This window comes from Catharus ustulatus, chromosome 6 (genome assembly GCF_009819885.2).
Source record: "Catharus ustulatus isolate bCatUst1 chromosome 6, bCatUst1.pri.v2, whole genome shotgun sequence".
NCBI classification, from domain to species: domain Eukaryota; kingdom Metazoa; phylum Chordata; class Aves; order Passeriformes; family Turdidae; genus Catharus; species Catharus ustulatus.
Window position 1 is genome coordinate 10,717,949 of NC_046226.1, and position 59,262 is coordinate 10,777,210.

At 46.1% G+C, this 59,262-nt stretch overlaps 1 protein-coding gene across 2 annotated transcripts; it reads right to left on the reverse strand.

Moving 5' to 3' along the window:
* Positions 1-22,989: 22,989 nt before the first annotated feature.
* On the reverse strand, positions 22,990-45,249 carry LBHD2 (LBH domain containing 2). 2 transcript variants are annotated; one of them, XM_033063343.1, is made up of 5 exons: positions 45,118-45,249; positions 35,595-35,697; positions 31,266-31,356; positions 27,324-27,528; positions 22,990-26,217 (listed from the first exon to the last, which is right to left on the reverse strand). In XM_033063343.1, the coding sequence occupies exons 3-5, from the start codon at positions 31,353-31,355 to the stop codon at positions 26,141-26,143; spliced, it is 372 nt and encodes a 123-aa protein (XP_032919234.1). In that variant the 5' UTR covers position 31,356; positions 35,595-35,697; positions 45,118-45,249; the 3' UTR covers positions 22,990-26,140. The 2 variants fall into 2 exon arrangements, with proteins under 2 accessions (XP_032919234.1, XP_032919235.1); XM_033063344.2 differs by lacking the exon at positions 45,118-45,249 and adding an exon at positions 43,972-43,992.
* Between the last annotated feature and the right edge of the window lie 14,013 nt (positions 45,250-59,262).

Consider the following 59,262-nt stretch of genomic DNA (forward strand, 5'->3'; position numbering starts at 1 on the left):
ATTCTGTGTTGAATGTCCTGTTCTAACATAACATATTTGAGATATTTAAGAATGGGGATTCTACTTACAAGTAACACCCTACTTGAATCTGATTTGTCTTTCAAGTATAGGCATGGCCCAAAAATCAGCCCAGGAGTCAGGGGATGGTTGCCCCAGAGCGAAGCCTTTGAGGTAGCAGCACTGAGCTGTGCTTGCTGCCAGAGGGAGAAATAGAGGTTTTCATTCACAGTGATGGTAAAGGAAAGTCTTTCACCAGCTTCAGGGCTATGCCTTTTTTTTTTTTTTTTCAGCTCTGTCAGGGCTTACTGATGAGATGAGCTCAGTGCAGTGATTTACTGAAGCAGTTAAGGGTAGGGCATGGCTGCTTGTTCCTGGTCTCAAAGTCCATCACCCAGGTGTCCCTGGGCAGTGGCAAACTTGTGTTAGACCTGGCCTGAAATGAAACTGATGCAGCTGGAGAGCTGTTCTGGCCCTGTACTGCAGACTGGGAATGCAGTTCCCTTGGCAAAGACACACAGTTTTGGGCTGGTAGATGACTTTTGTATTTTTTATCAAGGGGAGGCTCGTAATTATTTTTTATGGGTGTATTTAAACCTTTAGGTTTGAGGAGAAGACTGCTTTTTTTTCCAGCTGTGAGAATTGGGGTTACCTTCTCTTTGGTGAGGATGTGTCTCTGTCAGGTCAGCAGCAAAACACTGAGAGACCGAGCTGTGCCATGAAGGTGATGGCTGGAAAGGTGCTTAGACTGAATGTGGTCCATACTCTGCCCCCTCTCAAACACAGGGGCGGGCAGGCAGTCAGTCCTTTGTGGAGAAGTATGGCCAGAAAGCATCACAGATTTTCAGTCCTGAGAAGGCACAGAGCAGAGGAGAGACCCAGGATCAATACTAATGGTGGTCCCAGGGGATTGCTGGGTCCTCATTAGAGCAAGTGCTGATAATATTCTCATCCTTATGGTGATGTCTGCTCTTTCGTTCCCTCATCAGCAACACCTCCCACACCACCTGAGCTCAGTGTCCTGGAGAAGGGAGTGCTTAAAGGTGAGGTCAAGGTAATTTCAAGAGATACCAAAAAAAAAAGTGAGAGCAGACTGGCAGCCAGGAAAGGAAAATTGGCCCCATTGTTAAAGGAAGAAGAGAACATCAGAGAGCTTTTAAAATGTCAGGAGTGGAGTATTTCTGTGTGCTCTTTGCTTATTGAGTAGAGTTGGAGGGACATTTGCCTTAAATATACCTTCCATACAAATACACAGAAACATGCTTTTTAGTGTACTTTAAACATAAGCCACAATAGTCTCTGGATAAAAAGGCAGTCATTATTTCTTCGAGCACACTCTCTACTGACGACCAAACGTTCCAGTGTGGCAGGCTGGTGGCTTTAAAAATAGCTGTTCACTCCCAAGGCTCTGAGCATGGCTGTGAGGTAAATTAAATGTTTGACTGTGAGCAGTCATTGATGTGGTCCAAGAGCTGCAGCCAGCAAACCCTCATTTCACTGAAGCCAGTGGAAATACAAGGCAGTGGGAAAAGGTTGCAGAAAGAGAGAAGGTTTGGGCGTCTTCAGGAAGCTCCAAGTCTTTTGAGAGCTCTTTTAAAATCATTACTTGCTCTACTGTTAAAAATCACAGAAAACTGGGTGGAAGGGTACTGCAAAGAAGCTACCTTGGATGCCATAGCTGTGCCATTTCTTAAAGTACTTGTCCAATCTCTTGTTAAATACCCAGAGACCCCACGTGCCTCTGCTCAGCAGCTCCAGCTGCATCATCCCAAGCTCTACTGGGTTTTGTCTGAATCTCTCCTGCTGTAACTTGAGCACATTATTTTTGTCCTACCCACAGCTGTAGCGGGGAAAGATGTATTTTTTTTTCTTTTCTTTAGTTCCTTTGAATTCTTCCTCTCTTCTCCAGGAAGAATATAACCACCTCTTCTGACCTACCCAAGGTCAAGTTGTGGTTTTGGGTCCTTGCTCACCCCAGCTGTTGTCTCTTCTGAACTCCCTCCAGGGAATTCAAGACCTTAAAATGCCTCCCAGCTGAATGCAGTAGTTCAAGCTAAAATTTTACTGATGTTAAACAGACTTGAATTACTTCATGTGTCTTATCAGCTGCAATCCTGTTTGTGTGTCACAGTTCCGTATCTGACTTTTTTACAACAGCAATGTTGATTTGCAGTCAAGGTGTGACCCACTAAAACCTTCAGCTCCTTTCCTACCCAGCTGATACCAAAGTAGCTTCTTATCTCCCAAAAGCAGGAAAGCCTGTTCCTTCCTGTAGCTGAGAGTTCAAATTTGTCCTAATTGAATTTCATCCTACTTTTTTTTCAGAATATTTCTCTGATTTTTGGGAGGTAACTTTACACTCACTTATGATTCAGCACGGAATTGCCTGTTCCATGCTGGAGCTGTTTGCAAATATAATAAGAATCTTTTCTATCCCAGCTCCCCACTACTCCCACCCTGTGCCCTGGACATGGCTCTCCAGCATTAGTTTGTTCTTCATCCTGGATTTGATACACATTTATTTTCCAATGGAAATATACTTAACTGTGACAAAAGGGAGGGGACTGACTGGAAAGTTTAATTTTGGGCAAAATAGCAGTTTCATGAGAAATTTCAGGAAATGTGAAAATATTGATTTTGTTTCCACTTGTCAATTCTCAAAATAAAAAATTCTTTTTTTTCTTTCAGTCAAGTTTTTCTTTTCCACTCCCTACCCTCATCACCACCTCCTCAACTTTTCCTCCATATGCTTGCCAGGGAAAGTACAATATTCAGATATTTTTTCCAAATCTTCCTTTTTCCACTGTCTAACCTTTCAAAACTTCAATTTGGAAAAGTTAAAGAATGGAAAAAAACCCTGTGTAAACAAAAATTGCTGATTTTCCAGGATGTGTGGGGAGCCACTCTTATGCAGGGACACAAGTAGAAGAGTCCTAGTTAAGAAAAACTCACATTAATGTCACTCAGTGGCCAAGAGCAAGCAACAGGGAAGAAGGGAAAGCACTGCAAAAGCAAAATGCATTGAGAGGCTGGAAAGGGGACGTGTTCTGCTGAGTTGGCAATGCCTGAACACATTCACCGTTTGGAAAGGGTTGGTAATCTCCCTTCTTCCTGCCTTCCTTTGCTCAGAGCAGGTTCTTCTGATGGGCTCCAACTCCTCAGTCTGGCTCTGCTTCTCATAGAGGTGCCTGTGACACAGACAGGTCTGAGGCCCTCTGCAGCTTTCTGTCCCATCTCTGTAGGACTAGGTACATCATTTTCATACCACAGCAGCAATAAGAATTTTCAGTGACCATGCCACTGGATGAAAGCCAGTCCTTATTTTTTTCTCAACATTTCATGCAAAGAGCCAAGAAAGAACAGATTACAAAAGTACAAGGGATAAACTCTTCCATAAATTTAAAAAACAGCACTATTACTTTTGGAGAGGGCACAAATTGTGACTCAGAGCAGGACTGTTGACTGGAGTTCAGCCGGCCAATGTGTCATCCCTGAGAGCAGCAAGCCTGTTTCTCTCATCTGCTGGATAATCCCACTCCCTGCTGAAGGCAGTAATTAAGGGTCATGTTTTCAGCAGCCCTACAAAAATAGGCTTGTTTGACTGCAGGGACTGGACAAATTGCAGCATATGTAGGTAGCACCATGGCACAAGTACTGATTTTCCACATGCACCCAGAGACACTGAGGGCTGATTCTGGGTGAGCTGTTGGAGATGTGGCTGGAGCTGCCTGTGTGCCCTGCACTAAAGGCTGCAGCTGTGCCTACAGCCCACAGCCCACAGGGAACACTCACCACACCTCCCTGGCTGCAAGCATGACTGTAGGGGGTGGCAGGATTTCAAACCCCCTCTTGCCACTTTGAAACAGGAATAAATTCATTACAGTGAGCGTGGTGAGGCACTGGCACAGGTAACCCAGAGAAGCTGTGGATGTCCCACCCCTGGAAATGCTCAAGGCCAGCCTGGACAGGGCTTGGAGCACCCTGGCCTACTGGAAGGTGCCCTGGCTATGGCAGGGGATTGAAACTATGATCTCTAATACCTCTTCCAACCCAAACTGCTCTGTGATTCTTCGTGTCTTGAACACAATGCAGCTGTTTCTTCCCACTCTCCCATGAGTTCAGCCTGATCTGGGACTGAAAACCAGAAGTGGTTGCTCAGGGAGGGGGTGGTGTGTCCATCCTTGGAGATACTCAGAACCTGAGTGGCCCTGAGTAACACACTTTCAATGCCCTGGCTCTGGCTGTTGCCCTGCTGAAGGCTCACTGCCAGATTTATGGCTGTTCCTAGGCTAATCAGACAGGGAAGATCATAAGCTCTGGGTTTTTCTGGCGATAAACAACTTGAGTTTCTACTACCTTTTTCTTTTTTTCTAACAAACTTATGGATTTTATGGCTGTTGATAAACTGCACTTTTTTCAGAGTTGTTGGAAATGCCCTGGTGATTTTTTTCTTCAGGTCCCTGTTAGAAATAATTTGTTTTCCTTTTCTAGATAAGCCAGCAAAAACATTACGCTCCCATCTCTATCTTCAGATTTGGAATAATCAAGTTAATTACTGACACTCTTAATAACACTTGGTAATTTCAGCCTAAAGACATTCTGAACTTGATGGCTCTGAACACACAGGGATAGTGGAGAGGCTGACCCATTCTCAGCTAGACTCTGGTGAAGACATAGTAAAAAAAGAAAACTTTAAATATTCTGCATCATTTAACTATCTCATCAACTATCTGTTTACCATATGGAAAACATTTTGTAAAGTTTCTTAAAGGTTTGTCTAATGTTTAGAGCATCTTTCTCTTTTTCTTGCTGAATGAAGACCTCATCCTCTCACCTCTCAATCTGATGGAGCTGGAGATTTGGGATAGATACTCATATACAAATTTTGCAAGACAACATTTACTGAATAATCTGCAGAAAAGAGGTGATTGCAGACATTTTTGCTGCCTGGTATTAATTGGCATACCTGTTGCACAGACCTGTTGGTACCATGGGATACAGCAGTGAAAGATGAAATTATGGTAATCACAATCTCCCCGCAAGCTATCATTCAATTTAAATTTTAATTAATTTATGTTGAAGCAAATAAAGGCATGAAGGGAAGAACGTGCCAGTGTCAATTAAGGACTGTGAGTCAAAGAGGAGATTTTGGTTCAAGACAAAGTTTGTATAAAAAGTAATACTTTGTAATTTACAGCTCTGTCTATGTGACTTTTCTAAGTTCTTTGGAAACTTAAAGACAAGAAAGTTATAGAATCTTGGCCATTTTGAGAGATCAGTGACTTCCTTAGTTTTCAAATGGGGAAACTGAAGCAGAAAGCATTGGAACATCAGTTCTTTGAGCCCAAGGATAAAAACCACAGCAGAGCTGGAAATCAGATCCTGAGCTGTAGAACAATCCAGGTATCTTCCTTACAAGAGCATTTTTCCAACTGGCACACAAAAAGGAATTAAAAGACATGTTTTTGTGAGGAGGGTGACGCCTTTGCTACACAGATCTCATAACCTGGCCTTTGGCTGCTCAGGCATTTGGTGTCCTCAGAAAATGACTGTTAATAATGACAGCATTGAGAGGTCTTGTGATTTTAATACTCATTGTTTTCTTAAAATATCAGATCTTAGATGCAGAAGCTTCATTTCTTTTTAACTGAAACTTAGAAGAACTTAAATGTATCTTTGAATCCCACCTAGTGTAGCATATCTTGACTTTTCCAAGCCACCTCCACAGTTCTGAAGGACAGATTTGGGACTTCCAGTGTTGCTGCTGTTGCACATCAAATGGGAATGAGCCTGGCGGTGCTGAGCTGCTCTGAGCGGTTGGCAAGAAGTGGCTGCCCCTTAAACAGGGGCAATGCTGACTTCAGCTGTTTGGACAACAGATTGATTCAGCTCTGAGTGCCAAAGTGGGGAAAGAAAGCAGCTGGGTTAGCTATCATAGGGGGAAAAAAAACCTCTGAGAATTAGGCGCTTTCAAAGCAGCAGCAAATGCAGGAAACTGCTTACACTGGTGAGGGGATTCAGGCTATCAGGCTAAACCTGTGCTGAGGTGCAGCAAAGATTTGACAGGAGATTTATGGTTTTTTCATAGGGAATTGTCTGTTTTCCTGTTATACTCCTACAAATTGTATAAGGGGGGAGATAGAGCAGAGGGTTTTCTGTTTGCTTGATGCAGACAAGGATAGCACACAGCCCAGCCTTGGAGGTGGTGAAGAGAGAGGGCTGATCCCAAGAAAGCACACATCTCCATGCAGGAAGACACAGTTGGGCTGGAGAAATCCAGGGAGAAAAAACATCTTTGCAGCAGCAGTCTGAAATGAAAACATCATTTACTTCTATGCTGACTACTTTTGATTTTTTTTCTTCACCAAAGAGGTTTCTGTTCTCTTCTGCTCACAAAACCTGGCTCTCAAATTTTGCGTATTTGTAGAGCTCAGGGTGGGGAAAAGGGCCAGGTGGGTCAAGATCTGTCTGACTCATGTCTACCATGAGAGGCACTGACACCAGTGGAGACAGTTCTGACTGGGGTGGCTGTGAGCCGTGTGAGCAACCAGGCTTCAAGGGCACTTCTGCCACCAGCATGGACACGGTCAGAGCTGGCTTGGAACACCCTGTATATGCTTCCCTGGACACAGCTCCAGCCCCTCGGGAAGGCAGCATGTTCGTGCTCTCACAGGGGGCTTGCAGAGCCATTGGTGTAGGAACTAACCCACTTTTTCTGGTTTTCCTCCCTGCACTGTACCTGCAGGGAGCACGTCTCCATCCTTCCCTGCTGCTCCTTGGCCAGGACAGGCTGCAGGTTTGCTCCACCAGAGTTTGCTCTGTGTCTCCTCCCAGAGCCTTAGGGATGCGGTGTCCCTGCCCAGCCTCTGCCTGGGTGGGGCTGCTCTGGCTGCTGTGACCCTATAGCTCGTGAGCATTTTCACACCAGAGAAATTTTCATAGCCAGAGAGGTGTGGGATTCCCGAACCAGTCCTGGGCTGGGGAGAGACTGCTCTTTACCTTCGCGGCCGTGAAAAAAGCTGCTGAAAACAGGAGGCTCCTGGCTGGGGAGCGATGGGAACAGGGGGGAGCTTCTTGCCGGGTTTCAGGTTGCGTCCCTCGGCTGGTGGCAGCGCTGGAAAACAGAGCCGTGGTGGCTGCGGTGGTGACACACGCGTGGCACCAGCTGCTGGGGGGACAGCGAGGCAAGGGGCAAGGAGCAGCCAGAGAGACGATTATCTTTGTCCTGGAGGGAGGAGGTCGGGTGGAAAAAACAATGAGAGATGGGATGAAAATCAGCGAGGAGAGCAAGGTCCCTGGGCCAAATCTGCCGCAGCTGCCAATGTCATCAACGGCGGGGCTGGCGGAGCCACCCTTTCCAAACACGGCAGAGCACGTTGGATGCTCTCCCAGAAGCAGGGCTGCAAACCCACCCAGAACGCTCACGACTCAGGCAAAGAGAAATATTATTCTCATATTTTAAAAATAAAAAGTCTGATAAGAGATCAAGAAAGCGATGCTGGCTCGGCCCTGCTCCTGCTCCCGCTCCCGGGAGAGGCAGCACGTTTCCCTGGTTTGGGGACAGAGATGCAGATGTTGCACTGTGTGTGGCAGGGCAGGTGCCCGGGAAATGAAGGGATGCTCTCTGCCAGGAGCTGCTGGGAGAGTGAAGGCACAGTGGAACACATGGGCCCTCTCAGATCCTCCTCCTGCAGAAGCAGAGCTGCAGCTTGGCCTCACTGCAGTGGCCATGGGCTACCTGGTGAGCTTTGGCCATGAGCTGCCCAGTGGGTTTGTCCCTGAGCTGCCCAGTGGGTTTGTCCATGAGCTGCCCTGTGGGTTTGTCCCTGAGCTGCCTGGGGTTTGGTGTGGATCTGGGGCAGCTCCTCAGGCCTGCCAAGCACCTGCTGCTGCCATGGCTTGTGTCCTTACCCTGTCCCTGTGAGACAGCCCAGCACACTCCTGCAAGGGAGAAGCTGAGCTCCTACATCAAGGCAAGCAGGACACAGAGACTGAGTGCTGGCTTGCACAACCCCTCAGTTCACCCCTAGATTTTAAGCCACAAAAAGCCCTGCACTGCCAGGCCCTGAGCTGCAGCAGATATTCCCAGACTTTCCTCCTCCCCTCCTGCTCCCGTGCTGTCCTGCCCATCACCTTCCCAGCTGCCTGTGGAGGGATCCCTGGGTTTTTCAAGCTCCAGATGTTGCAAGCACTGACACTTGTTCAAATCTGTCCCTGCAGATCATTAACATGGGAGAGCAGTTTTGTGAGGAGAGGTGAAAATTTTATTAACGTTCTTTTCATGTGGAAATGATACTTCTTCTCCATAGTCTGAGTGATGAAAGAGAACAGCTGTGTCAATAGTCCATAATGGGAGAGAAAAAGAGTTGTTTACAGCCATATTGGCTCTTGGAGAATGTTCACAGGCTTTGTTTGAAGCTGGCTGCACAGTATTATAGTACTGAGGGGTACAGATGTGCTCAGAGCATCCCCCAGCCACTGTAAGGCACAACCAAAACTGAGCAGCAGGAGGGTCCTAAAAGGTGAGGCCAAAGTGTCAGTGAAGATCAGAACTCAGGTGCCAACCAAGATTTCCTGACTGGTACTTGTGGAATACAGAAGGTGCTCATCCATGCTGCTGAGAAAGTGATGCTTATGGAGGAAAAGGAACAGATCAGGACAGATGTCACTGCAGGAAGAAAGACAAATGTCTGGGGAAATTTCATGCAAGAGGTTTATCCTTGTGCTGGCCAGAAAGTTCTGGACCATAAGTACCAGAGCAGAGGTAAAGAGCAGTGGCTACTTGGTCCTGCAGGGACTATAGCCTGCAAAAGAGAGCTGAATTCATATCCCCTGCAATTGCTTTGTGCAGGCTGAGAAGGATTTTGAAAATAACTGGTTATTTTTTTCCTTTCAGATTTTTCAGCTCCACATTTACCCATTTTTCCCTTAAATGCTTACTACCCTTGCAGTAGATAATCTTTTTTATTTACTCCTACAAATCCAGAGTAATAAGGGTTGCTTACATCAGAGTTCAGGTTGTTTTTTCACTGCTTTCTTCAGCTGACAAACTTTAGAAGCACTTTTGTAGGTAAAATTCTGAAGCTTCACATTTTAGCTAAGTTGGCAGGTGTCGCAGAAAGTTTAATTCTGAAATGTAGTGACATCAAATTAAAAACATAATCTCTCTGTCATCTAAATGAATGCTTTTCCATGCAATACCCAATGTGATTATGCCAGAGAGGGTAGAGAGAAAATATTTCTGTGTTATTTTCACTTTTTGTGGAAATCCCTCAAGACCCTGAGCCACAAGTTTTCCATGTAGTTTTCTTCACATCTTATGCAGTGAGACGCTTTGTTTATCTTCATTTAAACATCCAAAATCTCAAAAATTAAATGGATCTTCCTCTAGAAACATCTGGTTTTTCCCACTGACTTCAAAGAGAATAACCTGGTGTCACCTGGCATAACACCATGGGTCAGGGAGTGAGCAAAAAGGGTGGAAGGGAGCCCTCCCTGCCCACAGGTACATCTGAAAACTTTGTTTTGTGTGTCCTGTATATTTAATGGAGCAACTTCGAGGTTCGTAGTTATTTGTTGTGGTAGTTGAGCTGCTCAATGCTCCTTTGGGCAAGAGCATAACATTTCTACCTTGTCTGGGAGAAAGGCAGGAGCCTTTCAGAGCAGAATGGCAGAAATTAAGGAGGTCGTCAAAGATGGCACTTGATTAGTGACCCCCTTCATGCCCTATCCTCTGCATTTAATGTGGGCAATCAGGAGAAGGTGTTACCAAGGCTACGAGATATTGTCAGTCTGCCTTCCAGGTCCTCTGTGGCTTCTCTTCTCCCCCTAATTGTGCCCACACGTTCTGTTTAAATACCATCTGCCTCAGCTGCAATTTGCACAAGTGCCTCGAAGGGCTTTGCTCCTGATTCTCCAATAATCTGCCCTTTGTATGCTAACTCTCTACAAGATGGTCTTGTTACAGGGAAAATACACTTGTCTTTGGAGAATGATAAAATAAGGATGTGAAGTAACAAAAGACAAGCTGGTCAAATCTGAGATCAGTGTTGCCTGAGCCAGATTCCTTTGCAGATAATTCCTGAAAACAACTTGTGATCGAGCAGCAAAAGAGGAATTTGTCATAACCACTGAAAGGGTTAATAGAATAGTGTGTATTGAAGATCTATCTGCTGCCTATTACTGCTTATATTCTACAAGTGAAATTGACTGGTATCAGCAGGACGGTCAAATGGGGAGTAATAACTTTACACAGTGATCCAGTGTAGGAATTTCTGAAGTCCTTGCCTTTTGGTGAGGAAATGCAGGTTCAGAGCGAGACAGATGGCCTTTGTTCACTGTCCTGGTTTAGGGCAAATTTTGAGACACCCTAGGACAATCATGGGAGGCTCTTCAACCACAGGGAAGACAGAATAGTTAGAGAGCTGATTATACAGGAGCAAAAGAGTTGCAGAGGTTGGGGCTTCATGATACTTGGACCAACACCTTTAACAAACACACTTTGCCTCTTTCTGGGATGTTAAGTGTTTATCAGTGCATTGGCCAGTGAAGTCTTGAGCTGGATGGAGAAGTGCAAACCAGGGAGGAAAAGGGGCCATACAGGGCAGAAAGCTGGATGCCCTGTGTGAGCAGAATCAGGAATGGTCTCCTGACTTTTATCTGGAATCCAGGTCCAGATCTGTGTCTGTGTGGGGAGAGGGAAACTGTTCAGAACACATTTGGAGTTGTGATTGGCTCTGGGTTCCCTAAAGCTGTCACAGAAATGGGGCAGGAGGTGTTGTGCTCCTACAGACCTCTCCCCTCCTGGAAGACTGGACATTTTTTCCAGGTGGAGCTGACACCTCTCTCTGCTTCAGCACATGTTGCAAGGGGACTGGAAACAAATGGGACTGGACACGAGTGACCCAAGCTTAGCAGGAGTCAGATGCTGGAGAGATGAGTAGAGGGTGGTTTGCTTGCACACCCAGAGCGCAGGGATTTCTGTGCTGGCGGATTCTGCTGGGTGTGCTAAAAGGTCAGCAGTGTTTCAAGCCAACCAGCCAATAGCTATTTTTGGCTCCCATTTTGCAAACACACCACCAGAAACAAAGAGTTATTTTGGTCCGTCGGGATTGCTCTGATAACTTTGCTCAGTACAATGTTAAATAACCAAACCCCACAGGAATAACAGCACTAGTTTATAATCCCATATTATCAGATATATAGAGGCACACAGGGGTGGGTGGAGGGGAGAGCTTAAATCTTTTAACAAGTACAAAGGAATATTTATGTTATTCATATCATCACAGTCCACATATTGCAATGATTTGGAGTATTGTGTAGGTGTGCAAAGAGGTGTGGATTTTTAACCAAGGGGTACTTGTCCCAGCAGGAGAAAATAGCAATAGCTATTGTCATCCACCACTTTTTAGCAATGCCAGTGCACAGTGAGGCTGGTGTGACAAGGAGCAGCTGAGGCACCTGTAGAGCCTCCCTCCCACACACACTGTCACCATGGCTTCCTCCACATCTGTGCTGTGGAAACACCTCCCTTACCCTGGAAAATGCTGGTGGAAGTGAAGTGTATTGATTTGTGAGTCAGTGGTAGCACAGCTACAGCAACAACCATGGAGAGAGAGTCCCACCTGTTTTTTTTCTATGGTTTATGTCACACAAGACTCAAACAGAATCGGAGTTGCCATTTGCTGAACATTGTATGGACTTAGGAAAGACAGCCCATACACAAAGACCTTGAAAATGTCCTTGCAGAAGACAGATAAAGGAAAGACAAAAAGCCTTATACTGTCCAGTTTATGACTGAAGATGTTAAGCACAGAGACCTCAAAGACCATCTGCCCTGCACTTATCAGATCCAGCACGTTTTAAAAAAATTCTATTTAGGTGTCAAAGAAGCACCTGCATTCTCAAGCATAATCTTTATGGAAGGTGATCACTAGATGAAAAAAATCTACTCCAAAGTGTCCAGATGGCAGCAGTGAAAAACTGAACTCCTGTAGTAACACAAAGGGGTTCCCCCTGAGAGCTGGACACTTTGGAGCCACATTCCTCTGATTACCTGCCAACAGGGAGGTTGCTGCTGGATAAGTCACTAAGCCAAGATATCCTGAGCACCAGGTGAGACAATGGTTAATCTTTTTATTAAGCCCACCTTTCCAACCCACAGAAGGCTAAAGAAGGCTCCCTTCTGTCTTGTCCTGTCTTGTTTAATCGCCAGTGGACGGTTATAGAGAAACTCTTCTCAGTGTGTGCAATGAAAGAGGTCAGGGTAACAACCACATATTGTAGAAAGGGATGGGACATAAGGAGAAAAGACATCTTCATGTGGTAGTTCTGTCCTTTAAGGTGCTCAAGATTCAATGGGACACAGCCATGAGCATCCTGCCCCACCACCAAAGGTAGCCATACTTGGAGCAGGGTTGGACCAAATTAAATCTTTAGATGCCTCCCAATCTAAATTATTCTGCAGTTTTTCTGAGTTGATAAAGGTCACTGGCATGTTCCTCATCCTGCCTGAGTGGCTCAGTGTTGTCCCCAGGAGGCAGCATCAGGATAAAGCCATCACTTTCAGACCCAGGGGCTCAGCTGCTTGGTGCACACACTGGAATGTGAGGAAGCCTCAGGAGTTTTCATGTCTGCCTGAGGGATTTGACCACATTTCCTGCCTCAGATTGCTTTGTAAAGCACTAGGGAGTTGCAAGGCTGCAGTTTATTTTCTATATCTTAAAAAGCAAAAAAAACCTGCTACACTTTGCATGCAACAACAAACAGCTGTTCATCTGCAAAAGGAAAAGAAAGACCCCATATGGTGCTGCTCAGGGCAGCCAGCTGGCAGGTAAATGTGAATTAAAATATATTTTGCAGTGAGGATTCACTAGAGCAAGGGTTGAAATCCTGGAGTTTCACTTCCCCTTGTCCCCAGTTCTCTCCATATACCAGTCCCTGAGCTTTATGTTTTCCAGCTGACCTGGTGGAAGAGAGGCCCTGGGATTCCTTTCCCTGCAGGGATGCCTCCTGTCAGGTTGGGAAGTGGGGAAGGTAGAGGCAGCCCCAAGAAGGCTCCTGACTGCAAGAGCTGAGCAGAAACAAATACCCCTTGACACCAGTGTAAGTCACTGGGAGAGGTTGGGCCAGAACCACCTCTTTCCTCAGGATTTCCTGTAGCACAACTTGAGCTTCCTGGTGTGTATGAGGCTGGCTGTAATGAGTCCTGCTTCCTAGGCACTGCATCTTCCCCTGTGCCTCCTGGGGAGCTGCTGTGAGCCCTTTGGTGAGTCTGCAAGATGCACAGGAGGCTGATGTCCCTGTGTTCATTTAGCACAGAGGCACTCAGGGACTGGCCCAGCATCACAGAGTCAGCCTGAAATGGTGATAGAACATGAATTTTCAAGGCAGTATCACCAACTAAGGTTTTTTGTTCTCTAGGTCACATTATCTCTGGAAATCTAGCAGCTGGAGTCATGAGACTATCAGAGAATTGCAGTTTGGGAATTTTCTAAAGGTGGTTCTCAGCCCTTTGTGCAGTAATGACTGAATATGAAGTACCTCTCCTGTTCCCCTGCTGCAAAAAGCAGGGAGCCCAGATACACTTAAGTCTTGCACTTTTAAGCCAAAATTGTAGAGTTCTCAAACACCTGGAGTTGACAATCCTATGGCTCAGACCATAGGTACCTAGACCACCCAGTCTTTGAAAATATCTGCACAGATACAGGTGTCTTCAATTTGGAATGTATTTTGCAAAAGCTGTTCCAATTCCTTGAAACAGGCACTTGTTATCTTGAACACTCACATTCCTGAGCACTGGCCCCTGCTGAAGTATTCATGTGCTTTTAGTCTGTGTGATGGAGAGGCTGCTGTCACTCGGTCAGGAGGAAGATCATATGTGCAGTTACATATTTGGCTTGTTCATCTTTTGGAGTGCTGAACAGACTTCCTAAATGATGCTTCTATCCTTTGTTCAACTTTCAAAATGAATATCCCAAAGAGATCTGCATTTTCTGGCTCAGAGAGGCTTTCAAAAACAATGAATCAAAAAGGGCATGAATTTCAAAGAACTTGTATTAGGAATTTATGTCTTTGCTTCTTCCAAGATGAAAATCCTCATGTAGCCTAATAATTTATTTAGATGCTTGCCTTTAAAACTTCGCTTGTGACTTCTCATGGGAAACAGAGGATGGAATGAGTAAGACTTCAGGAAGAGAAATCCAAAGGACATACTCTTAGTGGTAAACTGAATGCAAACCCAGTGTTACCATTTCACTCATCTGCACACACAAGACCCTCTGGCAGGAGTTTGATGGCACTTCCAGCCAGGTGAGCTGACATGAGTAGGAGCAGAGTCAGCTTGCAGAGAAGAGTCAGGCTCATAAACCTCCCTTGGACCACTCCTAGAATTTTCTACCTTTGCCAAGAAAGACAGGTTTTCCCAGGACTGTTTAGGGAAAGAGCAGGATACATTGATTTGGGGCAGCACAAGAGGCTCGTTACCTCATGACTCACACCCAGCCTTGCTGCCCCACAGGCGGTGATGGACATCCAGTGTAGATGATGTGAAAGCAAATCCTGAACAACTCTGGTGGGATAGAGAGAGGGGAAAAAAGTTCAACTGCCACTGAGAAACAGTGCCATGTATATTCCTGATAAGTTTACACTGAAATACGGCTGCTGAGAGGTTATTTTGGTGAAAAAGGCAGGAGCTCATTGTGTCCCTTGCTCTGCTCCTCACTCCACATGGGTGGAGTGTCACTGCGATCAGCTGGAGCCCTTCCACGTACAGCAAACGGCAGGATTAGCAGGGATGTTTTGCAAATATTCCTCTTACTCAAAAAACTTATTAACCAAAATGCTCCATTGGGCTGCAATTACTAGGAGGATTGTTTTAGTTTATGGTTTCTATGGTGAGCAGTGTGTTTCTGGAAGATGGGCTGGGTACATTTTTTTGCCCTCTAGTTGGAAACATTATATTGAGTGGAGATTGTTAGGCGTTTCTGAAACCTGTTCTGCAAAAAATGTTCCCTTTGGAACGACTGATAATAAAAATTAATTTGTGTGGTGCTACGTGCTGCAGGCTAACTTGCATGGCTGAGTGGTTATTTAGTTGCTAAATTTAGTGTTTATACAGTGTTGCTAAATTACATTCAACTGCGGAAAACAACCTGACATTGCTGGAGTTTGCAGATCAGTGAGACATCACAGAGCAGAGGAATTGAGGAGCTCCTCACAGGATGCTGGTCAGGGGTGGGACTGAATGCTATACAATGTAAATCCCAGTATTAAGCACAGGACAATAGAACAGAGTTGGGAGGGACTCGTAAGGATCATAGAGTCCAGCTCTTGGATCTGCACAGATCAGCCCCAAGAATCACACCATGTGCCTGAGAGAGTTGCCCAAAATCTTCTTTAACTGTCTTGGGGCCATGACCACTTTACTGGGCCACCTGTTTCAGTGCCCAACCACCCTCTGGATGAAGAACCTTTTCCTAATATCCAACCTAAACCTCCCCGACCCAACTTCAGGCCATTCCCTTGGGTCCTGTCACTGGTCACCAGAGTGGAGAGATCTGTGCCTGCCTCTCTGCTTTCCTGTGTGAGGAACCTGTAGGCCATGGTGAAGTATGTGTAGGCAGAAGGCGGCCAAAAATTCAGCTTGAAGGTGTAGGTTTGGTGGCACTCAGGGGGCACTGAGCATTGGCATCTGCTCAGAGAACATGCAGCAAGGCTATTGGCAGCAGCAGGTGTTGGCAGACCATCACTGCAGCCACAGGTTTGGCTCCTCAACCCTCCCAGCTGTTCATGTCCAACAGAGGCAGCTGTGTCCTGGAGAGGAGAGATGGGTGTGTAGCAACATCAGGTGACTGCTGATAGGAATGTAGAATATTTGAGCTATTTCATTCTTTGTGTATAAAGCTCAATGTCAGCACCAGAAATGCAACACAAAAGCAAATGTCAAAAGGAAAAGAGTCAAGAACTGAAGAGTAACAGTTTCTGGTAACTACACGTATGTTTCTACCCATTAGTTTGGAGATGTAATCCCTGAATCATGCCATCCTCACCAGTATGTTTTATGCAAACTGTTACAGTCACTAGGAGCTGCAAGTGAAAACACTGTTGTTAAAGTCATATTCTTACATCATGTGTGATTCCTGTCCAATTTGCTAAGCAGCAGAGTACAGTGTCACATTGTGTGGGCATTATTTGGTAGTCTTTTGCAATTTTTAACATTTCTGAAATGCTAGGCATGTAAATTGCTGCTTTTTAGTTTGCAGTGAAAAGGGAAAAACAATAGGGGTGTCATTTTAACCATCATGTCATCTCAGTGCTATACTCTTAGCAGGGAACACTTAAAAACTGCTCAGCAACCTTCCTCTTGCCCCAAGAAGAGGGAGCCAAAACCTGCCTGTCAGTGACAGCACTGTCTCCTGGACAGACCCCACTGATTAGAAAGTTTGTCAATCCCACAGGTGTAAGCAGCTGTGAATGCCAGGTGTAAAAATGCAGAACACCACAGAGGAAAGGCAGATACTCTCATGACAGTAAAGATGGAGGGGTTCACAATCTGGGGACTGACCATATAAATCTTGTGTAACTTCAGCTCAGACAGATAGGTAGCTATGCCTGTGTTTGTGGTGGAACAAGAACCAGAACAGAAGTCCAGGGTCTCCTACAATCCAGCAAGAGACACTTCTCCCCCTTGGCTAATCCATCTTCTTTTAAATCATTTATGGATGTTTTGAGGCTGCTGCTGAAGCTCAGAGGCATTAGGCTGAAGAAGAAAGTGCAGAGAGGCATTGCATGTGCTGTCAGCCCCCCGGGGTGTGTCCATCTGCTCTCATGCGCTAACGAAGACCTGCTGCGTGATGCCTTTCAGGAAGCTCCACTCTGCAGGGTCTCTTGCATTAATCTTTAATGTGCCCTCTGTGTGCTAATCATGTAGGAATTCAGACAGAAACTAGGTTGCTTAGCAAAGATGGGGCATATTAGCTGACTTCTTCCCCAGGCTGTGGGCCAAATCCACCAGCCTCTGGCACAAAGGAGCCCAGCTTGGATTAACATTCCCTTTTAAAATATTCTCCATTTTCCAAAATGGAGAGGGAAACATGTCAGCACTGTAAGGGATCCCATTCTATGGTTTTTAATCCTTCCTTTGGTTGATCTACCTGATGTCTCCTAGAAGACACTTGAGGAAAGTCCTCAGTGGAGGGCCAGCAGAGCTGCCAAGAAATGCACATCAGATGTACAGGGCCATAACCACTTCAAAAGTAAGATCCAGTTACAGTTCAAATATCCACCTTCAGGGTATTACCCATGTACAATCAGGTCTACAAACTTACAGGAATTACATATCTGTCCATATCTGATCTCTGTAGAACATCAGGTTCAAGGTACATGAGCACAACTTCACCAAATCTAGCCCAGCAGCCTGGACACTGTGGGGCTGGTTTATGCCTTTGTGATAAAAGTTGAATATGTGTTAGTTTTCACATTAGACACTGGAGATTCCTGCTGTGTCCTCAATACTGTGAATACTGTGTGCAGAACATTTTACTTTGAGTTGGTAGCAAACCACAGCTCAGAGGATAATGGTATCCTCTGGAGCAGAGCTGATGGTCACCCTAGGAAAGGTTTGTATTTGATGTTTGGCACCAAGAGCTCTGTGCCAGTCTCCCATTAATTTCCCATGTGTTTAACACGTGTAAATTCACTATTTTGCAGTGGTACAGTTTCTACAAACCTACCTGGTGAGAGACAACCCCTACAGCATATGCTCCTACAGAAGCTCTGTTGCTTCTGAATGCTCCAGGCAGGGTCACACAATAGTGAGAGCTCTATTCTGCTCTGGTGTAAAGCATGTACTCTACCCATCATCTTGTGTTCAAGGCACAAAATCGTTGCCTGTGGATTTTTCTTTCTGAGAGTAGTTCCACAAGCAAGACATTTTGTTAAAATGTAGCAGCATCTGGTTCTCATTTTGGGAATCAGCCATTTATCCAGTTTTCTGTAAGACTCAAGAGGTCAAATGACTTCAGGCACAGAGCTGGTGGATCAGGTTGATTTACAACTCAAGATCCTCTTCATTCTCTCCTTTGGCCACCAGATGTTGCAGAACAAGACAAGAGAGAGTTTCCAGCATTAATGCAGTATTGCCTGTCTCTTCTCATGTAACCTATAACTACCTATGCATTAAGAATCTGTAAGATCCCATCGTGGTGTTTTCCCAAGCCTGTAGATGTTTTCTGATTAGGTATATATGCTGGATTTAGCCAAATCCCCACTTAAGTGCTGCACTCTGTGTATCTAGGTCATTTGCACAACATTTTTATTGCAAATCTGGAACAACAAGCACAGCCCTTGGCAGAGTTCTTCATGGCAGAAACACTTTATGTCTTCAAATAAATACATGGGAGGTTTTCTGAACAGAAAGGGGAAAAAAAACCCAAAAGAACGAGTTGGTTAATTTGACTATAGTTTTTTGGCAACTCAAGAGTAACCAGGAGAGATAACTGGAGAGACTCTGTCACTCTTACTCTGCTTTTAGGCAAATGCGCAGTTCTTGACCATTTCACCTGCTTCCTCTTGTCTCAGCCTGCTCTTGGTTTGGCCCTGGGCACCTGCAGTGGTGAAGGCAGCAAAACTCTGCTGGTTTTGTCTTTGCCAGAGCCAGCTCACCCACACAGTTGTGCTCCCCGTGTGGGCTGTGGGGGGAGCAGGACTGGGGGCAGAGTGGAGAGGGGATATATGCAAAAGGCACCCCAAAGGGGGCAAACTCGAGCCTCAGACAGGGTATGGCCCAGGCACATCTCTGAAGGTGAAACACTGCAGGCAGCTCCTGCTGATTTCCCCCCAACCCTTGTGCTTGCAGAGCAGAACCCACTGCCAAAGGCACCATGCTCCTAAGGCATCTCCAGTACAAAACAACCAAACGGTGGTTTACCAACCCCTGAAGAGTTTAAAGACAAATCACTTGGAAGGAAGACTTTGGCTTGGTTACATTCACGCTTATCACCACCTGAGCCAGTTCCCAGGTTGTGACAAAATCACCTCTTGCAAAAACAAGATAATTACATGTCTGGGTTATTTGTGTATTGAATCAGTTCTTTCCTATTTGTTGGAATGGTATGCAACCAGCTAAGCAATGTAGTTTGTTGGGTTGTTCACAGAGTGAGGCATGGCCAGCAGCACTCCTGCCCAAACATGCTGAGACTCTGCATGTGAGAAGGGCACACATCACTGTTAGAAGCCCGAAAATCTTTGGAAAATGCAATAAAAAGTGAACAGACTCAGGGAGCTGGCCTTGTTTGGGACAGCAGCTTAGTGTGATAAGCACCATCTTTTGTTCTGTTTATTTCAATAAATTACTGAGCATTTCTATAAAGCAGGGGTTTAAAATACCCTAATTTTATTCCATCTTTCTTCCCCTTGACACTCAAACTCATTCCTCTCAGCTGCAGTGAAACTTAAGCAATGCCAGCACATTGAAAGGATTACTATCAGTGGATCTACAAGCAGGGTTTGTACTCACACACCAAAATTTACATTTTTTAATGGCTTCTTTTTCACAAAATGCATATGAAAGCCATACAGATGATTTCTAGCAGGACAGTGGTTCATGCTGAGCCAGCAAATAATTCTCTAGCCTTATTTTGAATCAATCTTGGAACAAGTTTTAGCTCTGCATGTACAAACTGGGCCAAAACAAAATGGGTGGGGAAAAAGACACAAGGCCCTTTGTCCTCTCTGGAATTTGTTTAAAACCTCAGGGAAGAATAAAGCACTTTATTTAACCCATCTGGCTATAAATAGGCAGCAGCACCTTAGCCTCTGTGTGAACTAGAGAATTCAGATGTGCCTGCTCAGTTGTGCTTTGAGGGCACAGCTTCCCACTCAGACACATCCCTGCACTAAAGGGTCATTACAGGCAACTGAGGGCACTGGGTGTGGTCCAAAGGGAGACCTTGGGCTAGAAAGAAGGCACTGAGGCCAGCAGGAGTCAAAAGGCTGTTTTGCTTTTGCTCATGTTTTCTGGTTTCTTGGTGCTTTAAACACCAAGTCTTCCTGGCATTTAGCATCCCAAAAGCCCTCTGAATTTTTTTTCATGCTCCTACTGCAGCAGAATTGGTTTCAGCACTGCAGGAGTGATTGTTCATCTCTGTGGTGCCTCAAGGGTTTCACAATGGAAAAAGCACCAAGACTAGTTCTTCCCCCTCTGCAGACCCCCAGGTGTGGAGTTAGCTCCTGCCCTGCCAAGGGATACCATCCCAGCACCTCCACACCACACCCCTGAGCCACATTAACCAAAATCAGCATGGACAGGAACACCTGAGATTTAGAGAAACAGATCCCAGCCCTTGGGCTCACGGGGAGGGAGAGGCCCCAGCCATATGTGTGTCCTGCTGGGGGACAGGAGTGCTGGTGTCTGGTCACAGCCACTGGGAATCAAAAAAACAACCATGCTGCTCCCAGAGCCAGGGCACTCCACAGCTGCCTGGAGACCTTTATTGTGTCCAGCTCCCTTTGTTCTGCCTCAGGTGTCAGTTCTGGGGGAAAAAGCCAGTGGCTTCCCACCACACTTCTAAGCTAGATGTTACAAACCAGTACCAGTGAAACAGCAGCTGAGTTGCTGGCTTTCATGCCACGCTCAGTTTATGTTGTTCCATCCTTGTGTTTTTGGTTGCACAACATTGCCAAGGGAGGGCTGAGATGATGAGAAAGGTGCCTCTGTTGTTTCTTCTTGTTCAAGTTATCATCAGTGAATAGCTGACAGCAACAATAGGTTATTCTTAGGTTTCCAGTGCCGGAAATCTGGAGCTTTCTCCTGATCCTGAGTCTGGCTGTGTGTCCCAACAGCATCCCAGTCCCAAGGGTTTTCATGGCTTTATCTCCTACTGAATAGTAATGCGTGGGGGTACAGTTGTCAGGGCTATGGAGGACACGTGGGTATGTGACAATATCCAACCTGTGTTTCACAAATTAAATGACTAATTCATAAAGAGAATTTGTCACACTCCAGGAGCCACGCTGAAGCTGAATGCTGGCTTGATTGCAAACATCCTTTTAATGGCTGGACTCACTGCAATCGTGGGCATTTGAAACTGAATTTTTTTTTGGTGTGTGGGCACAAATCCTCAGGCAGGATGAAATGATCCTTGGCCTTCCTGCTGTAAGGTCTGGGGCCTAAAAGCTGATTGTGAGTCCCTGGTCCATGTCCCTACCTCCCTGGAGACCCCTGCTCCTCCACTCCTACCCACTGGAGAATCTCTGGGAGGGAGGTCTGCTAAGATTAGATGTGAAGTTTCTGGGCTCTTAATGGCAGAAATGCTAGAGAAAATGAAGGAAAATATTTTACCAGTGTTCTTAGAGGAAAAACTGCAACTTTTTAATGTTTAAAATTTATTTTTTCTTTCCTTTTTTTTTTTTTTGAGAGAAAAACCAAAAAAAAAAGTTAAAATCCTAATTTTCCAGAAGTGAGTGAATTTAAACTATGTAGAGTTAGTGTCTCTGAAATGAAAGCCATGTGTTTTAAAAGACTGAGCAAAGATTTGTGCCTTGGTCTAATTTGTGGTGGAAGCAGTGCATATGACATAAGCTTCTATAACATGAAAGTGAGGAATGTGCTGTTTGCTATGGGAGTCATGGCCTTCTGAAGCTGTCAGGCATCACCTTTCTCCCAAAAGGATTCACAAAAACACTGGAATTTTAAAAATTTTTAAAAAAAAGAGGAAAAAAATGTTAAAACCACAAATTAGGCTTGATTTAATTTAGACATTACAATTTTCAATTTAACATGATTTAAAAAGTCAGTTTTCATCTCACTAGTAGTTTTTTAAAAAAGCAAATTCCACTGAAAATGTTATTTGCTTCTTTAGACAGGAGTGTCCTGCAGAACACATCTAAAAGAAAAATACTTATCAGATGTGTGATTAAAAATAAATTAAAATGTCTCAAATCAATGGGATAACCTGTGGATCCAGTGGATATAAGTATAAAATATAAGCGTTAGGAGCAAGACAACAGTATTCCCACACTTGTCCTATTTAATTAATTACCAATAAACTCACTCTGCCTTCAGACTCAGGGAAAGAAAACAGCCAGGACTCTGCATAGATCTCACAGCAACATAAAATTGGCACCAGTTGAAATTGCATCCCCTGGAGCCATCAGGCAGCACCACTTGCATCCTTATGTGGCTGAACACCATGCAGCAAAACCCCAGAGGGAAAGGACAGCTCCCAGGGAGGTGAGGAAACAGCAGTGTCAGTCCCTCTGCCATCCCACCCTGAGTAATGTATGCCTGGACATGAGATTTTCCATGCATGGTGCGTGGAAACTCCAGTACTGAGTGACACTGAGCATCAGGTGTGCAAGCAGTGCCAAAGCTGGCTCAGTGCCCCAGCCTGGGATACAGCACATTGTCCTTGCCATGCCACCACTGCCCAGCAGGCACAGCCCTGCAGGGGCAGGGAACTGGCTTTGACCTCGAGCAATGCCTTTGCAATGCTGATCTACCCATCTCAGAGAGCAGCAGCTGCTTCTGAGCTGGGTAAGTAAGATGCAGCTTCACCCTCCTTTATCTGATCCTTCGCCTTTTGGCAACTTGACGTTTTGGGAAAAAATTGGTTGTTCACTGGCAGACTATCTCTGCCTCTCATCTTCTCTGCTACATGACCCTGCTCTCTTTGCACAGGGTGTAGATTTCCAGTAATGTGAGTTCCTGCTGGGCTCCACAATTGCCTTTCCAGAAAACGTTAAAAATGTGCATTGCATTGAAAGGTGAATGAAGATGAGCCAAGGGGCTCGCTGGCTGTGACAGCTGTCACTGATGCAAATCTGAATTTGTCTGTGTAGGAGCACATGGTTTGGAGGGTCTGGGTGAGGATTTGCATGCCATGGAGCAAAGGCAGCCCTAGAGTGGGCTTCATTCCCTGTATTAGTGGTAGGACACACACCACCACCTATAACCCTTTCCATGTTTAAACAAAGAGTCTGTGGATACACTGCTTCTTCCAATCAGTTCAGTATAGGCATTTAATAGGCTAAATGGTGTAATACATCTACAGGACATACATTAGTAGAGTATTATGTACAGGTGGCATTTTACAAAATTAGAAAGAACTGAAATAGAGCAAAATTCAACAATGTCTTACTCCATAAAACTTCCTTTCTGCACTACATGAAATATTCTACAAGCTAGACTAGAAAAATATGACTGAATGTCTTTTTTTTTCTTTTTCATTTCTACAAAGCTTTTAATCCAGAAAAAATACAAAACAACTATTGAGTTTATTAGAGAGACAACACTTGCACACAGACAAAGTAAGTGGACATTCATAGACCTGCAAGTTGAATAAATAGGGTTTGTTTGTATAAAACAATTTTCTCTCTATCTTGCTTTCCTGTTTTAGGGCCTCTGGCCCACGGTCAGAAAAATAAAAATGGGAGGAGGAATTTGGCTTTGCATGGTTCTTAAACTGAGGCCACACAGCTTTAGGAGAAAGCTTTAGTTTGAAGCAACCACTTGCTTCACGTAAAATACTTCAGGGGAGCAGCACAAAAGAAGGGAAAGGAAAGAGAGGAGTAATTAGGCTGGAAGAAGGAAATCTGGGATTTCTATACCAGCTGCAGCTTTAAGTACAAGGATGAAAAAAAGTAGTGGTGCTTGTGCGGCGTTTTTTCAGGTTGTATGTAGAATTCAGTTGTTTCTTTGGGAAACATATTTAGGGAAGTGCCATTGACCTCAGGTGGAAATAGGATAAGGGCCATCCAGAGCAGGAAGGGAGGGAGTGTCTGAAAGCAGATAGAGAGCACAGAAAATTGGGGGAAGTGTTTCAAACAACTGTTTTTCCTTTTATAAAGCAAAAAGCAAATTAAGTGATACATCTAACGTCATTCCTCACAGAGCCGGGCAGATGCAGATTGGCAGGAAATCACACAGCTAAAAATATGTCGTCACTGCTGTTGTTTTCTCCCCAGAGCTTTGTAAAACTTCTTGACAGTCAATGCAAAAGCAGCATTTAAAGAGCACCTCCCATCAGCCTGGCTCTCCCCATGCCACGGTGGGTCTGAGCTGGGCACTTCCCTCCCCTCACTGCTCCTGTGCCAACACGTAGCTCCAGCTTTGTTGGCTTTACCAGAAAACTGTCACCAGTGAAGGGGGTGACAGTGACAGCAGCCAGATTTAGGAAGTGCTCTTGAAACCTTCAGTTACTCTGGTGAAATTTGGTGCTCTGACCAGAATCCCACTCACCCAACAAAGTAATTTTAACAGTGTAGGCAAGAAAGTCTACATCAAGAAGGCAAAACAGATTGTTATATAGATTGAGAGAGCAAAGTTTAACTTAAGTATCACATTATACTGTACTACACTGCTTATAAAAAGGGTCCTAGATCCCAAACACCCCAAATAATGAGCTATAGTTTTGTACATAAATTAATGTTGCTTTGAAGTAAAATAGTCTCTTTCCTTTGTAATAAACATTCATTGCACAGAATTCTTTGTAAGTAAATATATTAAATTTGGTTGCTAAGAAGGTAAAAACTTATTAATACATCTGACCAGTAAATTTTATCAACCATCACACAATTAAAAGTTGTTGTTAGCGAAAATTATTACTGGAGAAAAGAAAGCACTTGGAAGTCAACTTAGGAGTTAATGCTGGAAGAAATCCTATTATTTCGCTCCACCTACAGCGAGCAGCTTCTTCTGGATGCAACATTAATTGGAAGTACAGAGCTCATCCAGCCCTGCAGAGATGGAGAAAGCCAGCTTTGCAGCTTACAGGACACTCATCACTGACAGTCAAACCCCTCTGAGTACAGGCAGTATCCACCCCACCAGCCCATCCAAGGGTCGTGTTTTGGGCTAAGATTGGTGCTTCTCCTGGGACAGTGGGAGGAAGTCTCTGGGAGGTTCCTGTGCAGGAATGGATTTACTCCTGTCAAAATGACCCCCAAATTCCCCAGGAAAATGCACTGGAGGGCAGAGGTGTCCAGAGACACCTTGTGCCACCATGAGCTCTGCGCTCCAGGCGTTGATGGTACAACCAAAGGTGAGGGAGGGGGCAGTGCCACAGGTGAGGAGGGCACCCCTTGGCACAGGTGTTCCTGCCAGCAGTGCCAACTTGGGCAGGTGCTCGTCCTTCCACCACGCCCCTCCTGCTGCAGGTGGCTCAGGGGAAACCTGGAGCCAGGCAAAACAGAGGACAGGTCTGGGATGTGCTATGGAGCTCCTGCCACCTATCCCCAATCACCACCCAGCTCAGGGCAAGGGAGGAGCAGCTGTGCCCCTGCACCTACACCAAACATACCAAAGGAGCAATGTCACAACAACCCCTGTTAACAAGGTGGGACAAAGCCAGCCCTGGGGGACACAGGAGCCATCTCACCAGCTTTAAGGGCGAGAAGTGCAGCCACACTACAGCTGGAGGTGGCCTGAAGAGTGCACAAACAGCACGATCCACCCCACCGAGCCCAACACACACAGCCTCACCACAAACACAGCGACCATCATCGCTTCGTTAAGGTACAGAAAGCGCTTCCAAAAGGCATCAGCCTTACTGAAAAGGCAGCTAAGGAAAGGCTGGTTCATCCAAATATGCACAGGTTAGCCAAAGGGAGAGAACCGCTCTGGGCTGCCCCAGGGCGGCAGCCTGGAGGCAAACCTTGCCTTTGCGTCTCTATACAAAAGTTACAAAATCAACTGGTGACATTATATTACATCTATTGTCCATAATATCACAGTGCTAGTTTTAAATGGCTAAAAAAAAAAAGAAAGTTTTTAGATTTAAGACATTCCTCCTGTAGAAATGCAACCCCTTTGTCCTGCTGCCGATACCTGAAAGCAGCCTTTCTTGAGAAAGATAAAACCAATGAAATGCACTAATTAAAATTAGGAGCATCTTTTCCTTGACAGTCTTATATTTCCTAACACATCCCATTGTTTCCCGAGGGGAAATTAAACAAACAATATGAATCCCAGCCTGAAAATCAAAATGCTAGAAGAACAGTTCTAAAGCCCAGATGCTTCTTACCAGGTACTAACTAAATAAAACCCTTGCAGATTGAAATACAGATTACTTTGACATGTCTTCAGAGTGTATTAGCTTTCCTACAACATTCACAATGAAGTTTCACTTCTGAGGCCATGGAGTTCCTACTCATTCTCTTCAGTTCTGCTTTCCAGAGTATCTGTATTGTCTTCCACCTCTTGAGCTGGGTGTGCTAAAGTATCTGCAAAGAAACAGCTCATCAGCATTTATTTCCCCATATAGGTGCAGCCTTTGTTTGATTCCCTGCTCTACCCGGCAGTTAATCTGTTAGGGTGATCTGTCCTGATACAAGATACCTTCTCTGCTTGCAAACCAGGAGTCAAACGTGGAGTAGGGAATTCCGAGTGCATCACAGTCTGACTTTACAGGGAACCTGAGACCTCAGGTAAGATATTAGAGAGAGGTGGTGATCCCTGTGGACAGCCACTGTCATGGGAAGGCTACCCAGTCTCAGAAATCTGCTTAAGCTGTCAGCCCTGAAGACATAATGAATCCAAATCACTGCACAAAACCAACAGAGAAACCACAGTATATAACCTGGAAGTCAGGAAATAGATTTGGCTCATATTTCCTCTTGAATGATCAAACGCTGTGGTTGTCACCACCCAGAAATGGCAGCTGGAATACCAGGTGATTTTATACTTCAAGACCTTTTGTCATTGCCCCTTTGAAGGGAAGGGAAGGTGCATCTTGCACCTTGCCCTGGCTGCTGTGTCTAGGTGTTTGGGTGGCAAATGCTGGTGCACTGAAATGGAAACTGGGTCACTCTATAAGAGGAAAGCACAGCACTGACATGAAAAAACAAAGAAATAAATAGACCAGTTTCCCACTGGAGCACTTGCTGTGCAAGCTACACTTAGACAAGGTCTTACCTTTACCTGTATTTCCCCCACAGTGACACTACTGACCGGGGTACATATCTGTGAGTTCCTGCTGCACTGACACACTCCTGAGACACCAGGATGCTTTGAAAACGTGCAGCTGTCAAACGCTTTACTTTTAGGCTAGGAGACAGGGACAGATATATGCTACTGACAGGACTACTGTTCCCCACAGTGACCTGACGTGCAGTGCACTGGCTGCCTGTTGGCCATATCAGATGGAAACACCATTGCTCAAAAGCTACATCAGAATTTTCAGTTCACAGGACTCCTCCAGTGCAGATGTTTTCTGTAGGCACCTTCAAGTACCTACAGTTGTTTGTCTCATCGTTAACTTCAGTGCACAGCACTGTCTGAAACAGCTGCTTTCCTATGGGGAACAAGGATGAAAATTACTCATTCAGACCTTCCAGATCCATCTGCTGCTGCTGTTGTTGCTGGGCACAGACTCTTTGGTCACCATGAAGACCCTTGTCCTCTGCTGACTTGAGGTCCTCAGGAGGCCAGCGCAGCTCCCCGCTCTCAACCTCCCCGGACTCGGTGGGCTCCACCACGATCGAGGGCAGCCTTTTGGACAGCTTGGGGTACTTTTCACGGGAGTCTGGGAAGGCCTGGGGAGACATTTGGGGAATGTACATCAAAGCTTTGCACAGGGGTGTGTATTCAGAGCAAGCAGAGTATGTACCTTCATTTGACAAGCACGCACATGTCCCTTAAAAAATCTTCTTCCAACTGGTGCAGATCAACAGCCCTGCAGAGGGATTTCAACACCAGCTGAACCCAGCTCCTTGCTGGCCAAGTGTGGTGCAGAGGGGCTGCAGGTCTCAGCACACTCTCCCCTGCACGTGCTGTCCCTTCCTGAGCAAAGCACCCACTTTGCTTCCCAGTGTGTTGAGGAGCTGATTGCCTTAACTTGTGTGATCTGACATAAGCAGTGAAAATGGAGACTTGGGAGACAAAATCTGTTATGCTGCCAAACACTCATGTTTCAGTTCTGGTGGGGTTTTGGGACACAGAAATCATTGCTGTAAGGCCAAGCTAAATTGCTGCTGCAGCCCCTCTGGCTGCTGTCCTTTTGCTCTGATATGATATTTACGTTTTCTTGCAGTGATAGTTTATTAAGAAGCCACCATTGTGCAGAGCTATATTCTGCAGTGAAGCACTATTTTATGATGCATTCATGTAAAACAGGTAGTCCCAGAGAACATCTTTACACAGAGGACAGTGCCAGCTATTTATTTTCATTTGTCACATTGAAGCTGCAGATCAAACACTACACAGTGGTTAGAGCTTGAAGCTGAACCAGGGCTTTTTATTGAAGGATATTGTAACACGTAAAAGTGCTTTCCTGTTTTCAACATAGCTGGATCACTTAAATCTCTCAGGGTACTTTGTTTTGAATAGTCTTTTTTTCTGGTGATTTGGTTTTTGGTCGGTTTTGGTTTTTTTATTTAGAAAAATCATTGCAGCTCCTCCAGGACATTACCATAAGAAACTGTCATTGCTTTGCTGAAACCTTTTCTCCTTGATCCTCCAACTTCCATATACCTGCACGAACAAGCTACAAATCTCTCCGTGCTAGCTGAGTTTTATTTTATTTCATTGTGCTTCATTTCTTACAATAAAATCAGGGTGCATGTGAGGGGACTGAAACAGGACTTGAGAGCAAGAATGATTCCAGTTTAACTTCAGAGGCTGTCACAGGTTTGCTGTGAGCTGGTGGGAACCTCCCCACATATCTGCAGCATGTTCACCACTCAATCAGGGTCTCTGCTTGATCAAACCCTGCTGGTTACGTGAGTCAGTCTCAGCACAGCTCCTGCTGTGAGCACAGGCAGAAATACAGGACATTGACTAGGTCTGGGGGTGTCATAACCCACTGGAAGTGTTTGCTCCATGGCTTTTGCAACATTCCTCTATCTCAGCAGTTGTACTCCTAAGAGCTGAGGGTTTAGTTGTCTCTCTTGGCATCAGAACTGGCATGGGGAGGCAAGACTTCAGGAAAGGCTGTGCATCTAGGAAGCAGCAAGCACATTTTTAACATTGCTGTGCTGCCCATATCTGACTTCTGAAGATTAACAAGGGCAGTAACCATCATCCTCACACCCTTGCTCTCCATGATAGTGTCATGGGGATTCAATACTTCTTGCAAAGCTGAGAAATGTTGCATATTAGTGTTGGGAGACAATTAGGAAAATTTATTTTGTGAGAAAGCACCTTCAGTACAGTAAGACCAAGGGAATCACAGAAGGCAAACCCCTCTGATGCCACCCTGAGCTGCACCCACAGGTTATAACTCATCCTGACCAAGCAATGCTGCTTAAGCTGCCTATCAGAAAAGAGCTGCCCAACGTCCCATTACACAGACTTCTCCTGAGCTGTTCATAATCTGGAAAGACATTTCCATGGCAGCTGTCTTGACCGGGAGGAATTTTTAAGAAGCGGCTAATACAATCCTGCTTCTTGGAAACCAAGTATGAGACAAGGTCTCCTTGGGCAGGACAGGTCCACAGCCCAGCTGAGCAGCAGTGTCCTCCTCTGCAGACCCAAGTGGAGCCCAGCTCTGGCAGCCTCACAGCTCAGCTGGCAGAAAATAACCATAAAATTGTGGGAAAATTGCTGTATTTTCTCTCATGGCTGCACAGACAGGTGACAGTGACCTCTTCCCAGACTGTTGTGCAGCCTGCTGGGGTGGCAGAGGGCTGCATGACACCACCCCATCCCCAAGCCTGCTGGCAACCCCTGGATGGGTGATGCAACACAACAAAAATTCTGCTTCTTCATCTGCTTTCTGAAACCCAAGGAAATGACAAGGAGAGATCTAAAAATGGGCTGGGAGATGATTATTACAGCTGCAAGAAAATTTAGGAAAGGCACCTGTGTGGCCTCAGCTGTGGCTATTTTTGTTTGTGTCATTCTCATATGGTCTTTTCTCACATCAACCACATAATTTTTTTTCCACCAGAGCCCAGTATTTACCGTGTCCCTCCAGGAATGAGTCAGGACTGGCAGGAAGCAGAGCTGTCTGTTGGGCCTTGCTGTGTTTTTCTGCAGAAGCTGGAGCGTGTGATGAGTGGGCAGGAGACTGCAGGAGGAGAAGGACCAGTCTCCTGGACAGAGTGCTTGGAAGTTGCTGGAAGGAACCTAGTTTTCCCACTGAGTCACTGAGTTCGTGCTACATCACATTTCTGTTTGATTTTTTCCTTTCCTTCAGATGGCTATCACTAAAATGTGGATGGTAGCACCTTCTCCCAGGGGAGAGGTAAAGGAGCTGGCAGAAAACTCTGGGGCACATGATCAGAGACACCATAACACAGCCCTAAATCCACAGGTGAAGTCAGGGTTGGACAGAGTTTGGACAGCATACACTAATACAACACTGAAAACCTGGAACTTGGTGAAGAGGAGGAAAAAGAATATTGAAAACGTGCTCCTTGAGTGAGCAGCATCCATCCTGTGCAGCCTCTGAGGCATGGGAAAGCTCATGGCATTCCCTTTAAATGCAAAAAGCCTTTCATTACACAAGCAAGTGACCCAAAAGGAATTTGCAAAATTTCTGATCTGACTTCCCTAGCTTCCAAATGCTTGATTTACACCTGCAACAGGCTGCTCCTGGCGTAGCTCTCGGAGTCTGCTTCCAACGTTACACGCTGTGCTGAGAGGCAGCTCAGGTCCACCAGGACCCATTACGTGGTTTGTCCCTGTAGTTACACAGAGTCACGAGCACAACCACAGAGCACAAGCTGTGATGTGGGGGCTGCCACAAGGGGGGCTTGGGACATCGTGATCCCTCCTGCTGCAATGAGCACCACGGGTGGGCGTTTGAGTGGGTGTGTGGAACTGCCTGGGGACACAAAATGCTCTTGCACCTGCCAGCAAATGGCCCTGACCACTGGTGCTGCTGTGATGCCACAGCCATTTCTGTGAATCAGCCAATCATTTCAAATGGTCTCTGTTCTAAAAAAGGAGCTTCCTCTGAGCCTAAGGAAACTCAGCTCATTTGAAGGGTGGCTGTATAAAAGCTTGGCACAGTGCTGGCTGGATGTCTTCATCGCACAGTAGTTGCTCAGATGTGAACTCTTGGTGACAAACAGCCTCTGTGCCTGCATCCCTGCAGGATCTGGGCATTGCTGTCACTGTGCCCTGCAGACCTGGCAGCCCACAAAACACTTCAGCCAAACTCTCAACTTTTAATAATAGAACCTAAGGAGGATCAAACACATTCCAGGACTTGCTCTTCTGGCAGCAGTGCTCTGTAATTCAACACCTACCCTAAGGACAGTTGTTGGTTGCATTAAATTGCTTTTGACAAACAACTCAGGACACTTTTCAGTTCTGCTGAAGTTACCTGGCTTGAAGGGCCTCCTTCCTCCTCAGGAGTCTGGCTGAGCGCGAATTCCTCCATCACTGGCTCTCGGGTGTTCATCACCTCTGTCATGCTGTGAATATTAAAAGAGAATGGGACACCTCAGCTCTGAGCTTTGGCCCCACAGCTAATTTAACAAAATATATTGGCTTTTCATATTGGTTAAAATAATTGTGTTACACAGTCCTTCCTGAACAGTCAAAAAAATATTCACTTGGCCTCCAAGCCAACTGCTACTGCTCCATGTTGTGATGCTGTGCAGGGCATCGACCCCAGCTGCCCCTGAACAGCAGAGAGGATCCCCACAGAGTCCCAGAGTCATCACTTGGAAACTGGAGTCTTCCAGTGTTATCAGCTATCAGTTTATCACCAATATATGAGCTCAGAAATTGCATCTCTTGATCAAAAAAAAACTTTCTGGTGGAAATACCAGCCTTGAATTAAATTCTTATTCTGATTCTTTGTAATGCCTTCAATATTTGCTCTTCCAGATGTCTCTTCAATTTAGTCATGAGCCAGCACTTCTTTTCAAGCTCTTAATTCCAGACACACCAGCTGTATTGGTGTCTAAGGACCAGATTTTCAGTAGTCTTTACTTGCCTGAGTGCTTAGAGAGGTGTTGAGTGGGACTTCCAAATGCATCAGGGACTACTTCGCACCTACATCTCATTTAAATCAGGAACTTAGGAACCTAAGGTGCTTATGTGCCCATTAAGCCTCACCCTGTGCCATTTGGCACCCCAGGCAATGCAGCGCTGGTCCCAAGCTGGTTCTGCCGGGCATTGCAGCATTCCAGAGCAGAGAGGCAGAGCTGGCTGCAGCCCTCACTGCACAGCCCAGCCCAACCTGTGGCCGGGCAGCTGCACATCTCCATGGCGTTGGGATTTTCCTCACACTTGCCTTTTATAAATGCAGCGTTCCACTGAAAAATCTGAGGATGCCTGAAATCTCCAGAATGCATATTAAGCGTGTAGGAGCAAACAGAGCCACTCTGAGCTGAAGGGGCTGTGTTCATTTTAAATGTTAATACATCAGCCCTGGAGAGATCTGGCATGGGGCTTTCACTCTCTTTAGCTGGCATTCATCAGGCAGTGCAGTTAGTGGCTGCTGGAGCTCCTGCAGCATGCAGAATGTAGGCATCATCCATTAGGCTGCCCTGCCACCTGCCACAGCAAACACTCCTTTAGGCACGACTAAATGCTGCCATTAATTCTGGTCCTGCTGCACACACAAAAGCCTTCTTTGAAACAGCTGCACCTACTGAGAAATGCCAACTAAAACATCTTAAGGATAACTTGTTTCAGGTTTGCATTACCAATTACCAGACAGAATTAAATTTTACAATATCTGCAATTACTACAAAGCCCTTCACAATGACTTTAATGAGCTGTAGCACGGAGCAGCATGATAGTGCAGAGACTTTCACTCCCACTGCATCACATTTAAGAAAAAGCATGGCAGAACCATGGGACACCTGAGTTCAGCTGTGGACCAGGACCCAAGGCTGTAGGCATTCATCAGCATAGGGAAAAGCTCTGAAGGGTCAGCCTTGGACCCAACCAACACTGAATTAATTCACACACTTCCTGGTACGTGCACAGAACAGGAAAGCAGAACCAGGTTCTGACACTCAGCAAAAGGCTGAACCAAACCCCTGATCTGAGCACCCTGCATTTTACACAGCCTGAATCCTCCCAGAGCCATGGCACAATAGAAGAGGGACAGATTCTGCCTGCTTAGAAGAGTGTTTTGTTTTGAGCTCCCAGCCCTTGCCTGGACCTGTACCACTCCCCAGGGACAGCACAAACCACCTAATCAGTAAAATATAGAGGGTTTCTAGACACTTTCTAGATGCTTTTATTCCTGCAGCATCCAGCAGGCCATACCACTGGGCACCTGTGGACAACAGCACCACAACAGTGGTGACTTGGAAATGGGAGACCCCTCCCAGCAGTGGTGACTGTGGGCCCTGCTCTGCCAGCTGTTCCTGTCACCCAAGACAGCACTTAAAAGAACAGAGATGTGCCCTTAGAACAAAAGGAAAGCAGCACTCCCGCTGATACTCCTCCCTCTGATCACCCCTGGTGCTCATTCCATTCTTGCCTTTTTTACCCGCTCTGGCCCCAGCCTCTTCCTTGTTCCCAGAGGGACCCTTTTCACCCCTCCTGCTGCCCCTCTGGGAATGACCACATTAGGCAGGACCATGCTCTCCCAGCCCAGCTCTTTGGGAAGAGCTGTTTTGCAGGGCTTTCACACCCTGTGTTGGCCAGACCCAGCTGTAAGCCTAGAGGAACACTGGGTCCACCACTCTGAGCATGTCCAAGACGAACATCTTTCTCTTGGCATCCTTTTTGGCATTTGGCACCCTAGGCCCAGCTGCCCTGGATTGCAGGCAAAAGGAAATGGGAAAGCGTGTGTCTCGATAGAAATAATCTTGGAGGCTTTGTGTGGGGTCAGTATTTATGAAGTCTTGGTCTTGGCAAGCACAGAAAAGCCATGCACCACTGCTGTGTGTCCTGGGGGTTGGTCCCTGCTAGCCAGCAGCAGATTCCTGCAGTCACTCGTAGCTGGCTGGTTTATTTTAGCAGCCATTCAATGCACTGCAAATGTTTAAATATTTCTCTGTCCTTGTACCATGGGAAATTAGAGATACACATCCACACATGCACTGTCAAATGTGTCATGAGCTCAAAGATGTTAAGACCTCACGAAATTCTATTATTGAGCAATAATGGGCTCCGTGCTTCCCTAAGACCACATTATACCCTGTAGATTATTTGTAAATGACAAAGACAAATTATTTGGGCTAGAAAAATGGTGACAGTCCTGCCAGTGTTACAGCAGATGCCTCAGTGAATCAGTTCCCAAGCTGTTGAAGCCCAGGCCATTTCAGAAAATCTGTGCAACTTAAGGCTTTGATTGAATAGGATGGCAGAAGTGATTGTACTTGATGTGTTTCAGCATAGAACATGGGGCCATGAAACTGGCAAAATAATTAGGCTTTAACTGGAATAGATTAATTATTCCCAGTCTCTGCTTCAAAACAGTGAAGGAAAACAGAAGAATCTATATGGGCTGTGAAAGCAGTGATGTTTCTAACAAGCTTAACTGGGTGTTTAACAGGAAAAATAACCAGATGTAAAATAATTGAGCATGTCACTGCAAATCAGTTCACTGAAACTTCAAAATCACCTGTAGGACATCACTGAGTTGTTTATAAAGCCATATAATCCGAACAACACGTTTGGGGGGGCTGCTTAGGGCTTTTCAAACTGTGATCAGATTTATGCACAGAACAATTTTTTGCTTTTCACACAATGTTGATGGAAAATATTAAGCCACTTTTAGTGCTGCTTTTACCCGAGATGTACTGACTGACATACTACAGAAAAGTGGCTGATACAAACAATGATAAGAACTACAGTTCTTTAATTCAGTCTTGTATTCATTTTATGTATGATAGATGCTGGTATCACCAATGACATGCAGTAGCCATAGTGATGCAAAACAAGGCAATAAATAGCATTTACAAACAAAGGGTAAATTCTGTTCTGGTGGATGAGTCATCTACTCTGAACCTTAAAATTCTTGTGTCAATGAATTAAGAGATACATTACTTCCCCTAGGTTTAATTAAGCACAAATACAGCATTTTGGGGGGGGAGCAGCAAAGAATCTGTTCTTGCATCTCTGCAAGAAAACTACATTTAGAGAAGATTATCTTAAATGCAGTGCTAAAGTGCTACAGTCCCAGGACCTCACTATGCTCATCTTTTTCCAGAGGCATGGAACAAAAGCACAGATCACTTTCTGTTGCTCATGATGACACTAACAAGGTCAGTAACATACAGAGCAATATCTACCCTGTCAAGTGCTAAACCACTTCCCATGGGAAAGGCTACAGAGACAATATACACATTTTTATTTTAGGTTTTGAACAGAGAGCAAAACTGACCTGTGAGATTCACAGGGAAAAAACAGTATCTGAATGCAGACCAGCTTCAGGACTCAAAAATGTGCAGCACTTATGGAAAATAGGCAGGTCATGTCATGCAAGAAGTATTTCCTTAAGGATGGGGGCACAGACACATTATATGGGATGAGCTGAGCCATGGATAGGAAGAGCTGCTACCTGAAGCAAGGATCAGTCTGGGGGATTCTCAGACATGCAGTGAACTGAGGCTGATCCTGCTCTCACCTCCCCAACCTGGGGAGCTGGGACGAGGGGACACAAGGGGATGCTGGCCAGGACATGAGGCTCTGTGGAGGATAAACAGCAAGTACAGGGCAATGACAGGAGAGGGCACATTACCTTCAATCACATCAACATGTGCCACTTGCAAAAACTGTCCTTGCTGCGGGCGCCTGCGTCACTGATGGAGTGTCGTGCAGACTCAGTCAAATCCTAGAAGTGCCTGGAAGAGACAATACAGCAGAGTCAGAGCTTGTGACCAAAGGGACTGCGCTGGCAGGCACTGGTGTGAAAGAGTTCTGCTTGCTGCAGAAACTCCCACTGTGAAGATCTGTATCATTTTCTGTGTGAGGTGGGATTTGATCTCGCTAAGGATGAAGCTCATAGAGCACCTTGTGAATCACAGAGGCAATTAATGTATCAAAGCCACTTAAAGCTACCTGAAACACCTCACAGTATCACTCTTTGTCACGCTAAACCTTATTCCTTAGTGTGAGCTACACAAAAACTGCTGAAACTGGGACATTCTGAAATCCTCCCATACAAAAATTGTATGGATAGTTGGAAAATTGGAAAATAAAAAATGCATTCCCTTATTTGGCAGGATCAGTTTTGTTTAGTGAGACACAGTTCTACTGATCAAGACACAAAGAAGACAACATATGCTCAAAGAAGGATCCATTAACATTGCATTACTGTACGGTTCTTTCAGAAGCCACAGGGGAAGTGATTTTTTGAAAGATCTACTCCAATTTGAAGGTAATATGTTGACTGGTATCAAGACAGGGAGCCTGCTGAGCAGAGGTGAGGATCCCACCATTTCAAAGAGTGAATCACTGATTTCTGATGACTTCTCTGTCAGAAAGCCTTAGCTGATGAGCCTCAGGAGTTACAGTGTGTAAATATAGTCAGTATCTAGGCCAGAGATGATTTTCTGAGAAATCTGTTTAGCCCTACAGCTTTCCAAATATATATTCATGCCAGCCACAGCTATTTCCTTGGATGGGAAAAAGGTGTTTTCAGTGAAGTGAATGGCACTAGTATATATATTTTATATCCTCCAGTGGTTTGGATTCCAGCCCAAATGATTAAACAAATCTACCTGTTTTGGAAGCCTTCCTACCCAGATTTATAACACTGGATTAACTGCACAGTGATTTTATTCAAAAACAGTGACAGAGGTAAAATTGTGTATTGCATTCTGGAGTTTCTTCTCATGCCACAGGCCATGATTACTGAAAGTTAGGGAAGCAGGAAATCACTTCTCCATCCTCAGGATTCAATTCAGAAGGTTTAATTCTTATCTGGCAATTCTCCTTCCTAACCAAAGACCAAACCAGCTTCAGGGAGGCTAATGTTTTGCCCCTTAAAAATTCTTGACTACACTCAATTCTTGTCTCTTATAAAAACAAGGGAGCATCTGATACCATGCTATCCAATGCTCTGGGAAGAAGATTTTTATCCCACCACCCATTACAAAGCCGCTGTTATTAAACCTATGAAAATTCAGCTCAAATTTTTCTACCTTCAATGTCTCCTTCAGAAAAGACTGGATGTAATGACAACAATTATTACACTGAGTAATTATTACACTGTCAATGAGAGACAAAAAGGTGTAAGAGATAAGGAACCAGGCACCACATGGTCACTGGTTGGAATCCAAACCAGTCCACTTTCTACTCAGAGTTATCTTCAGATGACTGGTTAGTGGTACACAAGCACCCATGCAGTACTGAATTATTTAAACCCACATCCATTGCTTTCCAGTCTCAGCAAAGGACTTCTGGATTGAATTGACCCAAGTCCCATCCCCTCTCTGGTGTTTTGGGCAACTCTGTTCTATGGTGCATGCAGTGTTGGACAGGGGTTGTCAGCCCCTGCTGCTCAGGGGCCTGAAAGCTGTAATAAAAAAAATATTCATTTGGGACCACAGCATGGAAAATGTCCCTTCTCCCAGTACCATAGCCATATTCAGAACCAGAAGAACTTCTTCCCAGTCAAGACTGTTGTAGAGTTCAGTGTTTCCAGTGTACAGAACTACCAGAATGCATTTACTCTCTTAAGAGAAAATACTCACTTTACCTGCCTAATAGATGTGATTACCTTCTGTGGCTGATAACAGAGGGAACATAAACCCCTTCCTTCTGTGATACTGCTTAATCTTTTAGAAACAAGGCACAGCTACTGAGACCATGCAAAGAGCTTTTACTGCAATGGAAACCATCTGGAAATTACCCAATTACTTTCTCTGGTTATCTCTCCTTGTCCCTTAGTTTTACCCACCTTTGCTGCTTTCCAGCCTGGAGCCCATTTACTTAATGCACCCTCTTCCAACCCACCCATCTTCTGCTGCCAGAATAACTTGCCCCCCTTTGCCTCAGCTTGATAACCATCTTCTTCTCTGGCTGCAGGAGCACCAACACAGCTGTACTGTCATTAACAGGAACCAAGTCAAGTCTCAAGTCTCAGAGACCAGTGGCACTGCCTCAGCCCCACCTCGTCTGGGTTTGCAGAGCCTGGCTGTACCTCCCAGCAAAGAACAATTAATTTAGGGATTACTTCAATGAGTTGGTCACATCTTGCCTCTTTAGGAGCCATAGCATGAACCAAGGAAGTCCTGAGATTTCCCAAGTTTTCACTAGTGAGACCAAGGAATGCTTCAGTGGGGGCCCCTTTGCCCAGACCAAGGGCCCTCAGCTCATACAAGGGGATGAATCTCCACCTGTGCTGGTGGCATGGGTCACAAGCACAGGCACTGGAAAATGCTCTCTGGGCTTCTCTCCCACTTTGGAAAGCATCTGGAACAAACTGCATTTTTGGAGCTTCTACAACCTGTGGACACAACCTGTCCCAGTGGGGTGATCTCACCACCCATGGGAGAGCAGAAGGGAGATACTGGGCAGCAGCTCTGCTCAGCTAGAGTGTATGGGAAGCCCAACCTGAATCTGCTCTTCATGGGGGCAGAGGACTCCATCAGCCACAGCAGAGGCCTTTCCTTGGGATAAATCCACTGTGAATTGCAAAGTAGATGTTTTTAAAGTAAATGTGCATTATGGGGCGAAACAGGAACTGGGCCACAGGCTGCAATTCTAGTAGCCCACTTGATAAAAGAGCATGTTACAGAGGCTCTGAGCCCCAAACTTCTCTCCCACAGGCAGCAGAACCTCCAAAATCAGGGCACTTATATTTAGAGATTCCTCCTACTCTGGAAACAACACCCCTTCTCCCTGAGCTGCCCCAGTGTCGGAGACAACTGGGTGGCAAAGTGAGACCTGCCCTCAGGATGCCAGGGCTGCTGCTAGATTAGCAGGGACTGCAGGACACCCTCTTCCCTTCCCAGGCTTCCCAAAGTAATCATTTCCCACTGAGCACTCATGGAAATATTATGATAACAGCCTAACAATACCACATTGAACGTACACCTTCTAACAAAGTGCAGATAGGAGGCAGAAATTGGCCTTGAACCACTGCTACACTTGCAAATCTATCATTTTTCTGGCACGGCAGAAAGGGGAGCCCTCCCCTCCTTGTTTCAATGGTCAGTCCCAAGGGCTTTCCCAGCCCTGTACTTAGGCTGTGCTGGACAGACACCCCCACATGGCTCTGCAGGCTCGGCCTCGAGCACGGGAGCTCTGCAAGGACGGAGCTCGGGCATGATCGCAAACAAACCAGGAGCTCAGCCTTGGGCTCCCGGCCCCAACACAGCCCCTGGATAAACTTCTCTTTATTCAAGGACTTGAGCCTTTGTGTATGCTACAAAAAGAAACCCCTCCTTTTGATTACACGGAAAATTGGGACAGGCTGTGCATAAGAATGGCGTTAGGTGGGAGAAGCAATGGTCTTGGTCTGTTGCTTGCATTTTGCAGAGTGGAAAATTTCAATGGGTCACAGGAAACCCTGCTCAGCAAGTCCCAATACACAAACAGGTCAAAGGAGGTTTTTCCACCCAGAAGAAGAAAGGGTGCCTTATTCAGGCCACTCTGCTGCAGCAGAGAAGGCTGTCAGTATAGCCAGGGTGGAGGAGTGGGCAATCTACGGCAGAGCTACAATTGTAGTGGTGCATGAAGCCATGAAGGGGCTGCTCACACGGTACAAGAAGGTGCATGTCCCTGCAATGAATTTGGCATTTGGGAAATGCCACGGAAAGCTGGCATTTTCCATGGCCAGGTGCTTCTGTGGATCCAACTCCCCCATATCTCAGTCTTCTGTTAGTCTTAGGAGGATGGAACTATACCTGAGAACCACATGGGTGGCCTGGGCCATCCAAAGGCAAGACCATGTCCAGTACTCTACTGAGGGTGGGACAGTGACTTCAGCATCTCAGCAAAACCCAGAACAAGCACTTACATCAGTGACACCTCACAGCCTTGTTTCCCTGACTGCATCTCAGCTCAGCTTTTGGACACTCTTTGGACAGGGTCTTTGTTTCCCCTGGTTGCACATCTGTAATAAAGGCCCTTTATGATGCATTCTGGATTCCATGGGACTAGCAAAGTATAAATCACTACATGGACCGCAGAAGATAAATCTATGAACTCCTATTTAAACCTCCCACTTCTTTTTGGATGCAAATCCCTTTCCTAAGCAACTGAGAAAAGTGTGATGTGTGTCAGAGTCTGGAGATTAGAGATCTGTTCTGTTCCCTCGTTTCAGAAGCTCTTGTCTTCGGCCACCCACGCAGTACTTGAGTTCTGCTCTCCGCAGGCCAAAGCTGCCTTCCTCTCCTCGGCAGCGTGTGCTCCACAGAAGATGTCGATCTCTCTCAGGAAGCAGTGAGATGAAACAACTCTCAAAGTGGAGGAGCTGAGGTATTTCAGCATGAGACACAGCACGTAGTTTGGGAGAGCAAAAAGGGGTAGGAGGCTGCTATTTCCAGACCGTGCTGCCTCTCACTGCTAACTTCGTGGTGAGCTGCAGTTTTCACTGTTCCTGCTCCAAAGAAACTACTGGGGTAAATATTACCCTTGGGAATTTCTCAGACACTCATCTGTGGACTCCCAACACTACAAAACACAGGCTTGAAAACCAGGCCAGTGCTGGCAGATGACTCTAACTCAGTCTCCTCGACTCCTGGGGTTGCACAATCAGCCATGAGGGAGCCACTGCTCTTCTGCCATCCCCAGATCCTGGAGCACCATGGCTACTCACAAACCTCAACTTCCAGTTTGCTGTAGTTGCCCAAGCTCCTCCTGGCCCTCTTGGCAAAGAGGAGCTAAAAACTAGAGTCATAAATGGTCAAAGAAAAAGTAAAAAGAACTAAAATATGCCTGTGTTTAACCATCACAATTTTTAAAGCAATCTCATGATTTGGGGATGATTCAACTCAAAGTGTTTTCCAATTATTTTTGCTATGCTGCTTGCTATGGGTGCTTCCTTGGTGCATCCTTCCTTTTGCTTTTTCTTTTCTCCTGGATGCTTTAAAGCAGCTCATTTATTTCAGCTCTTTGATCTCAGTACTAAACTACCTGAGCTTCCTCATGGAAGATGCCACAAGGGATAGGTAGGGCAGGAGAAGAGGGGGGGCAGCCAGACAGGATGCTTGGAGATAGGGAAGGGGAGCAGCCAGCCAGGAAGCATGTGTAGAGCAGTGGAGGGATGAAAAAGTAGAGCAGATGGGAAGAATGACTAAGCCAGCTCCTCTGAATGCTGGTAGACCTTGGTATCGTGGAAATCTCCACAGAGCCCTCATGGAATTGTGTGCCGAGGGAAAGTTTGGATTTTTTTTTTTTTTTAACATCAGATTCGGTGGTTAATTGATGTGAGAGGAACTCATTAGGAAAACACCTCATCAAAATTAGAGATAAGCCTCAACAAGCTGTTAAATGTTTTAGAGGTATCTCTTCTGGTACTTGCTGGCAAATACTCTCATCTGAGAATTTGCTTTTGGGATCAGAAATGCCTGTATGGAGCAGAGTGATTCTGTACAGGCTTTAATTTACCACAACCTTACAAAGTCAGCACCTTGCAAATAACAATATTGTTCCTTTTAACTCAGAGCAACCCTTACTAAAGGCTTTCAGAAAGAAATGGTTTTGTATCTCGGATCTGCTCTGGAAGATGATGATTCTTTCATCCCTAATATTTTATGCCACAATTGTCCCTCACCTTGCAGCACCCATGGGAATCAGTGACAGATAAAAATTGGCTCCCTGTGCTTCTTTCTACCATTCCCTAGGTATTTTTGGATAGTTCTGAATTCAGGCAGGGGAGTGGGGGAAAAACATCTTAGAGCATCAACACAGAGTACACGATTCTCAGATGGAAATGTCATGGGAAATGGGTTGCAAAATGTTTGATGTCTTTCTGGCACCATGAAAGAATACTCTGGACAGTCTATCACTGGGCTCATTTCTAGGCAACAGAGTAGGGTACGAGGTTAGGTGCAGCTAGATAGAACAGTATTTACTTAAAAGACAAATTAGTTATTTCCTTGTAACTTTGGGAAAATTAGAATACGGTGCTATCAGTGTTATGACCTGATATAATGTTGAGCATTTAGCAGAGAATTTGGCAAGGCAGAAGTGGTAAGATTTCATAAAAACAAGCAAACAAGAACCCACCAGAGACTCCTAAGAGAACAAAGACAATGAAGTGGCTATTAATATTCCTTCTTGGCAATTAACAGCACAACCACAGGTGTCGCAATATCACAACTTAACACCAGAGATGCAGCTGGTTTTGTCCATGAATTAAAACTCCGTCACCTCAACTGAATTTCCAAGCATAGGAAGCTGCCCTAGCCCAAGATGGAGGATATGAGAACACTGTGTCCTACCACAGTAAGAATGGGGAAGATGGAGGGTGAGGACAACACACAGCTAAAAATTAAGAAATCACTATTAAAAAAAAAAATTCAGTGTGCCTTTTTTTAAGTGAGTCATTAACACTGAAAGCAGATATGCATTAACAAGGCTGTGAGTTTCCCTGCCAACCAATTAACATTCACCTTCTGAATCTAGAGGTCTGCTAAGTATTTGCACAGAGGCAGTTTATGTGTGTCTGTGTCAGAGGCTGAATTCAGCTGAAAATTCAGGTTACATCTTACACACGCTGCAGTGGTCTCAACAGAGGAGCTGGACTTGGACTATTTTCTCCTAGTCCTATGGGGACATGGGCACTAGGGGGTAAAACACAGTGGGATCAGTGATGAGAGAAGGGGATTACCCTGCTGGACCACAGCTTCTTCTAGCACTGGCATCTGCTCTATAGGGGACTGGTCATGCTCTCTCCAAACCATGAAGGAGAGGTGGTCCCAGATCCTGAGGACTTAAAATCAAAGAGGAACAAAGACTGAGATGGGATTTTAAGGACCTGTTGGTATCAATCAGTCTACTTCATTCTAGCTGCATGTTATTGGTTGGCAGCTTCCCTAGGATTTGCAAAAAAGCCTTCCCTTGAAGACCGAAAATTCAGGAAATCAATTATTTTACAGAATTGTAATGTGCATGTTTAAGAAGCAAAAGGAAGGGCTGTTGCTGAGGCAGACTCTGGTCTCCTTGAAGCCCTGGCAGAGCTCTTCTTGCCTTGAATGACATAGGATCAAGGCTTCTCTGACCAACTTCTCCAAAAGAAAAATGGTGGAATGGGCTCAAACACAGGGGCATAATTTCAGAAATAAGAGAGAAAGAACAATTTCAGCCTGTGAGACTCTGAGGTTGGTACCTGATCTATGCAAAAGCCTGTTGCTTAATACAAAGAGATCATTGTGAGAAGGGAGGGAAAGTAGTAACTGTGTTTGTACATTATTTCTTCTGCTAAAGCAATGTACCAGAGATGTTGGAGGAAATTCCACCTGATTGACAAATTGTCAGGCTAGAACAGGAAAGCGACAAAACAGGGTCAAGTTATTCCCTGTTTGCTTGTTTTCTCTTTGTAATCATAATGTTGACTCTGAAAACATGTTTTTTAAATGGCGTATTAATTATCAAAATCCTGAGCTGTGAGCTGGATTCTTTTCTGGGCAAAAAAAATTTATTGCTCATTAAAACTAAGAGAAGGAAAACACTGGCTTGAGCCTGGTTGTGCGTAGGCAGAATTTCCCTGCTTCACCTTCCTTTACAGGCTACTCATAAGGAGGCATTGTGCTGTGAGCCAGGCAGGCTGCAGGGCAGGTGTGAACACCAACCCTGGATCCTTCAGCAAGATGTGAACTTATAGCCAGGAGGGCTTCACTGCTGTACTGACTGTACAACTGCAGTAAAGATCTCAGTCAGGAAAAGACTAATGGAAACAAATTTCTCTCTGTGTATTGCTTATTGTGGCTGGAGGGGTTAATGCCACATCCAGGCTAACTCAACTCCCCTCCTCAACTGTAGCCATATTCAAAGATGCACAAATACAGCTCTGTCCCAGATGAAAAGAAAATTTTTGTGGTATGTTCATTTGGCAGATGGAAAATACTCACACCCCCTGCTTTGAGTGAAACATAGTCCTCATTTACAGAGCAAAGTAGGTTCTTTCATTCTCTAAAAGTAATCGTATGTGTGGTATTTGCTACCTGATGGGAAACGCAGGATTTCAGTGTTCAGTTCTGCTCGGCTGCAAGCAAAAGCATCGTCTTAAACTTGGGCTTTGTTAGTCACTTCCTCGCCTCAAAAGTTGTCTTGGAAAAAAAAAAAAGGCATAAACAAATAGCTGGGGCGATTGCAGCCCACAAACCAACAATTCCCTCAGCACTGTGCTCATTCATCAGGATTCCTTCACACAGCCCTTTCGGCTGCCGGATAAGTTGGGTGGCGTTTTTCTAAAAGAGAACTCTTTTTCTCAGTGAATTCTCCGTAACACCCTTTACTCGAACAAACAAGCATGTGGAGAAACAAGCCGCGGCAGAGGCTCGCGTTCCGCCTCTCCCTCTTCCCCCGTTACCCCGCAGTCGCCGCGGCACCGGAGCGCTGCTCCGCGCTCCGCGCTGCCGACCGGCCCCGCACGGCCCCGCAGCGCTCCGGCCCGCGGCACCGCGCTCGGGGGTCCGAGCCCCGCGCAGACCCGACCTGTACGGCACCGACCCGACCTGTACGGCACCGACCCGACCTGTACGGCACTGACCCGCACCGCACTGACCCGACCCGCACGGACCTGCACCGTTCTGACCCGCACCGTACTGACCCGACGCGCACACACCCGACCCGCACGGCACTGACCCGACCCGCACGGACCTGCACCGTTCTGACCGGCACCGTACTGACCCGACCTGCACACACCCGACCCGCACGGACCTACACCGTTCTGACCCGCACCGTACTGACCCGACCCGCACACACCCGACTCGCACGGCACTGACCCGACCCGCACGGACCTGCACCGTTCTGACCGGCACGGTACAGACCCGACCCGCACGGACCTGCACCGTTCTGACCCGCACGGCACTGACCCGACCCAACCCGCACACCCCCGACCCGCACGGTACTGACCCGACCCGCACACACCCGACCCGCACGGCACTGACCCGACCCGCCGCCCCTGCGCCCAGCCGCGGTCGCCGGCTCCGCCACGGGCGCGCTGCCCACCCAGGTCCCGGGAAGCTGCTCCCGACCGCCGCAGGGCTGCGAGCGGGGCACTCACAGGTGGCAGCTCGGCCCCTCTCCGCACCCTGCCCCGCCACCCGCACTCCCCGAGCCCGGCGGAGACCCCCGGCCCGGCTCACCGGCGCGGCAGGAGAGGCGAGGCGGCAGCCGCCCGCCGCCCATGCACGGCGGCAGAGGGGAGCCGGCAGCTCCGTCAGCGCGTCCGCATCCTCCCGGGCCGGGCGCTGGCACCGCCGCCGCGGCACCTCCCCGCCCGCAGACCGGCCCCGCCGCCGCCAGCGCGGGGAAACCACTCCCCCGGCAGCGCCGGCGGGGCGGCGCGCAGACACGGCCCGGCCCGGCCCGGCCCGGCTCGGCCCGCCGGGAGGGGGCACTTTCCGCGGACACGTGTGGGACCCTGCGGCTCAGCCAGCCCCGAACCCCGCGCGGTGCCGGTGGCACACAGGTCCTGGAGGGGTCACTCTCCTGGAGCAGTTGCCTCTCTCCCCTTGCTTTGCTCACGGGTGTCCCGAACCCACCCTGCAGCCAATCTTTCATGAGAAAACATCGAATGCGGGTGGCATAAACTTTTTGGGGCTCTTTTTGGCGGGGTTCTCTTTTTGCGGGGGAGCGGGTGCTCCACACCGAAATGAGTTTCCCATCTGCGCCCCCGACCCGTGGCAGGGACTCGCTCTGCCGTGCGCAGCATCCCGCCCGAGCAGCATCCCGAGGGGCTGCACAGCTGGGGCTCGCAGGCAGTCTGTGCCAGGGCAGTGATAAGGGACTCCCCCCTGCCAGAGGTTCACTGCAGACAGGCTGTCAGGAGTCATCTGCAGCTCTGCATGTATTCGTAATGCTGGTGATGGAGGCAAAAACCTCGCAGTGGCAGAAGTCACAGTGGTGGCAGCAGCCTGGGGAGCAGTGGTGGAGGAATGTGGATGTAGAAAGGAGCACGGTCCTCCCCGCTGCTGGCATCTCCCCGGGAAGCAGCTCGAACTCGGGTGCGGAGGGATGTGGGGGAGGCCCAGAGCTGCTTCCCTCCCTCTGCACATCCAGCAATGGGAGCTGTGGCTTCAGCCTGCAGACATGCAGCCCGTGGGATCCCCTCTTTGCCAGGCTCAAAGGAGGGACATGCACCGTGGCTGTGGGAAAAGGCCTTTCCTTTAGTGCCTTAGAAAAGGCTGGTGCTTCCAGCATAAGCACACAAGAGCATGATGGAACAGCGGGAGCCCTGAAAGGGAGATGGATGTCAACCAGGGGAGATCCTTCCAGCATTTGTTTTGTATGAAGTTCTGCAAAAGGAGTGCCAGCATGCCTGGATGGCACAGTGTGCATGGAGCATCCAGGGGAGATACTGCTGCAGGTGAAGAGGAAGCAGTGTGTAACCTCTGCTTCAATCTCTTCTGCTCTAACATTGAGTTGTCAGGAAATAAGGAGCTTGGCCTTCCTTTTAGGGTCGTTCATGCTTGGCTGGTGGAGGTGAAAATGTCAGCTGCAGCAGATTTAAGGGAAGAGGCTGCCTGTTTCTGTGGGCAGTGGTGGAAGGTAATTCAATTAGGGCACTGGGACAGTGGTGGCACAGCTGCAGTCACCTCTTCATGCACCCAGGAGGGATCTGTGCCCATGCCCAGGACGCCCACTGGGGAGTGAAAGCAGCTCCTTCCAAAGGAGATATATATAGGTATATGTACACTCTCTACACAGGGAGTGTACCTACTGGAATTTTACCAGTGCTGGGGTTCTGGGTATGACTTCCAACCCCACAGCCACCCAGGAACCAGCTTGTAGGCTGTCTTTGGAACTGCTCTTGAACGGTGAGCTTTCATACACTTTGTGCTTTTTACACACACTTTTTGCAAGTGTGTATAAAACATAGTTATTGGTTTAATTCAATGTACAGGTTCACTGTATAGCTCAGCATTCTGAGAATGAACCCCACATGGCAATGGGATGGCAAATTGTTTCTGACAGTTTTGTTCCCAGACTCGTGAGTTATTCCTGCCTGAGGGGAGAACAGCTACAAGGGGAGATTTATCCTGTGCAGTCTAAAACCAACTCCCCAACAACACTGGGAATGCAGGAAATCTTTAAGTAGAAGGTGTCCCTGGCACCAGCACCCCAGAGATAGTAGAGTGCATGTGTACCCTAGCAGGGAGGCACCCCATCAGGGAATCACCCCTTGTGCAGTGCAGGTGCTGGGTGGGACAGGGCAGGATCCAGGCATGGGGCTGAACAAGCTGTTCCAGTGTTCCACTGGTCTCCAGAGAAACTGCTGCTACTGCTTCTGCCTCCTGTATCTTAGGGCACCAGAATCTTGCAGGGAGGTCAGTGGGGAGAATGCAGTTCTTCCAATGGACTTTTCCCCTGCTTTCTCTTCTACTCTCCATGAGCAAGTTCCTGCCTGTGCATTTTCCCAAGCTGCTTCACTAGGAGCTGCAAAAGGCAAGGTGGAGAGCAGAGACAGGCAGGGACTACTGTCAAGGGAAACAATGGTTTAAAGCTATTTTGAGCTTTGTGGAAACAATTTATTTTGGTTTTGTGGCCCCAAGGAAGAGAAGAGCAAGCTTCTGTCTCCACCACAGGATCTGTTTAGTCTTGGATGGCAGATACGCCTCAGTGGCAGACAAAGGCTGCACCCAGCCCAGCGGGCACTGTGGGGCATTCTGTCTTCTTTTGGCCCCCACAGTGACCTGCAGAGTCCTGTGAGGCTCAAGATGTGTCTGTGGCAGCTAGAGTAAACATTCAGAAGCAACTAACTCTGCCTGGTGCTCTGCAAGACAACTTTGGAGTTTTGTTTAAATCCTTGAGGTCTCAAGTGGGGAATTCACTTTGCTCCATGGGCAAGTTGATCAGACCCCAGCTGGGAAAGCAGAGGATATGGGTGGGATATCCTCTGTGTGGGCTCCCAGAAGTCCCATACTGGTAGTTTCCGAAGCCCACTATTTCTATAAATAGGGTGTATGGCAAAGACTTTCTTGATGATGAATAGGGTAAGTGCACATAAACTACTGTTATTCCTGTGTAACTGATCTGAATACTACACAGACTGAATTTAATTTCATAATTAATTATGCCAGGGGATCACAAGTATTGGATAGGTGCCTTTGTTAAATGGATCTCATGGAAATAATTACTGGCTCCAAGAGACGGGGGTTGCATTTTCAGATCCAGATAAGACTGGTGTGGGAAGGACACTCATCCTGCACACCAAATCCAGATGAAAACCCATGGCCAAGATGCTTGGTGAGAAGTGCCCGTGCTGAGGCCAAGGATGGCACCCCATGTACCTGCCACCTCTGGAATCTTGGGGAAAGGATCTGTGCAAGCCCCCGTGTGTTAGCGCTGTTGCATAAGAGGTGCTCCTGCCTTGAGCCTCAGCCCAAAATCCGACTTCTTGTTATGGCCAAAGACACCCAGGCTGCACATGCAATTTCCAGAGCTGGATGTCTGCAGCAGCACTTGCACACAGGTGTGTCCATTTTCCATATCTGCCTGTAGAGCTGTGTACAAGAGATGCAGCTCTCACCTTGCTTCTTCATGGCTGTGTCCTGCTGTTTCCACATGCCTTGACAAGTCAGTTCATCTGCTGAGCAGAGTCAGCTGCCCATCTACACAGCATCTCTACAATATGCATCTCTTACCATAAACCTTTTCTGTCACAGATTAAAAGCAACCAATTTCTTTTGCCTATGTTTTAGGGAAATGTCAGAAGCAGGGACAGCTGGCTCAGCATGATGCTAAGGCATTTTTAACCTTGTAAATTTAATGTTGTAAATTTGACCTTTCTTCTCCCACCTCTCCCCACTTTGTGGATCGCTGTCCCTCCTGGGACACCTCTCATTGTGAATTGTGAGATGTCACATCGTGCTGTTCACTGTGCATGTCACCACGTGAGTGCTCCGAGACAATTAATCACTCCAGTCCTGATTGAAAATTCTCAGTCCTTCAATTTTCTGGATGCATTTGACTGAGTAATGTCCTTGCAAAGACAGGGAAAAGAAGAGTTTCCAATTCATTTGTAGATATTTGATTATTTTAAAAGCTGTTTTTGTGAGGTACCTCATAATACATAAGGTTGCATGGCTCCATATCCTGAAGGAAAATGCAGGCAGCACAGCTCTTCAATCCAAACAGGCATAAACAAGCTGGGCAATGACAGGCTCAGCTCTCACGCAAATCAGGCAGCAGCTAAAGGGATCAGTTCTCACCTGATACAAGGGTGTTTGGGTCACAGAGTCTGGTCATGCTGGGGTTCTTTTTGAAGCAGGGAAGGTGAGGTGCATTAACCTGCACCGAGCATGGGAATCAGAGAAGCTTCAGGTGCCAGGGCTCTTTGGGCTTCAGGCTGGAGAAATAATAAATAATCACACAAAGCATTCTGATATTAAACAGCAAAACTTACTGGAAGGAGAAGAGTTACTTTTTCTTAAAACACCTGCTGTTCCTTGGCTGCAGAGCGCCTACTTACATCCTTTTCCCATCCTCCCTTATATGCTTCCCCCCTCCTCAAGCTTCACTCCCTGACACTTTCAAGGCCACACATCTTCATTCGTTGCTGCTGTGCAGGGAACATGGCCTTGCTTACCCCAATGTGGTGTGCAACATTGCAGGGGTGGTTGGTAAGATCTGCAGAGACTGTTGTTACAGGAGGCCTCCCACTGTAGTACCAAATGTCCATTTAAATTTTTATGCTAAATGTTGGCTATCATAATGAGCTACTATGTATTACAGTATTGGCTTGATTTCGTTCTCTGAATTTGGTCCCTTCTGGTGTTGGAGCAAGGTGTTATCTGTCTGAATCCCTGCATCATCAGACATGGTCTATAGGCACTGGACTGTCCTGCAACAGCCCATCTCCTCACCTGGAGGCTGGGGTTGGGGGTGTGGTTGCCAAGGTGGTGGCAAGACAGTTAAAATGGCTTTATAATCAGCTGAAGGTACTGACTGTTTCCAGGATACTGTATGTCCTAATCAATCTCAGCTCCAGCAGACCTTGGAGCAAAGCCAGATCTAATGACAGCAGTTGGTGGTGTTTAATTTTTCCTTTCTCCTCCAGCCCCCTAGGGTTAGTTTTCCTGCATGGATTTGTAGCTGCAGTTCAAAGTGAACAAACCCCTCCATCGTTTCTGGCTGTGGTAATTTTTTGTCCTGCATCCTTTGATTTGGGCCATGCAGCACACAAAATGTGTGAAGTTACAACCATTCCTTGACCTCCTGACCTGCCAGAAGCTGAACTGGCTTCTTTGCATGGCCTGATGTGGGTGCTGCCCTTGTGATGAGTGCAGGGAATAAGGGATCTCTTTGTGGAAGGCTCCTCCTAACAGGCTGTGCTTCTCCCCTTGCCAGGCCATTCCCCGTGGGTGGTGGGGGCTGGAAGCAATATGTTGGAAGTCGCACTGTATCCCAACAGCTTGGGATTCAGAGCTGTCAAGCAGTGGCTCATTGTTAGTACAACTTCTTCCAGAAAGCCAGAAAAAGAAAAGGAGACTTGAAACTTTTTATGACCTGCTGACACATGAGTCTGGTAGGAAACTGACTGTGAATCTGGAGGGGTAGCACAGGGGTTTGGAAATTTGCTGCTGCTGCTCATTACAGGGTTGTTTTTTCCTATAGGTAGCAATGTGAGCCAGAGGGCTTCTCCAATTTACCTCTGGTTGTTCCAGCTGGCTTCCATGGATCTACTTTGTGGTGTAGGTGCTGCCCTGTGCTTGGTCAGCACTTCACAGGAGTGTATAGTATTTTTGTGAGGGCTTTTGTATTTTTGCCATGATTCAAGAACAACTGAACTCCCATTTTAGAGAGTTTCTGACCTACATGAGCCCTGAGGTGACTGTATAGTCCCAGGTAGGAGGCTGGGCCAGCTGAGTCCTGCAAGTCTGGATGAGTTTGCAATGTGAGACTACAGGGTGGCACAAATGCCACTCCTGACTGCTGCTACGAAGAAAACTTGGCTCAGGGCTGCTCTGTGTGGCACTGGGCACTTCCCCAGTGCAGGTGCTACAGTGGATTTCAATTTCAGGGCTATTCTGCATTTTGTGGTGACGCTATCTAGCTCAGTGTTCTTAACTTCTTCTTGTGTCCTCACATACAAGCCAAATGCTTAAAGCTCAACAACTATCAGCATTAAAATTAACTTGAATCTAACTTAGGTTTATGGCCCTGCTTAAGTATTCTAGAGTTGTGAACCCTGTTTTGGAAGTTGTCTTTGTAAGCAATCAATCAATCAATCAATCAATCAATCTCTTGAACACATTTGCTTTAGATAATCAGACTCTACACTAATCTCCTGAATTTCTAGCATGCCCACAGATTTGCTAGCTCTTCACTCTCTGTTGGGATTTACCTGATCTCTCCAGCTGGAAAAGTCTGCCAACAGCCTCCAGTTCACAGAGGGGGCCCCTCCACCCAGGCCAAGGCTGCTGGCATCTGCTGAAACAACAGGTTTGGAAGCACTAGCCTGCTCCATTAGGCTCCAGGTTAGAGGGTCAGTGAAAGTCCCCAAGGCATACTAGAAACCTTGTCTGGAGCCTCTTTCTCTCTTAAGGAGCCTGCTACCTTCAACAGTTAGTGACTAAAGACAGGAGCTTGAAAAAGCTAATTTCCAAAGATAAGCATTGAACTATGTAAATGAAAAGTTGTGTGTTTCCTTAAAGGCTCTGTTTGAACATATTTTTTCCATGACTCCCCCTTGACACCATGGTCTTTCTGGCAGCTCATTCTGGATGATTTTGTTTCAAAATATGTTTAGAAACTTAGGTTCTAACGAAGGATAATAATTACCCAACTAACAATGAACTTAACCAACCACCCGAGGAGCTGGAATGATTTACAGCTTTCAAAGGAGCTGATGCTAGCTTGCCTTTTGTCTTTCTACTTAATGCCTCTCTAATATTCTTCTCTGGACACAATGCCTTTATGAACTGTTTTTTCTCCATCGTTTTTTTCTTCAATAGAATGCCAAGTTCCTCCACCACCTAATTCTCTGCATACAAAAGAAGATTTAATATCCTCTAAATGACTATAAAGAACAAACCTACCAGATGGCAGACTTCATTGCTCAAGGGGGATGCAGGCTGCTTCTCTTGGAGAAGCATTTCAATGTGGTTTTGAAAGAGAGAGTCATTAGAGGTATTCATATTTTCCTTAGTGGGGTGCTGTGATGTAACTCAGGAAAGGTGCAAGAGGGAAATACATTTTGTAATCCAACAGAGGAAACAAAGGAAGCTGCATGAGATGCCTTTATTGCTAATTTCTTGAATCTCTCTGAGAAACATGTTGACAGTGACCTTGAGCATCTCTGCAGAACTTCTGAGATGTAGTGTCTTGGTGCTATGTATGATTTTAGAAACTCAAGGAAAGGTTTAAGAATGTTACTAGCATTCAAAGCCTTCTTCTCCAGATTTAAAACAAGGATGTTGCTGACATATAATCAATGCTCCTCAGGAAGAAACTGTTCTGCTTCATTCTCTTTCCATTTTCCTATGTCAGAAGCTGACAAGATTAGTTGATTAAAAGGACTTCTTTAGGAACAAATGTTTGCATCTCACTTATTTTCCAAGTATTTGGCTGAATAATTCATCTGACACATAGCTAAATCATTTATTTTTGTAGATTATCTGAGAAGAGATCACAATATTTATGTATTGACCTATTGCTCAGACTTATTTGCTAAATAATTTATTGGAATAATCTGTGCTTTGTGTCTCATTTGTGGCCAGTTCTTCAGGAGATGTTGGTATTCTGATGATGTGATGTGTTTCTGTTCCCAAGTGGGTGAGTGTAACTTTCTGGAATTATTTTGTGATGTAAGTGGTTGTTATTATGAGTCTGAAATGTGTTTTCACGCTAAATTCACACTTGGTGAGTATTCCTTCCAGAAAATGTGTTCCCTAGGATAACTGTGGAAAGCAAACACAAAAAAGGGAAGGAACACAGTCAAAGCAAATCCATAAAAAGATTCAGATGCACAGAAATGTGTTTGCAGGACACACTTATCTCTGCTGTGAAGCAATGTGATAAAGGAGACCTCAGATTTACAAGGCAGAGATGGTTACATGTCAACCAGCTACATACCCTCTATGGACAGCTTGAGTGATGATCTGCAGCCAGACCTGCTACCAAACAAATATGACCCACAGACACTTGTGTTCTCCTTGGGATGTAGGTTACACAGCAAAGTACCAAGCAAAGCAAAGTGTAGCATTACATATCAAATGAAAGAGAAAAGACTAAAAGGGCATATTAATGGGGAGACAACAATCCTGGTATTAAGGGTGAAGAAAATAGGGTATTTCATGTGTCTCCAAACTGACACAGTAGCCTGTCGTAATGGCCACTACCTGATACCTTGAAAGCAAGAGAAAAATTTCCATCATGATTTAGTGATCAGCTTTCACACTGAATTTGGAGATCTGATCTCCTTATCTTTGCAAATGGGAGACCTGCTGGTAACAAGAAAAGAATTCAACCTAACAACAGCCCATTCATCCTGGTGCTGTGTCAGGCAAAACCCAAGCCTTTATCTAGAATATTAATTCTCTACAGACCTTTGCTTCAAATCGTGTTTGCTGTGCACCAGAATGTATTTTAACATAGCCAAAGAGAAGCCTTACTCTCACAAATATTCAGCTGAACTATGTTTCTCCCTACCACGAAAAAGCAGATTCAAATAATATACCTGTTAGAATATAGTCATATAGCTCCATGGGGAGAAATAACTATTCTGGATTTAATCTCAACTACCAATCAGGAAGACAGCTTGCAGTTTTCTCCCCCTCTGGTATTCACATATATCTCTAGATTTTTAAGGATGTCTTTGGGCCATCTACACAAAAGACATTAACTTTTTGCATTAACTTTTTTAGAGCTTTGGCCATGTCTGGTGGTATTTTTCAGTGCATAAATATGTACATTGTACACTCTACGTCAAACTCCCTGGTGCACCCTGCTTATTTATCACAGTCTAATGTGCTTCCCTTGACAACCCTTGTGCATATGCTATTTTCTCAGTACTTGGGAGATATCCTGAGGTTCAGTGGTCCCTTCCTCTATTCTGTACTCTACAAATTTACTGGCAGTAATTTGTGGGATGCCTTTCCAAAACTACAGGAATACTGGTCTGGAGGCGTAAGCGTATTAAACCGCCGAACTCCCGTGATTCACATCCTTTCCTGACACCCATTAATGTTCCTGGCACCATTTTCAAATTACTGTTTGGCAGATGGAGGACATGCTGCTAAGTGCTATGATTATGAAATTCATTAATATGCATTTGTAGTTGGGCAGGCAGAAGAATTTACATCTGAGGTTTCCAAAGACACTGGATACTGAGGTGATACACTGCAGGAAATGATACTGGAGGAAGATGAGTTAAAAGTATGTGTAGAAATGTAGAGTTTTTTTCAAGTTTTACTTGATGAAATTTTTGTTTTGGGGCTCACCTAGGCAGCAACAGCTGGTGAGATCATGTAGTGGTTCAGAGCTGGATGGTCACTGCCAATGGCAAAGATTTTGGATGACAAAGACCAATTCAATTTCTGAGCAGAGCCCAGAGCTACAAGAGAGGAGCAGGAATGTCCCCATCCAAGTGGGCAACCAACCACCATTACCTCTGGCATCTTACTGCTGATCAGGAGCTCAACCAGCCAGACTTGGGAGATCAGCTACAGCAAATGTCACAGGGATTTTGACATGGTGAGATTTCTGTTCTGTAATCTCAAAAGCCTGGAAATGTGCAGGAGCTGGAGCTGGCTTTAAGGGCTGTACATGACAGACACACATTCCCAGTCTTTTCCAGCAAGACCAGGTATTTTCTGTGGATTTTCAGAGGCTGACTGATCACTATAAAATATTCACTGGAAGTAATGGGAAGTGGAAAGGTCTGTGATGCTGTATTGTTGCAAAAACAGATCCCGGTGCTGGAGTGGAGAGGGACTATTTGCTCCTAGAGATATGAACATTATAGTTCCTCTTCTTGTTCTGGGCATCTGGATTCAGTGTATGCTCTGTTTCCCTGGCCAAGAGGCTCTTTGTTGGTGGTTTCAGCATGAAGGAAGAATTATTTAGCTTCGTGCAGAGTGGTTGCAGATGATCACTGGCATGTACTTCAGGAAGATGGATAGGAGGGAGGTGGTACTTCATAGGAAGGGTGGGTGTTTCTCATCGTTATGTGCTTCATGTGATAAGTGCCTGCAGTTTTTTTGTACATCCATAAGAAAATTTCCTGCAGGAAATGTTGGAGGAGGAACGTGAGTGGGAGCAGGAGGAAGAAATTTAATGTTTTAGGCAGATGGGGAAAGCAAAATGACCAAAATAATCATGACCACAGCATACTGGGTGTTTGGTGTGCTGAGGACAGAGAGTGATTTTTGGCCTATGAATGCATTGTAACCAAGGAAATGTCTTGCTCTTTGGAGTATTGGTGGTGTGTGGGCATGATCTGTCATTTAGGGGTTGAGCTGGATCTACGTGACCTTTTCCAGTCAAATGCACCAAAATGAATTTGAGTGATGAAAGTAATGCATGATGTGTTGAATAAAACCCCAAGGAGTGCAGTGAAGAAGCACACAAACAGAACAGCTGTGAGTGAGATGCCTGGTTGGACTGAGGAACACAGGATCACAGAAAGGTGCCAAAGTGGGGCTGGCAGTGATGACAGCCCAAGGGTGGTGTGTGCCCTGGAGTTCCATGGATTCTCCATGCCAAATCCTGTCTCCCAGATGTTTGACTCTGCAATGCCCATCCTTCCAGGGTACCTACCTCATTCCCATTCTTTGGCAGCACCTCAGGAAGTGCCATCTCCCTGCTGTCTCTGTAGCCCCTCTGTTGGGATGTCCTGGCACAGATTCTCTCACATTTTTTTCCCATTCTGGTACCTGTCAGCCTCCCTGTACAAGATAATGCTTCTTTTCATGCAGGTTGCATACTACAAGTGCTAAGGGACATGATAAAACATCGAAGTGCTTATTGTCCATTCCTGATTTCCATGGCAACCATGATAAAACATTTCTTTTCCCATGTTTCAGGAATGCCATTCACCTTCTCTCTTCCCACTCCTCAGTTCCCTTCAGGAGGAGGCAATGCTCCCTCTGCTTGCTCAAGGACAGACTGCTGTGGCAAAGGCTCAGTGCTGCCCACGCCTCCAGGACAGATGGTACAGGGCATGGGCAGCACTGGGTAGCTGGCACATTGCCTTGTCCCAGACTCCCAAGACCCAAACAGGTCTTGTCTGAAGATGCAGTGATCATTTCAGGACCACACCAGGAGTCAGCTTAGTTCTCCTGTGCCTGCAGGTGTGGGAAGGAGGAGCCAGCTCTCTCACAGAGGAGCATCTTTGCCTTGCAGGGGTGTCCTGTGCTGTCTGGGCTTTGATTTCCCCCGCACAGGACCTACAGAGTAGCACAAGTGCACTGCAAATTAACTGAGTTTTCCAGAGGTCTTCCTAAGCACTTCACAGCACCCTAAAATCTGCCTGCACCTTGGTCAGCCTTGGGAGCTCAGTTGCAGGAGCTCAGTGCTGACAGCTCATCTTAATCAGCTGAGGGAAATAATGAGTTGGAGAACCTTTCCTAGAGAGTTTTTCTGCCTGGGATGTATTACTGTTATACTGGGTTTGCAGTGTGCTTAACTATTTAATCAATGTGTTTCTGGTCACTGAACCCTGCAGTGAGTGAGCTGCTGCAGGTGTGCTGAGCTGAGCAAACTGCTGGCAACGTGGGAATGGGATGCAAGGGCAGCCAGCCTGGATAACAGCTGCAGGGTGGGGGTAGGAGGCAGGAAACCTGCATGTCTTGGGTGACTTCATTTTGAGTTGTGCAGTGCATTTGGTGTCTTCTCTCAGTTAACAAGTGAAAGGACGAGAGGAAATGGCCTGAAGTTGCACCAGGAAGAGGTTTAGATTGGACCTTAGGCAATATTTCTCACTGAAAGGGTGGTCAGGCACTGGAATGGGCTGCCCAGCAAAGTGGTGGAGTCACCATTCCTGGAAGTGTTCAAAAAACATGGGATGTGGTGCTTAGAGACATGGCTTAGTTGTGATGGGTTAATGGTGGGACTCGATGATCTTACAGGTCTTTTCCAACCTTAATGATTTTGAGATTCTGTGCACAGGAGGAAAGAAGGCTGAATGTGAAGCAAATAAGGAGTCAATAGCTGGAGAACAGGGGTTTTATATATTATCCTAGTATTTGAATACTTATTATATAGTTTACATGTATTTATACTTATCTGTTTCTGGAGGCTGTCTCTGTACCATGTTTAATGAAGCTCTTCTCAAGGCATTTGAGTGCATTGCTCAAATCTGGTAGATCTCTGCCTATCACTGTCTTCCTCTGCTGCTGTCCACCTTGGCAGATCCTGGGGCACTTCTGAGGTGAAAAGAAAATAAGATACTGGAGGTGAATTTTGTCTTGTTCCTCACTGGCAACAGGGTGGTTCTGGGAAAAGAGCCTGTCCCACCACTGTCCTATCTGACAGCATAATTTGTTCAGCACACTGACAATGTCAGGGAAGTTACCTGTAGAAATATAGTCCAGCCCCTCACCAGCTGAATAAAGAGTGGGACTGTTGCCTGCCTGCCTTCCTGCAGCTCCAGGAGAGCCATCCCTTCCCTGTGACTCTCCTTGTGGCAGTGCTTCTCCAGATGGACACACTGTGCAGCTCTGGAGAGGCAGCCTCATCAGGCAGCTGTGCAGTGCTGCTAAACCAACATGCTGCTCTCAAGCACTGGGAAATGACAGCACCAGAGAGCTGGCACCTAGTCAAGGTGTGGCTGGAGCTCTGGTGTGCTCACACAGTACCAAGGAGGTCAGTCCTGATAAGGAGCAATCACATGGTTAATGTTTGGAAATGTAGCATAGATGGCAATGTTGGTACCAGAGCTGGCTGAAGATCAGGAACTCTGGTTCACCAAAAGGAACATTTTTCTTCCTTCCCCCTTCCTCTGAGTTTCAGGAAATTGGGGCCAAACCCTTAACCTCAAGGCTTCTTAGCCCAGGAAAAGACCTTCCAAATACATCTTTCTGATTCCCCAGTTTGCAGTACCCCAGCCCAGGGATGTTAGGGCTCCAGATGAAGGCACCCCAGAGCCTTGGCTGAACCTAACTCATTCTGTACAAGACACTCAAGTCCTGAAGAGAGCAGCTGTTGGCCTGGAAATTTGTTGGAAAGTTTCCAGCCACCCACAGTTTGAAATGAGCCTTCAGGAGCCCTAGACACCAAATGGCTTCACTGGGAAGTCAACCAGCACCTGTTCGTGGAGGGTTTTTATGGGTCCTTTGGCACGAGCAAACAAAAGGCCCCAGGTGCTGGCCATCATTTATGGTCTTTAACCATTGTCTTCCTCCCTGCCCTGGTGCCAGGCAGTGCCCTGGCATGGCATGGAAGGCAGCATGCACTGAGGACTGCTCCCAAATGCGAGGCAGGGAGGGATAGACTGCACCAGTTTCAGCATTATCCTCCCCACACAGTGCCATACTTCTTATATAGCCTCATCTTCACAGAAATAAAATATCACCCTGCTCAACTGCAATACTATTTCAGGCACCTAGAAGCGGGGGGAAAAAAACTAAATAAAAAGATAATCCTAAGAATATTGTACTAAGGCCATAGGGACAACACAGGGGGTCAGATGAGACCCAGAACCAGATGGATTTCCATGGACTGGAAATGGCTAATCTGTGCCACTCGGCTTCCGAGTCAGAGAATGGTCCCTGTTTTGATGTAATTTTTTATTTCAGACCTAGATCTGCCAGCAAATTTGGTATGGAAGTGAGCAGCATGAGAACATCAGGCACTTTTTGTGCAAACTAATTTAGTGACTCTGGTGTAACTTCTCCTTAATAAAGGTTTTGTGGAAGCTACAGGAGGTACAGATGTGTTGTTTTGCTTGCATAACAGGCTCACAAGGTTGTTCAGGGTGAAGTATGCTATATTAGAGGTTCTTCAAATTGCCAAGATGACCAAAATCCTGAGAGCTGCCCAACTCTTCTGTTTGTGTTGATGGTCTTTCCAGTGGTGTTGTTATAGACAGTCCATAATTTGCCTACTTCCTCACTGTGGGACACTTACTACATGGATTTATCCCCCAGATTTTCAGTGTACAGAATGGGGAGTGGGTGTCATCCAAGGCTGGAGGATATTAACTAACACTGATTTAGATTTTCACTCCTCTAGTTTACAACTAGTTCTTTGGAAATGAGCCTGAGATCCTTAGGTTTATTGAAGGAAAGGATTAGAGAAATGATTTCAAGAAAGGGCTAAAGAAGGGGTTGATTACACAACTAATT

Excerpts from the sequence above, each read along its gene's own strand:
- LBHD2 (XM_033063343.1), bottom strand. The coding sequence starts at position 31,355 with ATGACAGAGGTGATGAACACCCGAGAGCCAGTGATGGAGGAATTCGCG. Across the intron at positions 27,529-31,265 it reads AAGGAGGCCCTTCAAGCCAG|GCCTTCCCAGACTCCCGTGA; the intron begins GTAACTTCAGCA and ends ATGTCTCCCCAG. Across the intron at positions 26,218-27,323 it reads GCAGCAGATGGATCTGGAAG|ATACTTTAGCACACCCAGCT; the intron begins GTCTGAATGAGT and ends GTTTCTTTGCAG.